This window comes from Protopterus annectens, chromosome 11.part0, assembly GCF_019279795.1.
Source record: "Protopterus annectens isolate FY-2018-M chromosome 11.part0, PAN1.0, whole genome shotgun sequence".
Lineage (NCBI taxonomy): Eukaryota > Metazoa > Chordata > Ceratodontiformes > Protopteridae > Protopterus > Protopterus annectens.
This window is the reverse complement of record NC_056745.1, coordinates 5,704,743-5,776,831: the sequence shown is the minus strand read 5'-3', so window position 1 is coordinate 5,776,831 and position 72,089 is coordinate 5,704,743. Positions and strand designations below refer to the sequence as shown.

At 39.4% G+C, this 72,089-nt stretch overlaps 5 non-coding genes and 1 pseudogene across 5 annotated transcripts; all 6 read left to right on the top strand.

Moving 5' to 3' along the window:
* Positions 1-30,210: 30,210 nt before the first annotated feature.
* Positions 30,211-30,377, top strand: LOC122816055. Its single transcript, XR_006367055.1, has one exon. It is a non-coding gene; the product is annotated as a U1 spliceosomal RNA (small nuclear RNA).
* A 20,850-nt stretch (positions 30,378-51,227) lies between these two features.
* On the top strand, positions 51,228-51,366 carry LOC122815998 (annotated as a pseudogene).
* A 700-nt stretch (positions 51,367-52,066) lies between these two features.
* Positions 52,067-52,232, top strand: LOC122816052. Its single transcript, XR_006367052.1, has one exon. It is a non-coding gene; the product is annotated as a U1 spliceosomal RNA (small nuclear RNA).
* Positions 52,233-52,791: 559 nt separating this feature from the next.
* On the top strand, positions 52,792-52,957 carry LOC122816056. Its single transcript, XR_006367056.1, has one exon. It is a non-coding gene; the product is annotated as a U1 spliceosomal RNA (small nuclear RNA).
* Positions 52,958-53,554: 597 nt separating this feature from the next.
* Positions 53,555-53,719, top strand: LOC122816057. Its single transcript, XR_006367057.1, has one exon. It is a non-coding gene; the product is annotated as a U1 spliceosomal RNA (small nuclear RNA).
* Positions 53,720-54,407: 688 nt separating this feature from the next.
* Positions 54,408-54,572, top strand: LOC122816058. Its single transcript, XR_006367058.1, has one exon. It is a non-coding gene; the product is annotated as a U1 spliceosomal RNA (small nuclear RNA).
* The last annotated feature ends 17,517 nt before the right edge of the window (positions 54,573-72,089 follow it).

The window sequence follows — 72,089 nt, the reverse complement described above, 5'->3', positions numbered from 1 at the left end:
GTCTGTGTGAACAATCTGCTAAGCTGGTGGGATCTCTGATACAGGACAAGAACTCCCCAAATTCAGTGAGCTGTGGTTCAGTGGCAGGACCACCTCCTCCACTCCACCCCCCATAGCCATTTGTTCATGTGCAACTGCAGCTGCCCTCTTGCAGGCCATAGTAATCATATCAGTGGCATGGTGCCACACCTGATTATTGCTTCTGGCATGGCCATCTACTGAATTTATATCAGCAACCACCTGCTACCATATCCTTTTTTCTGGCAGACATATCACCTCTGCTACTGTCAAGCAGGAATAATCCTTGATGGTTTAAAGCTTGAATGATAGCCTCATTCTCTGCATTACTGAATGGTGGCTTGTGAGGAACAGCTGATCTGGGTACCATAATCCTGTATGACATGAAACAGAAAAAAGACAAAACACATTTGTAGCACATAGAAAATTATTCTCCTCAAATAAAATATGTGCACCCATCATCAGCACAAAACAATTGAACACACCATGCTCATTTAGAACTGCACACAAGTTATGGGGAGTACCTCCCAAAAATTATAATTCATTAGCATTACATATATTCTGTTAAGATTTCTGTAACTGGGACAGCAGTTTTTTAACTGACTACTGGATAGCAGTATTATCAATAAGTAGTCAAGAATTCAAAATGGAAATGCCAATCAATTATCATTGGTCTATCTACTGTTGTGGAGGTCACCCTGAGAAGTCTGAGAAGCCTAACTCCTCTGTTAGCTACACATGTACAAACCCTTTAAATCAATAATAAACACAATGCATCTGTCTGCACTAACTGCTGAAATTTCAAGAGCAAATGGTAACAGATGTAACCATACCATTCATTAAAAAAATTTGAAAGCAGAACAAGAACTGACATACCCAGTCTATGCCAACAGTGAATGAAAAAATGCATACAAATACAAAAAACATTTCTATTGCATATTGAAATAAATTCCCAGTATGAAAATGTAAACAGTTTATAAAAATGAACAACATACCTTAGAAAAAAGTGTTGTAATTTGTAGAAAAGTCTCCTCAAAGTATTGCATACTGAAATAAATTCCAAGTATGAAAATGTAAACAGTTTATGAAAATGAACAACATACCTTAGGAAAAAATGCTGTAATTTATAGAAAAGTCTCCTCCAAGTAAATACCAGTAACAGTCTGAACAGTCACCCCTCCAAGTTCCCCTAGCTACAGAATTACATTTATATAGTGTATATTCAGCCCTCTGCACACTGTGAAGATGCAAATGAGGTGTTAGCATTCCTGAATACCAAAATTCTCACTTGGTGTAGGGGAGGTAAACATAGTGTAATGAGTTACATGACTGCATGCACACACCCTAGGACTGCAGGGAGAAGCAATGACAATTATTAGCTGCTAGTGGTTTACAAGTGTTAATGATTAATCTGAATACAGCAACAAGCAATACTCAAGAAACTCTTATCTCTGCAGTGGTTGTGTAATGGAGAATAGAATTAAGAAAAAGTCTGTAAGCACCTTGGAAGAGCTATGAAAACAACTTTAATAACACTGATATTCTTTTAATAATAGCACACTCTATCCTCTGATTAAAAACTTTTCTTCAGTGTTAATTAGTTATATTATACATTGAAAGAAAGATGGAAAAAATGCACATGACCTCACATTTCAGTTTGTTAAGCTGAGAAAATGAGAAGATGCTCTGAAAATAAAGATTCATAGGTCCAAGGGTTCATAGGAGGTTACTAGGCTAGATGCCCTAGAGCCTTTACAAGCCTAGTCAGTTAATCCCAAGTATTCCTATTTGTTCTTTTTTTTGGGTAGTTCGCAGAATGAATTTATAAAAACAAAAGGTCTGTGATCAACACCAGCTACCCCTGTCCATGAGGGACATGGGTGCCACCCCAGGGGCAAATTTGTGGTCTCCCATGCCATTATCTAGGTTGCATTTGCATACGGTCAGTGAGGAGCTCTGTTTACATGAACATGGAGTCTATTCCAGAGAAGCTGCAGTCTCTGGGAGACATATGTGTCTCTCCAGCATGATCTGTGAATGTCACAAGCTTGGTTGATATACCTAGAGTGAGTGAGTTTTGAGCCATTTGACTTGTAGATGTGCAGCATTTCCATTAGGGCAGGGTTGGAGATTGCCTGATAGGCCAGGCACAAGTCAACTCTCAGCAGCCTATAAGATACAGAGTAAAGTGACAGAGATTTTAGCCTGTCCACATAGGTCATAGTTTGGAGTCCCTGTATTTTTTTAGTGAGAAACCTCTGAGGTCTCTCCATCTGCTACAGGTATCTGGTGAGGTACATGCAAAAGGGTGCATTATACTCTATTAGTGGTCTGACGATGGTCAAGTACAGTGGAGTTATAACATCCCTTGACCTGGATGCTATGCCCTTGCTTATGAGGTGCTCTACAAAGAATGCTTTCCTTACCATTGTGGAAACTTGATGGTTAAAGTTGAGATTGCTAACAACCTATGCTCCCAAGTCTTGCACCACTGGGTTGGAACTCAGGGGTACTGACAATGTTGTAATTTGGAGAAAATTCCATTTTTCCAAAGGGAATAATAAGGCAATTTTTGCATTTAGTTTTAGACCATGGCTTTGGCACCAATCATTTGTTTGTGTTAGCCCTTCTTGTAATATGTTGATATCATTGGGAGGACTCAATGATTGCTCCCAGTTCGCAATCTTCAGCAAACTTGGTGAGCCAAAGGTCATCTACTTTGACCTGGACTTCAGAAAAATAGATGCCAAACAGTAAGGGGCCCAGCACAGACCCATGCATTACTCCACCGGTGACTAGTTTACTTGTGGTGATGGAGTCACCAATTTTCACAGACCATGTTCTGTCAGTGAGCCACTTGGCTACCCATCTAGTAATGTAAGTTTTAATCCCAATCTAGAAGAGTTTCTCAATGATGCCAGAGTGGGGAATTGTGTCAACAGCCTTGGCAAGGTTGAAATAAGCTGTGTGCACTGTCTTACCTTTGTCCATGGCTTTGGAAAGATTCTCAAAGAAGTCTACCAAATTTAATAAGCATGATCTACCCTTAATGAAGCCAAACAGGGTTGGGTCCAGCATTTGGAGGTTGCCTTTCTCCTTGCTGATAAGAACCATGATAATTCTTACCATGTTCTTGCAGATAAGGTTGGTTAGACTTATGGGTCAGTTTATGACCCCTCTTTGTGGAGGGGGATTTCTGTTGCTGTTCTCCATTCTGCAGGAACATAGCCAGTTCTCAAACTATGATTAAAGAAAATGCCAAGTGGGTCCGCTAGATCTTGTTTTAGATTGTTTAGTAAACAACCTGGGATATTATCTGGTCCCATTGAGGCCGTGTTTTTGGCCTTGGTGAGTGCAGAGATTGCCTGTTTTCTAGAGATACTAGGCAAAAGGACTGGTGTCAGGTATGTTTTGGGATATAGTAGGTGGTGATAGGGGGTGAAGTTTGCACTGCATCTGTCAGCTAGCAGGTTGGCAATATATTCCAGTGTTGTATGAGTGATCCCATCTAAAACCAGTTTGGCACATAGTTGGGCATTCCCTTTTAGACTTTGGACATAGTTAAAGAATGCCTTATGATTATCATTGGCTAGGGATGTGATTTTAGTTTTGTAATTTGCTTCAGAAGACTATCACAAGATTTCTAATTTTCCTGTTTAGGCATAGGAGGGAACTCTTCCTCTCCAATATGATATCCCTCTTGCTTTTGGACAACATTTTATTCCTCTTGTTATATAATCTGTTTATACTTGAAATCCAGCATGGTGGCTTGTTTTTACGGGAAGATTTGATTTTGATCCGGTCAAGTACAGCAGAGTTTATGCAGTCGCTTAATTGCTTGTACAGGGCATTTGCATACACTTCAGCATAGTGATCATTGGTGTCTGTGACTGTGGGTGGTATGAAGCTTTTTATGCCGTTTCGTAGTACACTGTAGTTAGCTTTGGTGAATTTTTTTATAATTTTTGTTCCTGTGAAGGTGTGAGTTCCAGCAGTTACTTCAAACAAGACTGATTTGTGGTCTGACCTAACCAGGGAGGGCGTAATACATGGGGAAATAAATGATCCTCCATGTTGGTGAGTACTATGTCCAGAACACTAGAGCCCTTAGTGAGGATGAAGACTATCTGTTCCAGAATAGTTGTGTTAGCAAATCCAAAAACGTCTGGGCAAGCATGATTTTGCTCATGTATGTCCCCAGTCTGTGGAAGGATAGTTAAAATCGCCAATGACTAAGGTGTTGGGCTGTATGCTGAGGGATTCCAGTAAACTGAGGTAGGTTGTGTGCTTATCCTGGTTCACTGTGGGGGATCTATGGCTAGCAATGATGTGGTATGGTACTTTCCCAATAGTTACTTGGATATGGAGTAGTTTGAGAGAGTCATGCTGTTTGACCAGTCCTGAAGTGTACTTGGTTTTAATGAAGATGAATACACCTCCATCTTTGGTAACTTCATGCTCATTTTGAGGTCTGAACTTGTGGAAGACATTGTAGCCTTGCACGGCTGGGGTGCTTTCAGTGGCCTTGAACCATGTCTCAGTAACAGCACAGATGTCAGCATCCTGCAAGGTGAGGAGTGCCTCCAGGGAGTACAGTGCTGTGTCAAAAATCCTAGAGTTACGCAGCACAACCCTGAGTTTGTCTCGATTAGATTTTGCTACGTTGGAAAATTTGTTGTTTTGACATTGCCTAAAAAGGCACTTTGGGGGATGCAAGGGCCTTTTCTAGTATCCAAAAACCTAGGGGGGGCAGATGCAGACCATCTCTAGCAAAACAACGAGGTATGCCTGCCATACACCCCCCAGGCTGACAGATACTGGAGCCCCATGGACTGACACCAGAAGCTGAGCCAATTATTGGTAAATCATTTTTTGTTTATATTGCAGCATCATCCTGGGTGAGAGTAGAATACTAATTAGGGCTAGGGGTATACCTGCTTGGAACACATAATCAGAGAATTCCATCATGTTTCTGTTCATATAGTCCAGAGGGGTACGTCTCAAGACATTCACTCCAACATGGACAATGACAGAGTCATGACAGTACTGTTAAGTGACTAGAGTGCATGCTTGATTTGTCAGATCCTGGCAACTGATAGGCAGCTGACCATGACCTTCTCCTTGTCCAGGCTGGTAAGGGGGGCATCTGTGTGTCTCTCTATAGCATCACCTATGACCAAGATATTTGATGTGTTTTGCCTTAGGGTCTTCTTTGTTGAGACACAGATGCATGCGTTGATATATGTAGTGGTTTCTTTATGCTTAGTGGTGAGTGTGGGTGGTGTGCATTTTTGAGGTCTCTGTTCTTTTGGTAGACTTTTAGTGAGTGTATGCGGGTTTATGTGTCAAGACCTTATTTTGTGTGAGAGGTGAAGTTTGTATGAGAGATGAAGCATGTGTGTATTGGTACTCTGTGGGATTGTACTGATGACTGCAGGATACACAGTTATGCTCTTCTGACTAGACACACACAAGTTGACAACAGTGAGATCAGAACCTCTACCTAACTTGGTACACCAGCTATCAAAATCAGTATTTAATGCAAGCACCATGGAAAGAGCTGCACTGTTGCCCACCTTACCTTAATATGGTGTGGACTATTATTAGCCTAAATTTGTTTTCAGTATCACATTCACCTGAACATGTTCAAGCAAATAAGAAAGGAAAGTTTTATGATCTTCCAACTGGTAGATCTGTAATTTGATGGTCTGCTAGGTCAGATCTTTCTCTAAGCCTGTTTTTTTTTTTTTTTTTTTTTTTTTTTTGGCAAAAAGGGATAAGAAACACAACTGAGTGTCTGTTACTGGACTAAATTGAGGGTTCAAATCCAGACAATCTGACGATTGGTTGAGTTAATGCATTTTTCCTGAGAATATGATCAGGTTGTAAAACAGACAAAAGTACTGAAATCACCCAGTCCTGTATTTTCATTACTATTGCAGGTTGGCTGCTATTATTTACTTTTTTATATTTTTTTTATTCTGTTCATCTTTTGCTTGCATTTTGGCAAAGTGCACTTTGGACTCACAACATTAAGTGACAGTGAATGAGTCCACTGTCCAAGGTTCAAACTGAGAAATTTAATTTGGAATGTCATTGTTAGCACATTTTAGAGTGGCAGACGTGAGCTTTGATAAGCACTCTAAACAGTATTAAGTGAATAAATTCCACACCTCACTTAAGTTTCACTGTAGCACAAGGTGTAAATGCAATGAATTTAAAGAAAAGGGCCGATAATGCAAGGTTTGAATCCAGCTTGCAGATATTGTTTAAACTGCATATAGAATGACTACAGAATAATAATATGTCATGTATGAAATGCATATGCTAAAGTATGTGATAAACATTCCATATCTTACCTGTGGCTCACATGACTTGAGGTTGCAGATGTGTTGTTGTTCTCTAGTCACCTATTGTCCTTATAAGTAATAATAGTATCAAGGGATGTTCTAGCATATGACGGCTTATGAAATATTATAAGAGAAAAGGATTAACATGAGTAATGTGGATAGATCTGTCACATATGCTGCATAAACTCTCAGAATCATACCTCATAACAGTAAGAAGTTCTTCTTAATGGAATACTTTGTGTGCTAACTAATTGTATATAGTCTGCCAAGCATGGCCTTCTGTCATTGTCTGTATGCCCCCTTTCTGAGCCAATGATATTACATGACATGCTGATGATGTGTAGCCCAAATGCTGCTTGTAATGTTTGAAGTAGATGTTAAAATGCTGCATGTGTCATGGTAATGGTCTAACTGTTGAATGGAAATACAAGTAATGTTTGCCCTTGTTTTTTTGGCCTTTTCAGTTTGTGCTCTGCTTGACAGAGTGCACAGGCTCACAGCTGAAGAAAAGGTGGTAAATTTAACTTCAGTACTATTCAGTAGTTCAAGCACTCCTGGACCGTTGCACAAATTTAACAGTGTAATTTGTATTGAGTGACTGAAGTGCACCTGCTATCTACCTCTCTCTGGGCACATGGTATACATGTTGTGACTTTGGACCAATAACAGAGTTTCTCTGTGGTTCATATCCATACTGCCTGAAGGGAATGCTGAAATTATTACTCAAAATGTAAGTTTTACTTTCATCACAACTTGCTTACTGCTGAGAGGCACACAATCAAGATTACCTGCTTAAGGAAAAAATGAAACATTTTATTTGGGCAGCCTTCTGCAGCATAAACAGGCTTAGAGACAATGCGTGGACATCAGCACTCCGGACAGCACTGAGTGAGAACATCCACCTGCTGTTTAACCATCTCTGTGGCACAAGGTGTAAGTGCACACTGGGTTTATAGACAGAACATAGGTGATCTAGGATTCAAATCCAGATAATGCTTATCCATGCAAAGAGTGTCATTTCTCACAACACTTTTATTAGGAAGGTAACATTACATACAAATGGCTATCATGAGCAGGCTGATTGCAAGAACTTTTCTAGGTAACATACCTCATTACTGCTTTACTTGTGAAACACAGTTGATTGTGTGTATAATCATTTAAGCATGACAATTATGATAATTAGTTAAAAATGCACTTGCATATCTATGATGGTCACAATACTTCAGTTAAAAGTATCTTGACTCCTCATATAGCCCAACTATGTGTTTAATATAGTATGTGTTCTGAAATATGTATGCATCATACCCTAACCTGTATCACTCAACTCATGAAAGTCTGTCCATCGGAAATATATTTACTAACAGTAATTTTGCTTCTTACATGGGCCTGCACTTCCTAGGACATCTTAAAGTCAGACACATATAGGCCTATCTGAAGTATAGCTGCATTCATACTGACTATATTATATGTGTAATGATGAGGGTTTAACAGTAGTTCTCTTGTAGCACTGAGAAATAATAACCTGGGCTGAAATGTATGCATCTTTTATTCCCTAGGTTTGATTCACACCTTGTACAACTAACCTTTTACAGTGTGCAAGTCCCAACAAATTATGTCCCAAGTCATCCTATTTAAACTTCCAAAGACCAAGACTTACAAGTCAAGCCATTAAACATTTCGGTGTTGACCACTGGAAAAAAGTATTAATCAGCTGAGCATCACTGATGGCAAATCTCACTGCCATGTCTCACATTTTCATTGCTGCTTGATGAAAGGCCTGCTTCTTTTTCTGGCAATGGATCTCTCTGCTTTCCATTATGCAAATGCACTTTACATGGGTATGCATGTTTGCCACTGGCTGTTAAATGCGAGATTGGAATTTGGTGCCATTGCAGACATAGACTTGCTGTTTGACTTCTGCAGACATGGCTAGTGAAAGAGATGATGATACTACATTTAGAGCATAGAGGTGGACTGCTGAGGAGTCCAAGATTTTTGTGGCACTCCTGAAGTGCTACAGTAATAAGTTACTACAAGGGGGACTATACTGGTTCTCAGTATAAGACTGAGGCTTGGAACAGATTAGCCAAGGTTGACTCCAGTGCAACTAGCATCCCACACACTGGGTTGCAATGTTGTCTCCACTACAGTGACCTGACATGGCACAAAAAAGACTTTCTTAGCCAATGGGCGAAGAAATCCACTGCGGATCAGCCCACCATTCCTCCATAGGTAGCAGCACTGACACCCAGCATTTCAGGGTTACAACCTATCAGGACTGCCTCCACAACACCTGCTCTACCTGCTCCATCTTTGTCAGCTAGCTTTGCCCTGGCTGCTGCTGCTCCACTAGTACCCTCCATAAGTAGTAGAAGTGTGGGTGGTGATTTTGTCACCCAGCAAGAGCTGACAGGGCTGGTGGAGGATATCATGGAAAAGTGTCTCTGTACTCAAATCAGCTGTGTAGAAAAGGTACTTCATTATATTGCAAAGAAGATGCTGTGTCAAGCACTGACACAGGAAACTGAAACAGGAGACAGTGATGAGAGTTCTGAGGGTGAGAACTAGATTCTCACTGTTCTCAAGCTTGACGAGGGTGAGCCTCTGATGTCCCATAGCTATCCTCAGTCACGATGTCCCCCAACCTTTTGGGTCCATCACCATCCCTGCTTGTCCTGTATGCCTGCACCTGCTTCCTCACCTACATTACCTGCCTTGCCTTCACATTCCTAAGACCCATCATTAACATTCCCCTCTCTTTGAAAGTAAAAAAATATGGGCACCTATCCCACAAAAACAGACCTATACATATCTCTGTACTTCACCTATGTGCCTTCTTAACACACTTGATTTAGTACAATTATCTATACAACATTATTCTGTTGTTGTCACCTACCCTTGGTATGATGACAGTCCAAAGTCAGCAGATTCTGTCTACATTTATGTTGTCAAGAAGTGGATAGGTATGGTTCTCTCCCACTACCTTCCTGCAAATTCTTCTATTCTTTCCCTCTTTCCCCTGTGTTCTCCCCTCTTTTTGCAGCCCCATTTTCACCACATTCCTATCAACCCCTTTTTCACACATTTAATCTGGTTAAAAATAGAGTCACACACAACACACGTAACTAGAAATGGCCCGTAAAAAAGCCTTTACTTTTTGTCCACATCATTTGAGCAGAGTTTATCATCATGCACCAATGAAGAGTGACAGCGAATGGCTGTTCATGTCCTATGGCAAAACCTAGTCTGTTGCTGCCATGATCTGAAGTACTCTTGTTATCGTCACTCCAAGGTGCTTAGACATACGGTGCTCATGGAATACAGAGTAAAGGCAGAATAAAGTCAATACTTTGTAACAGTTACTCTGACAGTTCATTGACTACTGGATGTGGCAAAGTGCAACTTCCTCTGTCGAGTGTTGACATAAATCACATGTCTGAAGACTGATTTTTGGCCATAGCATCATGGTTTTGATTCCGGGTGTATGTCACATTATTTCTCACTGAGATGTTACACTTCTATAATATGTTTAATGACATGCATCTTATTTTTATCCAGTTACAACCTTTCATGAATAGAGTCTGAATATTGTGGCAAAAAAAATTTGCAAAGACATTTATACTCATAAGGAAGAATTATTAAGCCACCCTTATTCTTAATATCTCTGTCTTAACCTCTTCTCTGTTTCACCCGTTTTACTGTTAACTATTTATTAGGCCGATAGATGTAAAGTTCATCTTGTGGCATTTTCATATTGCCATTACTTTGCTGAAGGGTAATATCTACATCTTCCATTGGCTCAATAGGTTATCACTGTCCCTAAAATTGTATGATATTCACACATATGAAGTAGGATTAAGCTTGTGGTGGGCTGAGGTAATAATCAACTCGTTAGATGTAATTTTGCACCTTGTCAAGGGTTTTAATCTAGCAGGAGGTGAAACTCTTACTGCCTATCTTAAAGTCTTATTCCACATCCTCACCAAATTGTTCACACTATAAAGTCCAAAAAGCTGATATTTTTCATATCTCTTGGAGCTGTAAATGCTCATATAAATTGTGGTGTTCATAAAAAGTCAGGCCAGAAAAATGGACTATGAGAAGACTACTGTATCCTGGGAATTTGCAGTTTTACCACCCCCCCCCCACCCACCCACCACCCGGTCTAATAAAGCAAAAAGTACATGTTTTAATTATCCCTTTTTTCACTGATAAAATTTTAAATTTCACAAAACTGGCTGGACAGATCAAAGATGCCATGGGATGGTTTTAAAAAAGTGGCAATTAAGTATATAATAATTTACAAGCTAATAATTAATAACCAAAGCAAACGCTCCTACTATTTACAGTTTTGGAGTACACTCCTTGACCATATACTACAATAAACTCAAGTATCTACAAATAATGACAAGTTAAATTAACAAAGAAAAGAAATGGTATCAAAATTCATAGTTCTAAGTTATTTTTTTATAGCTGTATGTATTATTGCTATTGTATTAAAGTACATTAAAATCATATAAGGGCATTTAGCACATTTGTACATAGTTCCTATGTTATCTTTTTAATGTGTTAAAAGAATTTTTCTGTAAGTATAAATACTCATCACATGGTTGACAAAGTCTTTGATTCTGATATTAAAGTTGCAAAATTAAAATTCTAATAAAGATATTGGAATATCACTCTCTTTCATGTGTATGTGTTGCCTGTGCATCTGTCTACCCCCCATCTGTTTTATCAGTTGTAGTCCTCAGCATTTGCATGAGGTCTGGCAACAAGCGAGTGTACTATATGATGCTAAATAGCATTTCACGTGTTATTAAAATGTGATGAAATTTTGCCTTGGATTACATTAGCACTGATAGCTTTGCACAAATACCAATACATCCACTGTGCTACAGTAAAACAGACTTAAGGTAACAAACTGTCATACAGTTACTCTATCAGGCTCTTACAATGGGACTATGTTCAGTCATTGAATGAGAAATCCATCAAACCTCCTCTGTTCATCAAACTTAAAACATTGAATGTTCACTTCAGCAAATGTTCAATCATTGAATATTTTACCCAGGGAATGGAGTTGCTTGGTCAGCATTAGTAAATGTGCCCTTTTCCCCACTATAGTGCAATCTTAGAGTTGGTATATATAAGTAGAGGGGTATGGGGGGCATAGCCCCCCTCCCACCTGGGTAGTTTTGATATACAGCGGTGTTTTGGTATGCGTGTTGGTCCACTGTCTTTTTTCCCTGGGTAAAATATTCGATGATTGAATGTTCGCTGAAGTGAAAATTCAATGTTTTAAGTTTGATGAACAGAGGTTCGATGGATTTCTCATTCAATGACTGAACACAGACCCTTTACAATGTGTGAATGAAGGTTATTACAGCATGAGCTCATCTGTAGTCACCTGAGATAATCAACCTGCCTGTCTGGAAAGGTTTATTTCTACTGTCATAGGTTCAAATCCTGACAAATGTATATATGTATACTTCTCCTTATTGCTATCACTTGTATAAGACTGTGCTACATCTGTTATCAACAGACCACCATCCTCATGTCACCATCATGTTTCCAGTTTCCTACACCTTGTTCAACCAGATGTATGTGGATGTTTTGGTTAGTTTCACTCGTCCTCCTCCTTCTCTGTCCTTATATCAGTCACTTCATGGTACAGAGCAGGACACATTCTGAATGAGGAAACACCTAATACAAACCTACCATAAATATGCTCATAAATGTGACTTAACCCAAACTCTGATGTCTCTCTCCAGCTCTGCAACCCTCATCACCTCTTCTGTCTCATCACATTATACTGTAACATAGTAGGCTGATGGATGCGCATCTTACATCATTTGGCTGCTACCCTTACTGTGAAGAAGCATAATGCCCACACTTCACAAGACACCTTGCCCTACACACATAGTTAGGATATGTGCTGAGTCAGTATAATTATTGCAAAATACATACCATCCTTGTCATATTTAAACAATTGTACACCTAAACAACTTGTGCATCTCCTTGAAGTATGACTGATATGTAGTAGGTATACAACTTTATTTCAGTAGGCTTTACTGAGACACTTTAGGCAATCAACATATTTAGGATGGACATTTCTATATAGTCTTACAGTCATAATCAAACTTACATATAATAATCACATTTTGACACCCTTTTTCATTTGTAGTTGTATTGAATAAGAATGTACTGGTTGCATTAATGTATTTTTAGATCTATTGTCTTCACCATGATTCAAGTTACAATGAGTCTAATTTAACCATGAAGTCATTGAAATGTTAATTACTTGGCACAATTTTTATAAATGTTGTCAGACTACTATGTATGTTTTATTTAGTAATTAGATATATGCTTGGAATAGGAGGCTTGGTTTAAATTGTTAGTGTTAGGTTTTAACCAATTGGGATGTATAGGTTTGACGTGATAGGAGCATTTTTGTATTTAATGAAGATATTTAATTAATTTCAATTATTCTGATGAAGTCTTGGGGTGAACGCCTGATGAAAGCTCTCAATTAAATAAAAAGTTCAGTGGTTTCTATTCAGCTCCGTGGATTTATTTTTTAGTTTGGAACTGTTTTCTGTGAGACTTTATGGAGCCAGGAGTTGACAATGATGCCGCTGGGCTAGCTCCCTTACAAATGCTGAATGCTTCTATTGGGAATTTGTCAGCCTTGATCGAGGTGCTCACTGCACAGTTATCTGGCCTTGGGAGAAAACTTACGTGTGTACCGACTACTTTTGGGCGGCCGGTGAGCTCTATACAGGCAACAAATGGATCGTTTTATGCCTCTATTCCACCAGGGCAAGGAAGTCAGAAGACCTTGCCTTTATGAGCCAGTAGCTCTCCTATTGGTTCTAATTCTACACGTGGTAATAACCATGGCGGAAACAATACCTTGACTGCTGGTAAGCCACTGTCTTTAAGGAATGGTTCAACAGTGGGATTCAATGGGACTTTGGAGTTGACAATAATAATCAAACTCGCGAAACTGTAGACCAACAAATTAAGGACTTTGAAAAGGAAGCATTAAAGTTTCGTAAACTTCAAATAGAGAACTGCTACCTAAAAGAATGTATCCATAGGCAACAGATCCCGAAGGGACTCAGGACTTGGAAATTTCCAACAGGTACTGTTGGTGGTTCTGTTTTATACTACAAACTTTTAGCATTGTTCAATAGACACAGTTGCAAGCTCCTTGAAGTGCTTATCAGGGACAATGATAAAAAAAATGCAAAACATAAAAGTAAGAATTGATGCTATTAATGAAGGTCTTCAAAATGCCTATTGTTTCATTCTAAAATTAATGAGTACAATGCTGCAATGGTGAATGCTGACAAAGTTATCGTTACTTTGAAAAATAAAAAAAGCTAATAAACTAGAAAGGGATAGGATTGAATATGAACAAGTGAGGGCATACCCTTTGGTCAATAATAACAATATTAGAACACATGTTAATGAGGTTGACAGTCAAATGGGGGGGTAGCCTGTAATGGGTGATGAGAATATGAGTGATGCAAATGAAGAGAAGGTCCCTTTAGCCATGCCTTTGAGGAGGTCAGAGTGCCTCCAGAATCAGTAGCAACATCGCTACAACCCAGGTGGGATAAGCAATTGCAACCCCCAAACATACTATTCCAACAAAGACAGGCCATACAGGGGGAGAGGGATGGTGAACAGGTGGTAGGTGACAGTACTGAACAACCTTTCAGCATTATTCTGAACAAGGCTGGTGATTTTAAAATTTACAACTATAGTGATATAGTTGTAAGCCCAGCATGGGCAAATCTCCTCCAAAAAGGGTTGAATTTTGTACCTAATATGGCCCATAGAATAGACAATGCATTAATTGAGCTAAAGTTATTTGTTAGGAAATTGAATTTTAAAATGTGGTTTAACAACGACAATTTCACAAACACACGTGAATGTAGGAAAACTAGGACATTCAACCCGCCCCTGCACCCTACCCTTCAGGTATTTGAAAATTTATGTATGGAACAAATTAGAAAGTTGCACCAGAATTGTAAGAAAGATGTTTTACACAACCTGTCTGTGACTGAAATGGAATTATTCCATGAAAAAGTCAACTGTGTTTCAATAAGGGTTATAAAACCAGACAAGGGAGGGGGCTGGTTATTATGAATCAAGGGTGGAATTTAGACAAAATGCAAACTCACTTATTTGCTGATGCTTATGAGGAAATATCTCAAAATGAATTAAACAGTTGTTATAGAAACATAAATATTATACTCAATGATTTATTGTTTAATGAGCAATTGTCCTTGAATGAACACAGCTTCCTAACACAAAAACATCCACGCATCCACACGATCTTTGGCATCCCTAAAATACATAAATGTATGGAAGATCCTCCCTTTAGACCAATTGTTGACGCGAAAGCTTCCAAAACTTTTAACTTAGCTAAATTTATAGATCATAATTTGAAGCATCTTCTGGGACAACAGGCCCATATACTTAAAGATTCATGGGATTGTCTCAAAAAAGTTAACGATATGTTTAGTGAGAATTTAATAATGGTGACCATGGATATCAAAGACCTACTTACAACTATTCCCCATGACCAGGCCATTGGCATGTTTTATGAGCATTTACATACCTTTTCTTTTGAAAGTCATTCTAGATTACTCATGTATAGGACCCTAATGGAGTTAATTCTACAGAATAATTTTATACTTTTTGAGAATCAGTTATTCAAACAAAAGGCAGGTGTTGCAATGGGGGCAGCATGTGCCCCCCTGTTTGCTAACATCGTATTGACACAGTGGAAACTGAATACAGAGTTTAAACATGAACTTTTTAAATATTGCAAATTTTATGGAAGGTTCCTAGATGATGTAATAATTTTTTGAGATGGGTCAGAAGAACAACTTCAGCAATTTTTTGAGTTTATGAATTCTAGCATTGGGTTCCTCACATTCACAATGGAATTTAATTTTGAAACTATTAATTATTTGGATATTACCTTAAACAAGGACATGGTAAATAAAAAAATTACTTCTACTTTATTTAGGAAACCTGCTTATACTAACACCCTGTTGCACTATGACAGTTGTCATCCTGTAAGTCAGTAAAAGTCTCTAGTGAAAGGAAAGGGTATGAGATTATCAAGGATGATATCTGATAATGTGGTTTTCCTACAAGAAGTTGAGAATTTGAGGAACTGTTTATTAGGATGGGATACCCTAAGAGATTTATGGAACCCATTTTTGAAGAGGTTATAAGGAAGACACAGTGGTCAATTTTCCCCACTTTTGGGTTCCTTACCTGTTAGATTGATGGGGGACACAGTGACTTTGGTGACTGAAAATCAGGTTACTATCAGTAGTCCCTACACTGATGCTATGGTTCTTACTTTCAACACATTATTTAACAATATTAAGGAAGTCATATACAATAATTGGATAATTTGGCACAGATGACAAATGCAAAACTAGGCTGGGGGATAAACCCTGTATAGTATATAAGAGAGATAGGTGTTTCAAAAATTTACTGGAAGGTAACCACCCTGGCCAGAAAGAAGGGCATATGAGTAAATGTGGAAGGTGTGCACAGAGTCCCCTAGTATTAGAAATCTATATGGTGTATATCAGGGGATATGGAAAAGTTTTTTTGGCTAGGAAATATAATTGCCAGACTAAATGCCCTGTCTATATTGCAATTTGCCAAGTGTGAGAACGATTTTATATTGGCAAAACTATAAATATGTTACATAAGCATATTTATCAGCATATGTATGATATTAGGAGGGCTAATATAAAAATGCTGTGGCTGGACATATTATAGACTATCCACAGCATACTTTCAAATTTTCTGTTTTGGAACAAGTATTTCTCGAAGGGACCAGGGGTGGACCTGTTGAGTTATTTCTTGAATACAAGGAATTACTCTGGCAGTATAGATGCAATTCTACTAATAATTATGGTTTAAATTATATAGTATCCATTTCAAGTTATTTAAAACTTAAGTCTGATTTTCATTTGTAGTTGTATTGAATAAGAATGTACTGGTTGCATTAATGTATTTTTACATCTATTGTCTTCACCATGATTCAGGTTACAATGAGTCTAATTTAACCATGAATTCATTGAAATGTTAATTACTTGGCACAATTTTTATAAATGTTGTCAGACTACTATGTATGTTTTATTAAGTAATTAGATATATGCTTGGAATAGGAGGCTTCGTTTTAAATTTTTAGTGCTAGGTTTTAACCAATTGGGATGTATAGGTTTGACATGTGATAGGAGCATTTTTGTATTTAATGAAGATATTTAATTAATTTCAATTATTCTGATGAAGTCTTGGGGTGAATGCCTGATGAAAGCTCTCAATTAAATAAAACATTCAGTGGTTTCTATTCAGCTCCGTGGATTTATTTTTTAGTTTGGAACTGTTTTCTGTGAGACTTTATGGAGCCAGGAGTTGACAATGATGCCGCTGGGTTAGCTCTCTTACAAATGCTGAATGCTTCTATTGGGAATTTGTCAGCCTTAATCGAAGTGCTGACTGCACAGTTATCTGGCATTGGGAGAAATCTTACGGGTGTACTGACTACATTTGGGCAGCCGGTGAGCTCTACACAGGCTACGAATGGATCGTTTTATGCCTCTATTCCACCAGGGCAAAGAAGTCCGAAGACCTTGAGTTATGAGCCAGTAGCTCTCCTATTGGTTCTAATTCTACACGTGGTAACAACCATGGCAGAAACAATACCTTGACTGCTGGTACGCCACTGCCTTTAATGAATGGTTCAACAATGGGATTCAATGGGACTTTGGAGATGACAACAGTAATCAAACTCGCGGAACTGTAGACCAACCAATTAAGGACTTCTAAACGGAAGTATTAAAGTTTCGTAAACTTCAAATAGAGAACTGCTACCTAAAGGAATGTATCCGTAGGCAGCAGATCCCGAAGGGACTCAGCACTTGGAAATTTCCAACAGGTACTGTTGGTGGTTCTGTTTTATACAACAAACTTTTAGCATTGTTCAATAGACACGGTTGTGAGCTCCTTGAAGTGCTTATCAGGGACAATGATAAAAAAAAATGCAAAACATAAAAGTAAGAATTGATGCTATTAATGAAGGTCTTCACAACGACCTATTGTTTCATTCTAAAATTAATGAGTACAATGCTGCAATGGTGAATGTTGACAAAGTTATCGTTACTTTGAAAAATAAAAAAGCTAAGAAACTAGAAAGGGATAGGATTGATTATGAACAAGGGAGGGCATACCCTTTGGTCAATAATAACAATATTAGAACACATGTTAATGAGGTTGACACTCAAATGGGGGGTAGCCTGTAATGGGTGATGAGAATATGAGGGATGCAAATGAAGAGATGATCCCTTTAGCCATGCCTTTGAGGAGGTCAGAGCTCCTCCAGAATCAGCAGCAACATCGCTACAACCCAGGGGGGATAAGCAATTGCAACCCCCAAACATACTATTCCAACAGAGGAAGGCCATACAGGGGGAGAGGGATGGTGAACAGGTGGTAGGTGATAGCACTGATCAACCTTTCAGCATTATCCTGAACGAGACTGATGATTTTAAAATTTACAACTATAGTGATATAGTTGTAAGCCCAGCATGGGCAAATCTCCTCCAAAAAGGGTTGAATTTTGTACCCACTATGGCCCTTAGTGTAGACAATGCATTACTTGAGCTAAAGTTATTTGTTAGGAAACTGAATTTTAAAATGTGATTTAACAATGACAATTTCACAAACACATTCTCACGACTTTGGTGACTGAAAATCAGGTTACTATCAGTAGTCCCTACACTGATGCTATGGTTCTTACTTTCAACACATTATTTTACAATATTAAGGAAGTCATATACAATAATTGGATAGTATGTGGCACAGATGACAAATGTAAAACTAGGATGGGGGATAAACCCTGTATAGTATATAAGAGAGATAGGTGTTTCAAAAATTTACTGGAAGGTAACCATCCTGGTCAGTAAGAAGGGCATATGCATAAATGTGGAAGGTGTGCACAGAGTCCCCTAGTATTAGAAACCAATATGGTGTATATCAGGGGAGATGGAAAAATTGTTTTGGCTAGGAAATATAATTGCCAGACTAAATGCCCTGTCTATATTGCAATTTGCCAAGTGTGTGAACGATTTTATATTGGCAAAACTATAAATATGTTACATAAGCATATTTATCAGCATATGTACGATATTAGGAGGGCTAATATAAAAAATGCTGTGGCTAGACATATTATAGAGTATCCACAGCATACTTTCAAATTTTCTGTTTTGGAACAAGTATTTCTCGAAGGGACCAGGGGTGGATCTGTTGAGTTATTTCTTGAATACAAGGAATTACTCTGGCAGTTGAGATGCAATGCTACTAATAATTATGGTTTAAATGATATAGTATCCCATTTCAAGTTATTTAAAACTTAAGTCTAATTTTCATTTGTAGTTGTATTGAATAAGAATGTACTGGTTGCATTAACGTATTTTTACATCTATTGTCTTCACCATGAATTCAAGTTACAATGAGTCTAATTTAACCATGAATTCATTGAAATGTTAATTACTTGGCACAATTTTTATAAATGTTGTCAGACTACTATGTATTTTTTATTTAGTAATTAGATATTTGCTTGTAATAGGAGGCTTGGTTTTAAATTGTTAGTGTTAGGTTTTAACCAATTGGGATGTATAGGTTTGACATGTGATAGTAGCATTTTTGTATTTAATCTTCTTCTTCTTCTTTCGGCTTTTCCTGGTTAGGGGTCAGCACAGCGGATCACCGTCTGCTCATGATTGGCAGTGGAGTTTTACGGTGTTGAGTTGCCAGCCCGGCACCCAACCTTCCACAGAAGGCACACACACGCACGCACGCACTCACACCTAGGGCCAATTTAGTGTGTCCAATCCACCTACAGCATGTCTTTGGGATGTGGGAGGAAAGCGGAGCACCCGGAGGAAACCCACGCGACCACAGGGAGGACATGCAGACTTTGCACAGAAGGCACCCCAGCCAAGGATTGAACCAGAGAACCTCTTGCTGTGAGGCGGCAATGCTAATAGCTGAAGATGTTTAATTAATTTCAATTATTCTGATGAAGTCTTGGGGCGAATGCCTGACGAAAGCGCTCAATTAAATAAAAAGTTCAGTGGTTTCTATTCAGCTCCGTGGATTTATTTCTTAGTTTGGAACTGTCTTCTGTGATTCTGATACCTTTGTAAAATTGTTGGCATACAGGACTCAAACTCTGCTTCACCCACGCTTTTTTATTTAGCTCACTCAGCTTACACCTTGTGCCACAATGAAAGCTAGGTGACAGGTGGATTTTCTCCACTCAGTACTGTCCAGAGTGCTGATGGTTATGCATCACCACTAAGCCTATTGCAGTATAGAGGGCTAACCAAATTAAAGTTTTCACTTTTTTCCTTCAGTACTGAGCCCTAATCACTCATTGCCTAACATCATGCAAACAGGAAGGCAATCACAATTCATTTGTGAATAAATCTTTGGCCCTAAGACATCAAAGCTACAGTACAATATGCAAAGTGTACCTCTGAACATAACTGAGCAAGTGCTGTCATGACAAATGCTGGTATCATGACACGTTAAACATTAACATAAAACAGATCGATTCTACATTTAATCAAAATAAGATCATTTTCCTTCTGCTCCTTAATTGCGCATTGGTTTGCAGGGAACAACACTGAACACTGCTACATTATATTCCAAGTTTAATCACACGTGCACTAATACTTTGCCAACATCTATACCAAAGAGCTTTTCAGCATTGCCCTTTAGGAAGAGATTTTAAACAAACATTAAGTATTCAGCAGGAAAAAAAGGCAATGAGTGCACCATGAGCTGAAGTCAAAAGTAAAATAACAAGTAAATCCAAAAGGTCTTCTTTGTATTTAAAATCCTCGTTTATTACAAAAGATAAAACTGCAGGAGATAGCGCTTTCGCGTTGTTACCCAACGCTTCATCAGACATAAAGAAAATGCTGAAACTTTCCTCTTATAAAGCATTAATTGTTATGATGTCATTAGTAATTGGAAGTTAAAATTTCAAGAAACAGACATACAAACATAAAATATAAAATATAAAATATAAAATGCATACTGAGTTAAAACATTGTCTAGAGCAGAGAATATATTTTACATAAATGTATGTGTAGACATTAATGCTTCAGTGGCCTTGAAGCTAAGAAAGGCTTAAGAGTGAGCCTCTCATTAAGCCCAAACTTATGGGCTTGTAATTTGACAATCCACTTGCCTTCCCTTTCTTCAATTCTGTTCCTTATGTTACCTAATCTCCCATCAGTATGCACCAATTCAAGAACCTGGAATTTGAATGTGTGATCGTCACCTAACTCCACAGTGTGTTTAGCTAGGGCGTTCAGAATGTTACGTTTGGATATGGCATAGATATGCTCTCTTATACGTTCTCTTAGGGATCTGGTTGTCATGCCCACATAGAACTTCCTGCATACTTGGCACTCAGCTAAGTAAACCAAGTTGATAGACCTACAGCTCGCATGGTGCTTAAACATGTAGTTCCTGTGTGTTTCAGGATGTGTGTAGTTATTAGTATTGGCAACATATTTGCACTGGTTGCAAGATGAGCAAGCAAAAGTACCACATTGTGCCGTAGTAATGCGCTCAGTGACATGAGGTTTATCATAACAAAGTAGCCTATTTAACGAAAGCATGTTTCTATAGGCTACTCGAGGTGTGCTATCAACTAAGGACCTGATATCATCATCTATCATAAGAAGATTCCAATGTTTATTGAAAATCTTCAAAATGTGTTTGTTCTTGTTAGTGTAGGGAATTAGAATCCTATTGGGATTCGCCTGGGTGTTCGTGTGAAATTTGAACACTGGGATTTGTGTCTTTTGATGATGGGTGCGGCATCATTGCCTCTCTTAGTGTCACACTCAGAGATGGCTTCATATACAGAGTTCTTGTTGTAGCCCCTAGATATAAATTGGTTGGCTAAATCTGTTTTCTGTTGTTGGTATGCTATCTGTGTAGAAGTCAGTTTGGAAGCCCTCAAGGCTTGATTCTTAACAATATTTTTGTAGATGTGTTGGGGATGCATGCTTTCTCTATGTAGTAAGTTGTTCCTCCAGCAACTCTTCCTGAAAAGTTCAGTTTCAAAACCATAATTGTTCCTAGAGACACTCACATCTAGGAAGTCAATGCGGTCACTGGAGTAAGTATAGTCAAAACTCAAGAAATCAGTTGTGGCATTGAGATAGCTGATGAAATCAAAAGGTGCTCAACTGTTCCTCCCCAAAGAAAGAACACATCATCTACAAACCTGTTGTAGAATATCAATGACTTGACAAATTCAGAATTTTCGTTAAACACAAACAACTGTTCCCAATGTGCCAAGACTAAATTAGCGTAGCGTTGGCACAAGGAGTGCCCATCGCTACACCTTTGGCTTGTAGATGGTAGGTATTCCCATAACATAATACATTATTCTTGAGAATGATCTCAAGCAAAGACACACATCTGTCCACCATAAGAGGTGTGAGTTTGTTATGTGTAAGAATAGCTCTAATGTACTCCAAGCCAATGTCATTAGGAATTGAAGTAAACAAAGATTTAACATCTAAGGTTACTAGTATACACTTGTCATAAGGAGAAAAAGATTGATCAAAATCTGCTAGATTCTCCAAGAAGTTAGTGGTATCTTTCAGAATGTGCTTAACTTCTAAGACAATGGGTTTCAATATCTTGTCAAGATATATCGAGAGGGCTCTGTGAGCCAGCCTCGACTAGAAACTATTGGACGTAATGGTGGATCTGTAGCGTTCTTGTGTATTTTGGGTAGGCCCCTAAAAGATGGTATCAGAGGTTTATCAACTAATAAATATGAATATAAATCATTATCAACTATATTGGTTAACATCAAATCATACAACATAGCATGAACATTCTTAATAAGATTATTCAAACTGTACCTAGGTAAAGGTAAATAAGTCTCACAGTCAGACAACATAGCATTCATTTTCTCATAATATATAGAACTATCCATAATAACGATAGCACCACCTTTATCTGCTTGTCTAATGGTGATAGCTTCATTACATCTCAAATTGTCCAAAGCTTGTTTTTCATCATATGATAGATTGACAAAGTTAGATTTGACTTTATTGTCATTGTAGAGTTTAAATAAGTCATTTTCCACAGCTTGTTCAAAAGCATCCAAAAGTGGATGTTGCTGTGGAACAAACGTGGATGGCTTCCTGAATAAAGTATGATTGTTAGCAGACTGCTGATCCTGCTTACCATATAACAATTTGAGAGTTAAAGTTCTTGTAAACATCTTGACATCCACTATGATGTCAGTGATATCATTACTGTGTGAAGGAATGAAACCTAGCCCCTTGTTAAGAACCGATAGTTCGAATACATTCAAATCATATTGGGATATGTTTACTACTAAATTGTCTGAGTTCAAAGCCTCAGAAAGTAAAACATGAGTATTTACTTTTTCGGTCGCCATACCTTTTTTGCAAACGGCGTGTTGTCTTCCGTGAACTTCCTTTTGTTTGTTTGCATGGACGGGGACCAAGTTCTCTTTTCCTGTGGTCGATAGGGTAAAGGAAAAGAAGGGAGACCCTCTCCTAATGTGAACAGCTCGTCCTCTGCTGGAATTACAAAGGAATCAATGCACAGCTGTTTGTTGCGCATTTCGCTCACTTTCGGTCTCACAGAATCAGCCTTCTCAGAGTGAGGTACTATGTCTGAAACGGAATCTATGTGTACTTGTGCCTGTGTTGTTACGACATGAGAACGTGGTGTAGTTGTCTTGTCAGGCTCCTCAGTAGCGTTGATGAGTACTTCCGTTGTAGCGGCCACTGTGGGATCCATATTTGATGGTTCATCTCGTGACGTCAACGAAATGGGAGTGGTTGAGCGTGTGACACGTTGATCATTGTTGGCAACAGAGGGTTTGCGCGTATTATTCAAAGATCTATATGCATTGTTGGATCTCATATCACTATTCTCCTTGGGCCAAGAGAAAACTTGTGACTTACTGAAGTCAAGAAAATCCCTTTGCAGCTTGCGTTTTTTGTCACGCAAGCATTTGATGTCAAGAGAAGTTAACATATTCTTCAAATCCTCGAGTACAGTGTTAGATTGCTCAATGCTTAGTAAGCCAACCAACTCTGTGTAGATAGTTAGAATGTCATTTTTCAGTTCAGTGATAGAAATATCATAATGCTCAATCAGAATAAGCAAATAGGAGAAGCTAGTGTCAATATTACATTTTTGCCACTTAGCCAAAAGACTTGGTTGTGAATCGCCGAAGGTCGGCATTTTAAGGATTCTTAGACCTCGCGGCACCAATTTAAACTTTAAGCATGCTTCCATGTGAAGTTTCTGCCACTGTATAGTGCGCAGTTTGTGGAGCTTGTTCTCCAAGTTCCTTGTTATCATAGTAATTTCCATATTACTCTTAAATGAGTGTGCATCATCTCCTGAAGCATTTAAGTCAGAGGTAGTCAGTTTGAGTAATGGGTTGATGTTAAAATCAACTAGTCCATCCAAATCAAACAGTCTATCAGCTACTTGGTTGGATAAAGGTGAGTTGGATTTGGCAGCCATGTCCAAGCAGTGTTGTACAAGTAAAGCAGTATAAAACAAAAAGGAAACACACTGCCAGGTAAAGCACTCTCCTCAGGAACAACAAATCAGCAGGAAAAAAAGGCAATGAGTGCACCATGAGCTGAAGTCAAAAGTAAAATAACAAGTAAATCCAAAAGGTCTTCTTTGTATTTAAAATCCTCGTTTATTACAAAAGATAAAACTGCAGGAGATAGCAAGTTGTGCGCTTTAGCATTGTTACAACGCTTCATCAGACATAAAGAAAATGCTGAAACTTTCCTCTTATAAAGCATTAATTGTTATGATGTCATTAGTAATTGGAAGTTAAAATTTAAAGAAACAGACATACAAACATAAAATATAAAATATAAAATATAAAATGCATACTGAGTTAAAACATTGTCTAGAGCAGAGAATATATTTTACATAAATGTATGTGTAGACATTAATGCTTCAGTGGCCTTGAAGCTAAGAAAGGCTTAAGAGTGAGCATTCTGAACGCCCTAGCTAAACACACTGTGGAGTTAGGTGACGATCACACATTCAAATTCCAGGTTCTTGAATTGGTGCATACTGATGGGAGATTAGGTAACATAAGGAACAGAATTGAAGAAAGGGAAGGCAAGTGGATTGTCAAATTACAAGCCCATAAGTTTGGGCTTAATGAGAGGCTCACTCTTAAGCCTTTCTTAGCTTCAAGGCCACTGAAGCATTAATGTCTACACATACATTTATGTAAAATATATTCTCTGCTCTAGACAATGTTTTAACTCAGTATGCATTTTATATTTTATATTTTATATTTTATATTTTATGTTTGTATGTCTGTTTCTTTAAATTTTAACTTCCAATTACTAATGACATCATAACAATTAATGCTTTATAAGAGGAAAGTTTCAGCATTTTCTTTATGTCTGATGAAGCGTTGGGTAACAACGCGAAAGCGCTTACAACTTGCTATCTCCTGCAGTTTTATCTTTTGTAATAAACGAGGATTTTAAATACAAAGAAGACCTTTTGGATTTACTTGTTATTTTACTTTTGACTTCAGCTCATGGTGCACTCATTGCCTTTTTTTCCTGCTGATTTGTTGTTCCTGAGGAGAGTGCTTTACCTGGCAGTGTGTTTCCTTTTTGTTTTAAACATTAAGTATTGTTACTGGATTTTATTACTTCATTACATGGAAATGGCTTACTGTACTCAAGTGAACTGCAGTGAACTGTGTGGTTGACAGATCATTTCATTCTGTACAGTTATGTCTGCCCTGCAGCACTTACACTTACAAATGATACACAACCACATAGGGCCTTGGCACACATACTTCATCATTATTAAGCCCTACTGCATTGGAACATTAAGGATTGTTTTGTATTGACAATGCACATTGCCCATGCATGAGAAGATACCATTGCTAATTGCACTAGCATTCATGAATGTTTACATACCATCATCCTAGACTCATGAGCCACGAATGCTTCATTGTCCATCCTGTGTTGCACAAGTGTATATTTCATCTTCACAACATCATATGGAACAGGTATACATAAGTCTTAGTTCTGCAATATACATTAGTGACAGCATAGCAGACCTAAAAGTCAGCAGTATGTTTTTATTATTGATTAGAAGATTGGACTTACTCTGTCATATCAAAAAATATGGCTTTGCAAAAACGCTTCAACACCAAAATATTTTCTCTGACACAGAATGAAAACCTAATTCTATATACATTGCACTCTCACACTAATAAAGTCAGACTTTTCTGGCGGCATGTGTGTTAAGTACTGTGTCTTCTAGATTGTATAACTAGACAGATAGGTGGTTCTACTTTCCAGTCAACTTGTGTGCACATGAGGTGTTGTATGTAGATTCATATATAATGGGACCATACATCGCTGGAAGATTAATGCAACAGCTGTGCTGATTTGACTCCCACTCGGGAGACATTTACATGGTCAGATGAGTCCCACATCACTTTTTCCCTCTGTCCACAAGCACATACTGTCTGCAACATACCGATAAGGTAATCCTTTCAAAAATGCACTCTCACACTTCTAATGTCAGCTCTCTCCTATGACATGAACACAAAATGCATTTGCATGTAGACTGTGAAAGCAGATAGGGAGGGAATTGAAATACAACAGTGATAACCTCACAACTGTTTGTGTGTATAAATGGATGCAGGAGTGTTTTACACATGTTGGTATTGACAACATTTAGAATCCCACATGTCTGTAGAAGTCAGTTTTGCACACATATGTCCTCTGCAAGACACAGTTGATCTCATCCCTTTAAAGATGCAGTCTGGTTTACCTGCAGTCAGACTTCTTCTGTGTTGTTGCATTAAGTTTTGATTTGTTTCTTTTCTGTTAGAAGAGAGACACTAGTGTTTTCAAAATGTGGAGTGCTTTTGACTAACATGATGTAATTATAAGTAAGCTACAGTAGTAAGGAGTTACAATCTTTTCTTGCATCTTTTAAAAAAGATGAACGAAAAACATATTTTCCAGTTCACAAAATGCTTGAGCAGCAAGGATGTTCTGCTCAGCAACTCCTCCCAGACATGCAGACAGCAGTGGAACATAAAGGAGCCCCTCTAAGTTGTTGAAACAGTACCCCATGTTGCCATAATGACATTCCAACATCAAATACATGACTGACAGAGCCTTGCACATGGCATATTTGAGCCAAGGTCATATTTGAGGTTAGTAATACCTGATGTTTCTTAGTGTGGGATGGTCTGCCAGCACTAACCTGGTAAAGTGGGTTTGAATGTGCATGTGTAATACAGTCATTTTGCACCTTACTAGGAGAGACATATATTATTTGACATAGGTAAGGTTCATCAGCTTTGAAAAAAAAATGTACAAAGGAAAGGGCTTTCGCAGAAAAATTTAGTACCTGCACCAGTGGAAAAATACTGGAAACATACTGCATTTGGGGAAGAAAGAAAGAAAGAAAGAAACTTTGATCTACCAGTGTGAGCAAGCTCATTTGGGGTTGTCCTGTCATTTCCCCATATGTGAAAAACTCAACTGCATAATTTACTGTAGTAGAGGACTGCCTTAGCGCAGTCCACTGATCTTAAACTATCTGTTTCTTTTCTTTTAACTTGCCTAACTCACAAGCCAGTATGTCTAATCAGCATTATACATGCAATTCTACAGTCTCCTGACTGAGCAACCGCTAATTATGTACCCTTATTTACAACACTTACCTTTTTCCTCCAAATACACGTCTTTTCTCTCTCTCTCAAAATAGACCATGCGTTCCTTCATCATTCATTCCTTTCTTCTTTTCCTTCCTTTTTCTTCTTTCCTTACTTTATTTCTTTGTTTCTCTTGCATTCTTTCTTTCTCACAGACAGGATTGGCAGTCTTTCATTTTTTTCTTTCCTTTTTCTTTCTTTCCAGCAGTTGACATTTCCACTGGTGTAGCTATTATGTTTTCATGTACATTTTCCTTCAATGCGGCTGAACATTAACTATGCTCAGTGACCTATCCCTCTCCTAGTAGGGTGCAAAATGACTGTCTCATACGTGCATGTGCACACCCACCTCAGTAGAATAGTGCTGACAGACCATTCCCCACTAAGAAGTAGCAGGTCTTACCAGCCTCAAATATGACCTTGGTCTACCAATGTAATCAAGCTCAGCTCCATCAGTCATGTATTACATTTGGGGTATGGAATGTCATTATGGTAATGCGGATATACTTTCAACAACTTAGAGGAGGTCCTTTGTGCTCAAGTGCTGTCTGTATGTCTGGGAAGAGGTGCTAAACAGAGCATCCTTGCTGCTCAAGCATTCTTAAATAGGAAAGAGAGATTTTCATGCATTTTTTAAAGACGCAGGAAAAGATTCTAGCTTCTTACTAGCTTACATATTATGACATTAGGTTACTCAACCATACTCCACATTTTGAGAATACTAATCTTTCTCTCTCTCTCTCTCTCTCTCTCTCTCTCTCTCTCTGTCTTCTAACAGGAAGGAGACAAGTCAAAACCTAATGCAAAATTTACGTGGGCAAAGCATTATGGGATATTGCTGCAGACAATGAATTTTCCTCTGACTTCTTCTTGTTGCTGCAATAAGGATACAAAGCTGATATTTGTGTTCAAACCCAGGTTTGCTATAAACCACATACACCACTGAAAAAAACAACAACTCACCACCCAGGTAATATGATTTACAACACTGGAGCTGTTGGTTTTCAGAACCCTAAGGTATCTGTACCTGGTAGGGAGACTGCAATGAGCTAGAAGGTGATTTTGCCAGGGTGAGGCTCTTCCAATGTGTATTTTGGTTGGATTAAACATTATGATTTCCTTAACTGCAAAGTTTATGATAATGGAAGCTGTGTTTGTAAAATCCACTGAACTTAACCTAATGAAAAAACACATCCCTCACTTGCCTAGCTCACAGGCCAGCACTTCTAACCAAAATTATACATACAAGCCAGTCAGGAGTCCCCTCCTCTTCAACATCTTTACAAATGAACTATATACCTCCTGCAAACAATCAGTACTAGTCCAATATGCTGATGATTCAGCACTCATCTGCTCTTCCAATAACATCTCTGACCTCCACACACTCACCCAGGACACCCTTCTATCAGTGGGAAAATGGCTAACTGCTAATCTACTTATCCTAAACCCTAAGAAAACCAAACTTCTGTTATTCTTCACCCGGACACACTCTCACCTAAAATATAACTTTCTTATCTCATCCTCCAATAACACCAAAATACAACCTGACTCCCACACAAAACTTCTAGGAGCCATCGTTGACGATGAACTTAACTTTAACCTACACATCCTTCAAAGTATAAAGAAAACTCACCAAAAGCTGGGTATGCTCTGCCGACACCGTAGATTCCTGACCTACAATGCCAGACTGTCCCTATCACAGGCTCTTCTTCTCCTCTCCCTTCTCTATGCCACCCCAGTACTAACTAATATTCAAACAACTACCCTGGCCAAACTCCAACAAACTTACCACAACATAGCAAGGTTCATCACAAACTCCCCCCACAACTCTCAGCACTGCCTCTCTCTGAACTCCTTAGAATGGATAGGACTCCCACAACAACTTCTTCTATCTCAGTTTCAAGTAATCCACTCCATACTGTAGAAACCATTAACCTGCCCAGCACTGTCCTCCTTGGTTTCCACCTATACACCAACTCGCACACTCCGTACCTCTAACCAACAACTCCTCAACATCTACCAACCAAAAAAATCTATTGGTAGATTACTTTATAAATCCTCCCTATCCCAGGCATGGAATAACCTTCCATCCCATTTACGCTCCATAACACACCCTTTACAATTTAAGAAAGAACTCAAACTACACTTTATGAGGACAAAAAGCTGTACTTGCCATGCCCCTACATAACCTCACTACACTCTGTTGTATACACTCCAGTAAAATATATTTATATTTTTGCTTTTGAAATGCCTGAATTTTAATGAGAACATATAATGTTTTTTTTTTTTCTCACCTGAATCACTTTGTTTTTTGAAATTGGTCACTGTACTTTTTGGCTTGTTAAACTATCATGCATACTTTATTGTATGTAATTGGAGCTTTTCTCCTCGGGTCTCCACTGAAAATGGCCTCCTGGCCCAGATGGACCAACCCGGTTAACAAATGTCAATAAATAAGTAAGTAAATAAATAACATGTACCCTTATTTACAATGCTTATTTTTTTCTACAAATGCACTTCTTTTCTCTCTTTCTCTCTCATAAAAAGCCACGCATTCTTTTCTTTGTTTTTTCTTTCTTTCCCGAACTTAGCATGTTTGCACTAGTGCAGCTATTAAGTTTTTCATGTGAAAGCCATTCCCTTTTTACATTTTTCTTCATCATTGCCAAACCTTACCTATACAAAATGATCTATCCCTGCCATAGTAAGGTGAAAAATGGCTGTATCATACATGCGCATCCACACCCACTTGACTAGGTTTGTGCTGGCAGACCATCTTCTACTAAACAGCATTAGGTTTTACCAACCTCAAATACAAATTCGTCCTACCAACATGAACAAGCTTAGCTTCATCAGTCACATATTTCATTTGAGGTATCAGAATATCATTACGAAAATCAGGTGTAGTCTTTCAACAGCTTAGAGGGGATCTTTTGTGTTCAAACACTGTTGGTTCACTGGACCTGCTGGTTCTCAGATACCTAAGGTATACTTACCTGGCAGGGGGAATGCCAAGATCAAGAAGTTGGTTTCCTAGGGTGAGTCTCTTCCATTGCACTCTTCTGTTTAGGTGGTCCCTGTGGTTTCCTCAAATGTGAGAAACTCAACTGAATATTTTTTTTAGTAGGGGAGGACTGAGTTGTCACAGTCCTCTGAATTTAAAGTGACAAAAATATATCTGCTTCTTTTCTTCTAGCTTCCCTAGTTCACAAGACAGTCTTTCTAACCAATATTATGCATACAATTCCACAAGCTCCTAACTGTGCAACAGCCTGTCATTTACCCTTATTTACAACACTTACCTTTTTCTAGAAATGTACTTCTTTTCTCTCTTAAAATAGACAATTCGTTCTTTTCTTATTCCTTTATTCATTCCTTCTATTCTTTCTTTTTTCTTATTTCCTTACTCTCTCTCAAACAGGATTTATGGCCCTTTTCTCTCCTTCCTGTAATCACCATGTTTCCACTGATGTAGCTATTAGATTTTCAGGTGTTAGACATTTTCTTTTCACATTTTTCTTCAATGAGGCTGAACCTTGCTTATACTCAATGACCTATCTCACTCCTACTAAGGTGCAAAATGACTGTCTCACACATGCGCTCGCCCACCCTCCCCACTAGAATAGTGCTGGCAAACTACCCTGACTAACAAACATCAGGTGTTATCATCTGGAAGATCAACAGTCCTTTCTTCTTTCTCTCTCTTTCTTTCTTTCTTCCTTACACTCAGCATGTTTTCACATATGAAGCTATAAAGTTTTAATGTGAAAGGTATTTCCTTTTTACATTTTTCTTTACCACAGCTCAACCTTACCTATGCCAAATACTGTAGCATAGCAGGGATGGGGTGAATGGACAATACTCCAGGATACTATCTTGACTACTGCTCAACTCACTGATGTAAAATAAAAAAAAAAATGTTTTCTGTCAAATATTTTTTTTATTATTTCTTTTTAAGGCAATGGCAATGATTATATCCTAAATGGATGTCTATGATGCTCCTACATGCCTCCCTTACGTGGTTATGTCATCTTGCTTCAGCACCACTCCAAAAAGACCTGTGATTCACTGTGCAGGTAGAGATGGTATTGCCACAATGCAAGAAACACAGTGTCTTGGATTGTATTGCTGGGGTTCATAGCAATCTGAGGGATGTAGTGTTTTTTAATTGAAAATGCTCACTGTGAGTGCATTTGGTGTGTGGGGAGACAGACTAGGGAAGATAAAATCAACAAGTCTCTGAAATAAGTAGGGTTATTTACACATACATTTTTGTGCTTGTGCATAGATGCACAGACAGACTTCTGAATGTTGTCATTGGGGGAAATATTTTACTTTATTGCTTGTGCACACTTGAACAGACTACTGAATGGGGTCATTGGGGTAAGTGTTTCATTTTGATGTTTGTGCATACTTGGAATGACTAATGAAGGGGTCATTAGAGGAACTGTTTAATTTAGGTGCTTGTGCATATTTATACAGACTATTGAAGGGATTATTGGGAAATAATTCCTTTTGGAATGTGTGTTTACTTGAACAGACTACTGCAGGGGTTGTTGGAGGAAATTTTTAATTTTGGTGCGTGTGCTTACTTGGACTGACTTCTGAAGAGGTCATCAGGGAAATGTTTCACTTTGGTGTTTGTGCTTCTGCTTAAAGTACTGAAGGGGTTGTTGAGGGACATGTTTCATGTTTGTGCTGTGCTTACATGGACAGACTACTGAAGGGGTTGTTGGGGAAAATGTTTCATTTTCTTGTCATTGGAGTACTTGTGCATACTTGGACAGACTACTGAAGTCATCTTTGTGGGAAATGATTCATTTTTTTTTGCTTTTTCACACATAGAAAAACTACTGAAGTGATTGGAAAAATTATTCAATCTGATGTCAGTGAAATGCTTGTATATACATGGACAAACTATTGAAGGGATTTCCATGACAATTACAGAAAGAAAGCAAACAATGCAACTATACTACTTGACAGGCAGCAATGCAGCAAATCCAAATATAATGTTAATTTATATTTGTCTTGATTTTAAAACCGGGATATAGTAAATCCTTCCACTATGACTCAATGAAGAATTAAACCCCCTGATGATCAGGCTCAATGAAATTTGTTTTTTTTTTGTTTTGTTTTTTGCAGAAGTTAGGCTTCCCTGTATCCCCAGTGTGAGGGCAAGCCATCCACATCCTCCAAATTTATATTACCAGTCTTTTCTTGGTCACTGAAAAAAGTAACATATGTGTCTGCCTCTCATAAAAGCAGTGTGAGGAGGGTATGCCTCTTACGTTCTTAGTACAAGAAATCTGGACTCAGTCTAAAATAATGGGGTCAAAGGCCCAAAAAATGGGACAGGTTTTAAATATTGCTCTTATGAAGTTTAAACTTAGAAAATTGCTATAATAACAGGATTTATATTAGTATGTAGTTTCTGAAGGAAATTAAATTTGAAACACAAGCGTCTCCATCCATAACCCCATTTCCCCATTTCTGCACATGGAGTCAAGGTGTCACTTCAACAGAGGCAATCATCTAAAGTCAAGGTTTACACTACCTGGTAGTTAGTCTTTCCATACCATACACTCACATGCACATTCACACCAATGCAGATTTACAGTGTCCAATCCACCTACTGCATGTCTTTGAAATGTGGGAGGAAACTGATACAAACACAGGGAAAAGTTGCAGACTCCACACATTAGGCACCCCATCCAAGAACTGAAATGGTGAACCTCTTGCTGGGCAGTAACAATGCTATCTGCTGTACTACTGTGTCATGTATGTTATTGTTTTTTGAGTTCACCTTCACTGATTTGTCAGAAAAACACAAGTTTTATGAGGTGAAAATCTGAATATTCTACAAAAATCTGGATAGTTGAGAGGTATGGGGTGGGCAGAGTAAATATTCAGAACATGTTGCTTAATACTCTAAAAGTCTGTTTGTTGTCTGGTTGAACTAAGGAGAAAAATCAAACAAAAAAATGAAGCCTCAATATACTATGTAACCTTAATAGGCTTCTTGAGGTCTCCATTGGCGTACCTTGAAATATTCATGATTACTGCAGATTTGCAGAATAACAAATTGTACTGCCCAAAGTATTATACTGTAGGACTTGCGCCAGACATTGGTGTAGGGCTTTGGAAGCCTTTTTCCCTTTGATGTTTAAAAATCTGAAGAGTGTCATAAAATGAGATGGGTATATGTAATGCAGTATACAAATAGTTATTGGATTTGACGTTTAACATTATTACTGGCCTTTTATAAAATGTGTTTTAATTATAATGAAGATAATTTTAGCTCAGACACTTCCTGTATCGATGACTAGCATGAGAATTGGATATATAAAACAGTAGAAGAAACTTCTCTGTGTGGTAGATATTCAGTCCATATATAGGTTTATAGGTTCATAGGTTCATACTAGGCTATCTGCCCTGGGGCAATTATAAGCCTAGCCCGATTCTGTATGGCTTACGCCACCCCTTGATTTGAGTATACTGTGCCCTTTTTAAGGTTTAGTTTACTGTGCCTCTGTCTAATAGTGACACGGGAGTAATCCCTGGGACAAACCTATGATCCCCCATCCACTTATCAAGATTCTTCTTGAAGAGATTCAGTGAGGTGCTCTGCCTCACATGAACTGGAATTCTATTCCAGAGCGAAGGGAGCCTCTGGGTTATGAACCTGTCCCTCCAGCAAGTTCTATTTATTTCTGTGCTGAGGTTCAAGTCCCTCGAGTGTGTGGCTCTAAGGGATTTAGATTTACTGAGGTGGAGCATGTCCATTAATTCTGGATTTGACATAGCTTTGTATGTCAGGCATAGATCGCCTCGAAGTAGGCGGTATGCAACTGAGTAGAGCTGGAGTTTTTTTAACCGAGCAGCATATGGCATCTGTTTGAGACCCTTGATCCTCTTGGTGAGATACTTTTGGGGTCTTTCTAATTGCTGCAGGTGTCGGGTAAGGTACATCCCAAAAGGGGCATTGTATTTTATGATGGGCCTGATGAGGGATGAATAAAGGGGCACAATTACCTCTCTTGATCTAGATGTGAAACCCTTCGTGATGAGGTGGGCTATGTAGAAGGTCTTTCTAACCACTTTGGCAATGTGGTTTTCAAAGGAGAGATTGCTATCAACTTGGGTCCCCAGGTCCCTAATAACTTTCTCTGTACTTAATGGGTTTCCGCCTATGTGGTAATTTGTGGGCACATTGTTTTTGCCAAAGGGTATGACTATACATTTTTTGGCATTTAGCTTTAAACCATGGCGCTGGCACCAGTTACCTGTCTCTGTGAGATCTTTTTGAAGGATGTTTGTGTCAGCTGGAGAGTTGATTATAGCACCCAGTTTGCAGTCGTCTGCGAACTTGGTGAGCCATAGTCTTCCCACGTTTGCCTGTACCTCGGAAAAGTATATACCGAACAAGAGTGGTCCCAGGACAGAACCCTGTGGGATGCCACTTGTGACTGGTTTTGAGTCTGACATGGCTCCAGCAACTCTCACTCTGTGGGTTCTGTCTTTGAGCCAGTTTGCGACCCATCTTTTGACATAGGGGTTTATATTTAAGCTGGATAGCTTATCTATGATGCCCGAGTGGGGTATTGTGTCAAATGCCTTTGCAAGGTCCAGATAGGCTGTGTGGACTACCTTCCCTTCATCTATGGCTTTGGTGACTGTTTCGAAGAAGTCAACCAGGTTCAAAAGGCAGGATCTGCCCTTGACAAAGCCGAACTGGGTAGGCTCTAGTGTCTGTAGGTCCCCACTGTCTTTGTTTATGAGCTCCATGATGATCCTCTCCATAGCCTTGCAGACTAAGCTAGTCAGGCTTATGGGGCGATAGTTTCCAGGGTCCGTAGAGGCTCCACCTTTGTGGAGTGGGATCACTGTTGCTGTACGCCATTCTGTGGGCATATATCCTGTAGTGAGGCTGAGATTGTATAGCTGTTTTATTTGAGGGATTAGTTCCTCTTGGAGTTCATGTAGGACACAACCTGGGACGCCATCTGGTCACATGGAAGCAGTATTTTTTGCTTTGGAGAGGGCAGCCTTCACCTGAGCATCTGAGATGTTTGGGAGGCAGCCCTCTGCCGGGATAGATACTTGCTCTTTTGCAGGGGAGGGAGTGGAGAAGTTTGCACTGAACCTGTCTGCCAGGATATTGGCGATGTCTGTGGGTTCAGTGTATTTTTTGTCATTTAGAATCAACTCAGAACAAGTCTGGGAGTTGCATCCCAGGTTTCTAACATAACTGAAAAAAACCTTATGATTGTCTTTGGTGTCCTGTGCAATTTTTCTCTCGAAGCTGGCCTTGGAGGATTTTATGAGGGATCGTAATTTTTTGCTAGTACTGATCAGAGATGCCTTCCCTATTAGGGATTTTGCTCTTTCATGTAGTAGCTTCCTCCTTCTGTTGTACAGTTTATTTATGGCAGGGGTCCACCAGACTGGACGCCTGCCTTTGGATGATTGGGTCTTGGTTTTGTTTGGGATAGCATGATCCATGCATTTCTGGAGATGTCCGTAGAATGCGTTTATATAGGATTCTGCAGTTTGGGCCGTAGTTTCCACTGGCCCTGGGGCCTTGAAGGATTCCACTTTGGTTTTGAGAAGTGAGAAGTTCGCTTTTCAGAAGTTTTTCACTGTGGTTTTCTGGGCTGGGGTGGGGTCGGGATGTGGACATCCAGTGAAATTAATTTATGGTCTGATCTTACCAATGAGGGATATACTTCTGGTGTGGAGCATAGAGTCCCCATGTTGGTAATGATCAGGTCTAGTATGTTGTCCCCTCTTGTGGGAGTGGTGACTAGTTGTTCCATAGCATTTGAGTTTATAATTTCCAGGAACCTTTGGGCTAAGGTGCTGGGGCTTGAGTAGTGCTCCCAGTCAATGTTTGGGTAGTTGAAGTCTCCCAATATAATGGTGTTCGGAGAGATCTTCATGTTCTCCAATGTTTTCAGGAAAGCCGAGTGGGATTCCTGACTTTGAGAGGGTGGTCTGTAGGATGCTATAAACTGAAAAGCAGTCTTGCCCACTGTTAGTTGCACATGGATGGTCTCCGATACTTCGTGCAATGCCACTAACCTGGAGGTGTGGATATCCTTGATAAATATGGAAACTCCCCCTCCTTTTGTGGTTCAGTCCGGGTTTTGGAACCGAAAAGCATGATATGAGGTATAGCCTGGTAGTGCTGGGGTGCTCTCTGGAGCCTTGAACCAGGTTTCTGTCACTGCACAGATATCGATGTTCTCCATACTGAGGAGAGCTTCGAGTGCGTGCATCTTGAGGTTAAGACTTCTGGCGTTTAGCAGCATTACCCTTAGTTTCTTGTTCCTTGTGCTGTCTATGGGGGTGGGTTTGACTTTTGAGCCTTGCCTAAAAAAGGCACTATGGGGGTGGCAAGAGCCTTTGCCAATATCCAAAAGCCCAGTGGTGACAGGTGCAAGCCGTCCCTAGCGAAGCAACGTGGCTTGTCAGACATATCATCCCAGGCTGACAGACACTGGATCGCCTTTGAATGACACCAAAATTTTAGCCAATTGTTAAAATCAATCATTTTGTCTTTGTACTGTGGCATCATTCTAGGTGAGGGTAAGATGCTGCTCAAGGTCAGGGTCATACCAGCCTGGGCTACATGATCAGAGAGCTCCTCTATGTCTCTTTTCATGTAGTCCAGGGAGGTATGTCTCAGGTCATTCACACCAGCATGTACAATGACTGAGTCATATTTGTATTTGCTTTGGAGTGACCTGAGTGCTTCCGTTATGTGGCGGATCCTAGCACCCGACAGGCAGCTCACCGTGGCCTTCTCTTTATTCAGCCCGGTGAGCGGGACGTCAGTGTGTCTGACAATAGAGTCACCTATAACAAGAGTATCAGGTGTGTTATTCAGCCTTAAGGGCTGTGGCTGCTTGGCACACTGACTTTGTGGGTTATGTGTTGTGTGTGTTTTGTTTTGAGGTAGCGCTTGCTTGGATGTCTGCTTTGGAGGTCTCTGTTGCTTAGGTAGATTTTTATTTAGAGCCTCCGAGTATGTTTCTGTGTATTTATGTGTTTGGTTCGCTGATGTGGTGGGACTATGTGATACTGGAATTGTGTTGTGTGAGGTTACCTTCTCCTCCTGACTGGTTACACCAGTTTTGAGATGAGAGAGCTCAGCCTCAATGTACTATTTCTAGTTAATCACTGCATATTAATCAGATCAGACAATAGTAGTAGAAGTAGCAAATGTAAACTCGTCTTAAGTCAAAACAAAACAAAAAGTAATAATAGAAAATATATAATTGTAAGCATTACTAAGTATTCGAAAGTAATCCAAGCAAGGCAGGCAGTCTGTTTCCAGTTGAAAATCCTTTATTAAGTACACAGACAAGCGATCCAAGTAAAACAAAAATAGAGTAATAATTTCCTCACAAGCTTTCTAAATATATATATATATATATATATATATATATATATATATATATATATATATTGTCAGGCATGGGAGTGGTTTATTGTGCTGTAAAACAAAGTATTATTGGTACACATGTTAAATTCACATCCCTTCCCCCATCAGTGTGAAATTCGAGCTGGTCCTACCCTACCTTGTAGCTGTCATAATAATATATAGCCCTTATGTACTTTAAATAAAATGTAAAATGATGTGGTACCTCTTATTTAACCAAATTATTAAGTAGATTATTAAGTCTGTGATTTTATCCAAGACAATATACTACATGGCTGGAAATATATCAACCTTAGTTCATTTGACAATCAAAAAATATATATAAATGTATACATATATATTTTGCATGTAAAAATCAATTTCTATTTTCATAACCTATTGTTAACAAAGATCGCTTTCGTCCTTCTAGACTTCTTCAGGTCTGTGTAGAAGAACCCTAAAAACCTATATAATTGTATAATTAGTTAGTATTGTTAGTGCACATCATTTTGAATAAAGTGAAAAAAAGAACCAGAAAAAAAAAATAGGAAAAAATGTATGTATGATGATGGAAACAAAATATACACTTAATTTCAACTGATTTAAAATGGTATTTAAAAACCAATTTGTAGAATATAATAAAATAAAATACAATTAGTCATGTAAACAATGTGGCAATTTTCTAAGTTCCAGTGCACTTTTAATTGAACAGTAGTAGTTTAGTCCAGGCTTCCTAAAAGAGTTCAGCTTTAATTGCCACATGAGTTCATGTTCTCCAGAATATTCGGGATGTCTCCTTCAAGATCACCCATGTCTATGCGATCCAGGATCTGGAACTTAAAACCTGTGTGTCTTTTATGAAGAGAAAGGCATTTAGCTAGTGCATTATTTTTACATCTAGAGTGGATTTCTGACAGATGACGGGAAATCCTATGCTTGAGTTTATTTAAAGTTTTGCCCACATAGAATGTATCACATTCATTGCACTGTGCCCTGTAAATTACTTTTTTAGTGTTACAGTCACCCCCTGCACTGGTTTTAATGATCTTCTTTATACAAGGGCAATAAAAACTATCACCTTGCTGTATAAATATACAAAATGTACAATTCGTTTCACATCTTTTAGTGCTTTTCTCACATGGTCTAGGTTTAAATTCAACAAAACTTCTAATGTTCCTGGCCTTCCTATAAACAAATGATGGGGCTTTGCCTAAAATGTTAATCAGAAAAGGGTTTCCTGTGACAATGTCCCAGTTTTCTTCAATAATATTTTTGATACTGTGATAATCCAAAGTGTATGCCAGGATGCAGCTATTTTTGCATTTGTTATTCTCTGTGGAATTACTTAACATTTTTCTACTGGGGAGGTTGAGTGAAGGTGCTTCAGTCCTTTTCAGTTCTATAATGGGTTCCAGGATGTTTTTAACATCTGACTTTCGTAGCCTCTCACTAGAAAATCATTCTCTAAATTGTTCTGGTTTCTCAAAAATGGTTCCATCTCTGTGGTAATTCGAGCTAATCTATAGCCTTGGGATTTCACTACATTATACTTGTTTTTTGTAGGATGTGGACTTTTACTGTGGAGTAATAATTTAACCCTCATTGGTTTTCTGAATAGATCAGTGGTGATTCTGTTATTGTTGGTGTCCTTGGAAATCTTCATATCTAAGAAAGTGCTTGAAGTACAGCTATGGGAAATGGTAAACTTCAGGAAGGGAGTTGTTTGATTTATCTCTTCCCATAGCTGTACTTCAACTACTTTCTTAGATATGCAGATTTCCAATTATACCAACAATAACAGAATCACCACTGATCTATTCAGAAAACCAACAAGGGTTAACTTATTACTCCACAGTAAAAGTCTACATCCTACAAAAACCAAGTATAATGTAGTGAAGTCCCAAGGCTATAGATTAGCTCGAATCACCACAGAGATGGAACCATTTTTGAGAAACCTGAACAACTTAGAGAATGATTTTCTAGTGAGAGGCTATGAAAGTCAGATGTTAAAAAACATCCTGGAACCCATTATAGAACTGAAAAGGACTGAAGCACCTTCACTCAACCTCCCCAGTAGAAAAATTGTTAAGTAATTCCACAGAGAATAACAAATGCAAAAAATAGCTGCATCCTGACATACACTTTGGATTATCACAGTATCAAAAATATTATTGAAGAAAACTGTGATATTGTCACAGGAAACCCTTTTCTGATTAACATCTTAGGTGAAGCCCCATCATTTGTTTATAGGAAGGCCTGGAACATTAGAAGCTTTGTTAAATTTAAACCTAGACAATGTGAGAAAAGGATTAAAGATGTGAAACGAATTGTACATTTTGTATATTTATACAGCAAGGTGATAGTTTTTATTGCCCTTATTCAAAGAAGATCATTAAAACCAGTGCAGGGGGTGACTGTGACACTAAAAAGTAATTTACAGGGCACAATGCAATGAATGTGATGCATTCTATGTGGGTAAGACTGTAAATAAACTCAAGTGTAGGATTTCATGTCATCTGTCAGAAATCCACTCTAGATGTAAAAATAATGCACTAGCCAACCACCTTTCTCTTCATAAAAGACACACAGGTTTTAAGTTCCAGATCCTGGATCGCATAGACATGGGTGATCTTGAAGGAGACATCCCGAATATTCTGGAGAGCATGAACTCATGTGGCAATTAAAGCTGAACTCTTTTAGGAAGCCTGGACTAAACTACTACTGTTCAATTAAAAGTGCACTGGAACTTAGAAAATTGCCACATTGTTTACATGACTAATTGTATTTTATTTTATTTTATTCTACAAATTGGTTTTAAATACCATTTTAAATCAGTTGAAATTTAAGTGTATATTTTGTTTCCATCATCATACATACATTTTTTCCTATTTTTATTTTTTTCTGGTTCTTTTTTCCACTTTATTCAAAATGATGTGTAATAACAATACTAATAACAATACTAACTAATTATACAATTATATAGGTTTTTAGGGTTCTTGTACACAGACCAGGATGAATTACAGGACTACCGGGACAACTGGGACCACAGACAATCCCACTACCAGGAGCAGCAGCACCTTCACAGAGACCAGTTTCTTCAGGAAGGCCAATATCGACAGCACAGACATCAACCACCACACCAATACCAAAGCCAGCACCAGTACCAGAACAAGAGCAACGACCACCACTAGAGCCCCAGAGCTTGTCCCTCTTACCAGGTTCCCCCATACCACAGCCACAGCGAGGAATACTACTACAACCCACTGAGATTCCAGGAAGCAGAGGAAGAATTTCAGAGGTCTCATACTCTATCCACGAACTCCCAGGGAGACAGGAGAACCAAACAGTGGACAGGGGTGAGGGAAATACAATACTTGGGCAATCCCGACTGGAACCCTGACTACAACCCAGGTTCCAGGCTCAGATGGAGGAACCAGCCACAATAACAGGTACAATAACGACAACAACAGGTACCACAATAACAGGTGCTCCACTTATCTGGAAGCACTCGGTTTAAGCACTGACTGAAGAGGAAAAAAGTATGTTGTCCAAAGGGCTTACATTTGTACCAAGCTGCAGGAGTGAGGTTGCTCAAGTACTGACAGACCTTAAAATGTTTGTGAGGAAGCTCAACTTAAGGGTACGGTTTCATGGCAAAAGTAATGACACTGAAAATAAGCCTATTGATGAAACTATAAAAAGGCCTAGCAGCTATTGTCCACCACTACAAACACTAGCTGCTTTTGAAGTGAAATGTGAGATGGATATCAGGAAACTGCTTAAAAAACCTCCCAAGAAAAACCTTTATAACTTAACACAGGGAGAAAGAAAAGCATTGCTTGAGCTAGGCAATGATAAATCCAGGCATGTAATGAAGGCAGACAAGGGAGGAGGTGTACTTGTGACTGATACCACTAGCTACAACCAAAAGATAGAGGACATGCTGGAGGATAACAGATTTTATGACTTATTTACCATGGATGACATAAAAAGAGCATATGATTTATGGAACACTAATCTCACCACATTATGGGAAGAAAAACTTATCACTGAAAATCTTTATAATTATTTATGGAGCCCATGCCCACGTTTACCTTACTTTTTTGGAATACCAAAGCCACACAAGAACAGAGAAGACCCACCTTATAGACCGGTGGTAGCAAGTGGAGGTTCCCTTACTGAAGCCACAGCCATTTACCTTGATTACTTGCTGAAACCTCTAGCAGAAAAGAATAAGTCATACATAAGAGATTCAATGGATTTTTTGAAGAAAATAAAAAACATTACAGTGGAAGCTGACAGTATTTTGATAGCTACCGATGTGGAATCCTTGTACACAGTGCTCCCTCACAATTACTGTATAACAGCAGCTATGGAGTCTTTTAAGAATCATAATCAGGGTGCACAGGCATGACTGCAAAAGTTAAGCAAGCTCATTAATCTTGTACTGGACTTCAATTTCTTTGCTTTCATAGTTTCATAGTATAGTACTAGGCTATCTGCCCTGGGGCATTTGTAAGCCTAGCCATAGTGATGTGGCATTTGCCACCCCATGAAATGGTACAAAAATGTACAGAATAAATTTAGAATACTGTGTCTAGTAGTGACACAATGAAGGTCCCCTTATATAATAGAATTTGTTCACTGTGCCCCTGTCTAGCAGTGACACAGATGTGACCCCTGGGGTAAACTTACGATCTCCCATCCACTCATCAAGATTTCTCTTGAAGAGAGTCAGTGAGGGGCTCTGCCTAATATGAACTGGGATCTTGTTCCAAAGCATGGGAAGCCTCTGGGTTATGAATCTATCCCTCCAGCATGTCCTATTCATACTTGTGCCGAGGTTTAAGTCTTTAGCTCTCGTGGTCCTGATGGACTTGGATTTTTTGAGGTGGAGCATGTCCATCAGATCCTGATTGGACATGGCCTTGTACGTCAGGCAGAGATCACCTCTGAGCAGGCGGTATGATACTGATTAGAGCTGAAGTTTCTTTAGTCTGGCAGAATAAGACATATGTTGGAGACCCTTGATCCTTTTGGTGAGGTACTTTTGTGGTCTCTCCAGCTGTTGCAAATGCCGGGTGAGGTACATACCAAATGGGGCATTGTACTCAATCATGGGTCTGATGAGGGAGGAATATAGGGGTACAATGACATCCTTGGATCTGGATGTGAATCCCTTCATGAAGCGGTGTGCAAGGTAGAATGTTTTTCTAACCACTTTGGCAACGTGGGTATCAAATGAGAGGTCGCTGTCGACTTGGGTCCCTAGGTCTCTGATTACTTTTTCAGTACTCAGTGGGTTGCTGTCTATGTGATAATTTGTGGGTACTTTGTTTTTCCCAAAGGGGATGTCTATACATTTTTTGGCATTTAGTTTAAGGCCGTGACTCCGGCACCAGTTGTCCGTTTCAGTGAGGCCTTTTTGTAGGATGTGTGTGTCTGATGGTGTTTGTATTTGTTAGTCAGATGTTAACAAACATCCTGGAACCCATTATAGAACTGAAAAGGACTGAAGCACCTTCACTCAACCTCCCCAGGTTTCAATGGCAAACACTACAAACAAAAAACTGGTATAGCAATGGGGGCTGCCATGGCTCCCAGCATAGCTAACATAGCCCTGGGCAAATGGGAGGAGGACTTTTTGTTAAACAACACAGATTACAAGCAGCATATCACATGCTATTTACGTTTTATTGACAGTGTGTTTATTGTGTGGGAAGGTGACACCTTGCAGCTTGGAGATTTTATCACTGAATTACGAGATGGAACCATTTTTGAGAAACCTGAACAACTTAGAGAATGATTTTCTAGTGAGAGGCTATGAAAGTCAGATGTTAAAAAACATCCTGGAACCCATTATAGAACTGAAAAGGACTGAAGCACCTTCACTCAACCTCCCCAGTAGAAAAATTGTTAAGTAATTCCACAGAGAATAACAAATGCAAAAAATAGCTGCATCCTGACATACACTTTGGATTATCACAGTATCAAAAATATTATTGAAGAAAACTGGGATATTGTCACAGGAAACCCTTTTCTGATTAACATCTTAGGTGAAGCCCCATCATTTGTTTATAGGAAGGCCAGGAACATTAGAAGCTTTGTTGAATTTAAACCTAGACCATGTGAGAAAAGCACTAAAAATGTGAAACTAATTGCACATTTTGTATATTTATACAGCAAGGTGATAGTTTTTATTGCCCTTATTTAAAGAAGATCATTAAAACCAGTGCAGGGGGTGACTGTAACACTAAAAAAGTAATTTACAGGGCACAGTGCAATTAATATGATACAGTCTATGTGGGCAAGACTGTAAATAAACTCAAGCGTAGGATTTCATGTCATCTGTCAGAAATCCGCTCTGGATGTAAAAATAATGCACTAGCCAAACACCTTTCACTTCATAAAAGACACACAGGTTTTAAGTTCCAGATCCTGGATCGCATAGACATGGGTGATCTTGAAGGAGACATCCCGAATATTCTGGAGAACATGAACTCATGTGGCAATTAAAACTGAACTCTTTTAGGAAGCCTGGACTAAGCTACTACTGTTCAATTAAAAGTGCACTAGAACTTAGAAAATTGCCACATTGTTTACACGACTAATTGTATTTTATTTTATTTTATTTTATTCTACAAATTGGTTTTAAATACCATTTTAAATCAGTTGAAATTTAAGTGTATATTTTGTTTCCATCATCATACATACATTTTTTCCTATTTTTATTTTTTTCTGGTTCTTTTTTCCACTTTATTCAAAATGATGTGTAATAACAATATTAATTAATTATACAATTATATAGGTTTTTAGGGTTCTTGTACATAGACCTGAAGAAGTCTAGAAGGACGAAAGCGATCTTTGTTAACAATAGGTTGGGAAAATAGAAATTGATTTTTACATGCAAAATGTATATGTATATATTTATATATATATTTTTGATTGCCAAATGAACTAAGGTTGATATATTTCCAGCCATGTAGTATATTGTCTTGGATAAAATCACAGGCTTAATAATCTACTTAATAATTTGGTTAAATAAGAGGTAATACATAATTATAAATTTTATTTAAAGTACATAAGGGTTATATATTATTATGACAGCTACTAGTTAGGGCAGGACCAGCTCGAATGTCACACTGATGGGGGAAGGGATGTGAATTTAACATGTGTACCAATAACACTTTGTTTTACAGCACAATAAACCACTCCCATGACTGATAAAAAGTATATATATATATTTAGAAAGCTTGTGAGGAAATTATTACTCTATTTTTGTTTTACTTGGATCGCTTGTCTGTGTACTTAATAAAGGACTTTCAACTGGAAGTAGACTGCCTGCCTTGGATTACTTTCGAATACTTAGTAATGCTGTACAATTATATATTTTCTGTTATTACTTTTTGTTTTGTTTTGACTTAAGATGAGTTTACGTTCGCTACTTCTACTACTGTTGTCTGATCTGATTAATATACAGTGATTAACTAGAAATATATGGACTGAAAATCTACCACACAGAGAAGTTTCTTACACTGTTTTGTTTTTGGACCCACTACACTTTAGTGGGTTGTTTTGAGACTTTGGGGATACCACAGAGATTACTAGAATTGGATATATACTGATCATAGTTTGTTTTGTACAGTAATAAAAGAATTGTGTGTGTATGTGTCTCTAAGTTCACACTGGGCTATCTGCCCTCGTGGGCCATGTTAAACCTGTTTCATCCCAAAGGTAAGAATCAAATCCTGTACCTTGTGAGTATGAAATAAACCCAGTTTGACTCATACAGACAGAAGCAATTCAGTGCAAGAGACCGTTTTTTTTCCCAATAATATTTTTATTTCTTCTTTTGCTTTCTTGCTCACACTTTGCATTTATCTTTGTTAGGTTTGGGATCATTTTATAACTGAAATGAGGCACGTAGAGATACAGCCTATATTGTGTAGTAAAGCATACCACTGTTGCGAAATGGTAAGCACAAATTGTCTGTTATCTTATTATGCCACTGGGGCATGCTGTTAGCAGAAAATAAACCACACGTTGCTAGGTAAATGATCCAGTGTCACTGAACTAGCACTGAGTATTAAACCATTGTGTTAAAAGGAGCTGTCAGTATGATGTAAATTTCAGGTGCAAATGGTGTCACAATGCACAGTAAACATTTTTGTGCAGCCCACATTATGGATATATTTTGAAGGGTCAGGATGTATATTTCAGCTGCTTCTCCCTTGGGTCATGATTTTTTTTTGTCTGTGCCCCAGTCACAGTTCATGTTTTTCTGTGTTGCAGTTCAGATTTACCAAGCTATTAATAGTATATTTGTTATATTGTTATTGGCATTTGAGTTGCACCTGCAAAGAGATGTGGATTGTGCTGAATTCTGCTTTATTTTTAATATCTGTGTGGTTTCTTTAAATTCCCAAAACTGTGCTATTAATGTTCATTCCATTACACTCCACATTTTGCAAGCAATAGGTTCATAGGTTCATAGGTTTATACTAGGCTATCTGCCCTAAGGCATTTATAAGCCTAGCCCAAAGTTTTGTGGCTTACGCCACCCCTTATGTTAAAAAATATTGTGCCCATTAGTTTGTTTTGCCTCTGTCCAGCAGTGACACAGAGATGATTCCCGGGGTAAACCTACAATCTCCCGGTCTCTCTCTTCTAACAGAAAGGACACAAGTCAAAACATAATCCAACATTTATGTGGGCAACGCATTATGGGTATTACTGCAGACAACAAACTTTCGTCAGACTTTTTCTTGTTGCTGCAATAAGACTACCAAGCCAATATCTGAGTGCAAACACAGATTTGGTGCTAACCACATTCACCATTGCAAAAACAACCCAGACCTGGGTAATGAGATTTAGAATGCTGGAGCTGCTGGTTCTCAACAATCTAAGGTATACTTACTTGGCAGGAAAGGCTCATCCAGACTCTGCTACACTTTGCTGTGAAGGAAAGGTTAGTTTGCTGTTATTTTTTGTATTTCTGTATTGCCTTTCTATATTTTGAATACTGTAGTTTGTTTTCTTTATCTTGTGTTTTGCTTGCATTCTGTTTTAACAGCATATTAAAACTTAAAAAGAGACCACAGCTCTCTCCGTTCTGAGTCAGGCAGAATTGTCTTGTTAAATACCACTGTCTTTCTAGTTGCCCGCCTCTTATGTTAATCTGACCATATATCTCATTTCTCTCTACTTTCACTGGCTTATGTGAGTAATCACAAAACCATCACTTTTGAAATCCCACCCCTTCAATTATTTAAATTTATTGGCCATCCTACAGTATTTCATAGTACCAAAATACAAAAGTAACCACCCCTTTCAGTCCATCTTGCTGTTTTAAAAATAGTAACTCTCCACTAAACCTTAACTTTTTAAACAGGTAAAACTCAAGTTACCTACTTTCATATCTAACTTCTCTAGTGCACACACTGCAGAGTGCATTCTTTTCAATCTTACCTTTAAGCATCCCTGTTACTAGCACTTTCTCTAATACCTAAAAAGATCATCTCTACTTGACTCCAAGTAGACTTTTCTCTATCTGTTAAACCTAGCACTTGCTCCTACAGTACTTATTACCTTGATACGGCACTCTTATAGATAGCACCCCAAAAAGGCAAACCCCCATTTCTCGGTCACCCACATCCCCCGGAATCTCTTTTAAAGTTTTTTTGTCTAGTCCTTCTAGCATGTCGTGGGATCAGTTGCTAGTGTCCTCTCCTGCTCAGCTGGTGAACCTGGGAATATTGAGGCAATGTTACAATTGCCTCATGTACACAGACAACCCTCTCCTCCTCCCACAAAACACAAATACATGCGAGAGATGCAACTATACGGCCAAACTGGAGGCTGAGCTCTCTCAACATAGGGCTGGCAAGACCAGTCAGGAGGAGAAGGTTACCACACACACTATAGACCCAGTCTCACATAGTACCATCACAACCTCAAATCATACACATAAACACACAAAGACATACTCAAGGCTCTGATCAAAATCTACCAAAACAGCAGAGGCCACCAAAGCAGACACCCAAACAACCACCACCTCAGAACACAACACCTGCAACACATAGACCTCACAGTCAGAGTGTCAAACAGTCACAGCCCTTAAGGCCAAACACAATGCCAGACACACTAGTCATTGGTGACTCCATAGTCAGACACACTGACGTCCCGCTCACCAGACTGAGTAAGGAGAAGGTCACAGTAAGCTGCCTGTCAGGCGCTAGAATCCGCCACATAACGCAAGCACTCAGGTCTCTCAACAGCAGGTACAAATACGACTCAGTCATTGTCCACGCTGGTGTAAACGACCTGAGACGTACCTCCTTGGACTACATGAAAAGAGACATTGAGGAGCTCTCTGATTACGTAGCCCAGGCAGGTATGACCCTGACCTTGAGCAGTATCCTACCTTCACCAAGAATGATGCCACAATACAGAGATAAGATGATCAGCTTTAACAATTGGCTTAAACTCTGGTGTCATTCAAAGGGGATCCAATGTCTGTCTGCCTGGGATGACATGCTGGACAAGCCACGCTGCTTCGCAAGGGACGGCTTGCACCTGTCACCCTGGGATTCCGGATATTGGCAAAGGCTCTTGCCACCCCATAGTGCCTTTTTAGGCAAGGCTCAAATTCTAAACCTACCACCCTAGAACACAAAAAGGAAAAAACTAAGGGTAATGCTGCTCAATGCCAGAAGTCTAAATCTCAAAATGCACGCACTCGAGGCCCTTCTCAGTATGGAGAACATCGATGTCTGTGCAGTGACAGAAACCTGGTTCAAGGCTCCTGAGAGCACCCCAGCACTATCAGGTTTTACCTCTTATCATGCTCCGGCCCCAAAATTCGGACAATACCAAGAAAGGAGGGGGGGGTATCCATATTCATCAAAGACACCCACACCTCAAGACTGGTGGCAACGCACGATGCATCGGAGACCATCCAGGTGCTATTAACCATAGGCAAGACTGCTCTGCAAATTGTAGCATGTTACAGGCCACCCTCACAAACTCAGGAACCTCACATGGCCTTCCTGAAAACACTAGAGGGATAAATGTATCACCAAACACCATCATACTAGGTGACTTCAATTACCCTAATATAGACTGGGAACACTACTCAAGCCCAAACACCCTAGCCCAAAAGTTCCTGGAATTCATAAACTCAAATGCCATGGAACAACTAGTCACCATCCCCACAAGAGGAGAAAACATACTTGATCTCATCATCACGAACATGGGAGCACAATGTTCAACACCGGAAGTATACCCCTCACTGGTGAGATCAGATCACAAACTAATCTCGCTGGAGGTCCTCATCCCACCCCCACCTGAAATAAAAAAGACCACAGTAAAGAACTTCTCGAAAGCCAACTTCACACTTCTAAAGACTAGTGTGGTCTCCTTTAAGGCCCCCGAGCCGGTGGAAAACAGTACTCAAGCCACTGAATCACTTACAAATGCCTTCTACCAGCACCTGCAGGACTGCATGGATAAGGCAATCCCAAGCAAAACAAAGACTCTTTGTACCAAAGGCAAGCGTCCAGTCTGGTGGACCCCAGCCATAAACAAACTCTACAACAAAAGGAGGAAGCTACTACAAGATAGAGCAAAATCCTTAAAAGGTAAGACACCCTTGATCACTATAAGTAAAAAACTAAGAGCTCTCATAAAATCATCCAAAGCAAATTTTGAGAGAAAAATAGCTAAAGACTCAAAAGACAATCATAAGGCCTTCTTTAGCTATGTTAGAAACCTGGGACGAAACTCCCAGATATGCTCAGAACTAGTTCAAAATGATGTGAAGATTACTGATCCTACAGACATTGCCAACATACTGGCTGACAGGTTCAGTGCAAACTTCTCCCCCCCCCAAAAGGAGAGATATCTATACCAAGCGATTGCAGCCCCCCAAACATCTCCAATGCCCAAGTGAGAACTGCTCTCTCCAAAGCAAAAAACACAGCATCCATGGGACCTGATGGTGTCCCCGGCTGTGTGCTCCACGAACTCAATGAGGAATTAAACCCACAGCTAGGACAGCTGTTTGATCATAGTCTTACCTCTGGATACGTACCCAGGGAGTGGCGCACTGCAACTGTGGTCCCACTTCACAAAGGCGGTGCCTCCACCGACCCTGGAAATTACCGGCCCATTAGCTTGACAAGCCTTATCTGTAAAGCCATGGAGAGGATCATAATGGACCTCATAAATAAAGACATAGGGAATTTGCAGACTTTGGATCCATCCCAGTTTGGCTTTGTCAAAGGCAGATCATGCCTTCTAAACTTGGTTGACTTTTTCAAACAGTCACCAAAGCCATTGATGAGGGAAAGGCAGTCCATACAGCCTACCTCGATCTGGCGAAGGCCTTCGATACAATACCCCACTCGGGTATCATTGAAAAACTCATCAGCTTAAATGTTAACCCATACATCACAAGATGGGTTGCAAACTGGCTGAGTGACAGAACCCACAGGGTCAGAGTTGCTGGCGCCATGTCAGACTCAAAGCCTGTCACAAGTGGTGTACCACAGGGCTCAGTCCTGGGCCCACTCTTGTTTGGCATCTACTTTTCCAAGTACAAGCAAACACAGGAGGGTTATGGCTGACAAAGTTTGCAGATGACTGCAAACTGGGCCATAGTAGAAAACACATCTGACACAGATATCCTTCAGAAGGGTCTCACAGAAATGGATAACTGGTGCCAGAGCCATGGCCTAAAGTTAAATGCCAAAAAATGCATAGTCATTCCTTCGGGAAAAACAAGGTTACCCCTAGCTACCAAATAGGTGGCAATCCACTGAGCACAGAAGAAGTTATCAGGGACCTGGGGACCCAGGTTGATAGTAGTCTGTCATTCGACACCCATGTAGCAAAAGTAGTTAGGAAGACCTTCTACATTGCCCACCTTATCATGAAGGGATTCTCATCTAGATCAAGGGAGGTCATAGTCTTCCTATACTCATCACTCATCAGACCAATGATTGAGTACAATGCCCCATTCGAATGTATCTGACCCGACACTTGCAGCAGCTGGAGAGGCCACAAAAGTTCCTCACCAAAAGGATAAAGGGTCTCAAACATCTGTCCTATGCTGCCCGACTGAAAGAACTCCAGCTCTATTCAGTCGCCACCGCTTGCTCAGAGGTGACCTTTGCCTAACATACAAGGCCATGTCAAACCCAGATTTGATGAATATGCTTCACCTCAAAAATCTAGATCCGTCAGAGCCACAAGGGCGGAGACTTAAACCTCGACACGGCTATTAATAGGACGTGCTGGAGGGATAGATTCATCACCCAAAGACTCCCTATGCTGTGGAATAAAATCCCGGTATATGTGAGGCAGAGCACCTCGCTGGCCTTGTTCAAGAGAAATCTTGACCAATGGATGGGAGATCGCAGATATACCCCAGGGATTACCTCAGTGTCACTGCTCAACAGAGGCACAGCAAAATAATGGGTATAGTTCCCCATACTAAAGGGGTGGCGTAAGCCACAAAACTATGGGCTAGGCTTGTAAATGCCCTCGGGCAGATAGCCTAGTATGAACCTATGAACCTATGAACCTAAGAAGGTGGTTTCCTCAGGGTGAGGGTCTTCCATTTCACACTTCTGTTGAGCTGACTCCTGTGATTTCTCCAAATGAGAGAAACTCAACTGCATAATATATGGTAGTGGGTAATTGCTTTCACGCAGTCCTCCGAACATAAATGAACAAAGAATACATCTATTATTTTACTTATAGCATGCCTAGCTCACAAGCCAATCTTACAAATACAAGTCTGTAAGCTCATAACTGAACAACAGCCATTCATTTTTCCTTATTTACAACACTTACCTTTTTCTCCAAATGTATTTCTTTTCTCTCTTTCTCTCTCGAAACAGGCCATTCATTCCTTTCTCCTTCGATCATTACTTCCTTTCTTTGTTTCTCTTGCTAATTTCTTTCTCATGGAGAGGATTGGCAGTCCTTTCTTCTTTCTCCCTTCCTTCTTTCTTTCCCAAACTTAGCATGCTTCCATCATTGCAGCTAATAAGTTTTCATGCAAAAGGCACTTATTTTTACATTTTTTTTACTATTAGTGAACTTTAACTATGAAAAATGGCCTATGTCACCCCTGGTAAGGTAAATAATGGCTGCCTCATATGTGCGTGTGCACATCCTCCTCACTATAATAGTGTTGGCAGACCACCCCACTAACAAACATCAGGTGTTATCAACTTGAAATATGACCTCAGCCTACCAACTCATGTAAGACTGGCTCCATCAGGCACATATTTCATTTGGGTATTGGAATGCCATTATGGCAATAAGGGATACTCTTTCAACATCTTAGAGGGGCCCCTTTGTGCTCAAATGCTGTTGGTTCACTGGAGCTGCTGGATCTCAACAGTTTAAGGTATACTTACTTGGCAGGTGGCATGCCATGATCAAGAATGTGTTTTGGCTAGGGTGGGGGTCTACCATTGCTCACTTTGGCTGGGTTGACTCCTGTGATTTCTCCAAATGTGAGAAACTCAACTGCATAATTTATGGTAGTAAGTAACTGCTTTTGTGCAGTCCCCTGATTTTAAACTAACAAAAAATACATCTGTTTCTTTTCTTTTAGTTTGCCTATCTCACAAGCCAGTATGTCTAACCAACATTATAAATACAAGTCCACAAGCTCCTCACTTAGTCACAGCCAATTATTTTCCCTTATTTGCAACAGTTACATTTTTTCCCAAATGTACTTTTTTTCTCTCTTTCTCTCTCGAAAAGAAATGCTTTCCTTTATGCTTCCTTAATTACTTCCTTTCTTTGTTTGTCTTGCATTCTTTCTTTCTCACAGACAGGATCAACAGTCCTTTCTTTTTTCTTTCTTTCCCAAACTCAGGATGTTTCCACTATTGTAGCTTTTAAGTTTTCACATGAAAGACATTTCCTTTTACATTTTTTCACTGTTACCGAACCTTAACTATGCAAATTGATCTATCCCTCAACTAATAAGGTGCAAAATGACTGTATTGTACATGCGCATGTGCACCCATCTCACTAGATTAGTACTGGCAGACCATCCCCCACTAGGTTCTTGGGGCTCTAAGCTATTGTCTCACTGGAAATGCTGGCTCTAAGCAACATAATGTACACTTATCTGGCAGGAAGAATGCCATGGTCAAGAAGGTGGTTTCCCTAGGGTGAGACTTTTCCATAGCACACTTCTGTTGGGGTGGTCCCTGTGATTTCCCCAAATGTAGGAAACTTGACTGCATAATTCATGGAAGAGGATGATTGCTTTTGTGCACTCCCCTAAACATTAACTAACAAAATATAATTTGTTTTTGCTCTAGTTATAAGCCAGCATGTCTAACCAATATTATACATACAGTTTCAAAAGCTCCTAACCTGGCAACAGTCATTTACCCTTATTTGCAACACTTACCATTATCTGCAAATGCAATTCTTTCCTGTCTTTCTTTTTTTCTCAAAACAGTCCATGCATTCCTTTCTTTTTCCTTCCTTCCTTCCTTTCTTTCTTTTCCTTCCTTCCTTCCTTCCTTTCTTTTTCCTTCCTTCCTTCTTTTCTTTCTTTTTCCTTCCTTCCTTCTTTTCTTTCTCCTTCCTTCCTTCCTTCTTTTCTTTCTTTTTCCTTCCTTCCTTTCTTTCTTTTTCCTTCCTTCTTTACTTCCTTTCTTTCTTTCTCTTTCTTGCTAACATTATTGATGGTCCTTTCTTCATTCTTTCTTTCTTTGCTGCACTCCGCATATTTCCAGCTGATGCAGCTCTCAGGTGTTTGTGGGAAAGGCATATTACAGCAACTGGGGATACTCTTTCAATAACTTAGAGGGGCTCCCGTGTGTTCAAATTCTGTTGGTTCACTAGTGCTGCTGGTTCTCAGTAACCTAAGGTATACTTACCTGGCAGGGGGAATGCCGTGAAAAGAAGGTATTTGGCCTAGAGTGAGTCTCTTCCATTGCACACACCTGTTGGTTTGATCCCTGTGGTTTCCCCAACTGTGAAAAACTCAACTGCATAAATGATGGTAGTGGAGCACTGCATTTGTGCATTCACCTGAACTTAAACTAACAAAAAAAGATCCGTTTCTTCTCTTCTAGCTCTCCTAGCTCACAACAGTAATTCCAGACAATATTATAGATTCAATTCTACAACCTCCTAACTGAACAACAGCCAGTCTCCCCATATTTACAACACTTACCTTTTTCTCCAAATTAAGTTCTTTTCCCTCTTTCTCTCTTTAAATAAACCATGTTTCTTTTTTCTTCATTAATTCATTACTTCCTTCTATTTTTTCTTTCTTCTTTCCTTACTTTGTCGCAGACTGGGTCAACAGTTATTTTGTCTTTCTTTCCTGCACTCACCATGTTTCCACTGATGTAGCTATTCAATTTTCATGTGAAAGGCATTTCCTTTTACACTTTTCTTGAACAAACCTTATCTATGCCCAATGACCTATCCCACTAAAAGTAAGGTACAAAATGCCTCTCTCATGAGTGCACGTGCACACCCACCTTACTCGAAGAATGCTGGCAGACCAACCCATCTAAGAAGCATCAGAAGTTATCATCAAGAAATATGTCCTTAGTCTACCAGCATGTACAAGATTAGCTCTGTCAGTCACTTATTTCGTTTAGTAACAGAATGTCATGAGGGTAACCATGGGTACTCTTTAAACAACTTAGAGGGCCTTCTTTGTATACAAATGCTGTTGATTCACTGGAGCTGCTGGTTAACAACCTAAGGTATACTTATCCAGCAGGGGAAATGCAACTGTCAAGAAGTCTGCTTCTGAGGGTCAGGCTCTTCCATTGCACAATTCGTGTTGGTTAGTCTCTGTGATTTCCCCAAATATGACAAACTCAACTGCATAATTTATGGTACTGGGTGATTGCTTTTGTGTGGTCCCTGGAACTTTAACTAACAAAAATAAAAACACATTATTTATTTTCCTGTAGTCTGCCTACTTCACACATATGTCTAACCAATATGTTGCACACAGTTCAAGAAGCTCCTAACTCAGCAACAGTCATTTATCCTTATTTCCAACACTTACCTTTTTCTCCAAATGCACTTCTGTTCTCTCGTTCTTTCTCAAAACAGGCCTAGCATTCCTTTCTCCTTCCTTCATTCCTTCCTTCTTTTTTTCTTCTTTTTACTTCCTTTCTTTGTTTCTGTTGCTTGTTTTCTTTATTTCTAGTAGACATGATCTACAGTCCTGTTTTCCTTCTTTCTTTGCCACACTCAGAATGTTTCCACAATCAGGTTTTCATGTGAAATGCACTTCAACACAGCTGAACCTTACCTATGCCCATGGTGCAAAAAATTCTTTCATTTGTGTGCATGCACACACATCTCACCAGAATAGCGCTGGTAGACCACTCCCCACTTGCAAGCATTGGGTGTTACCAACCCCAAATACGACCTCTGCCTACCAGTGTGTGCAGGCTTACCTCCATCAATCACATATTTCATTTGTGGTATTGAAATGCCATTACAGCACTCTGGAGTACTCTTTCAACAACTTAGAGGGACTTCTTTGTGTTCAGATGCTGTCTGTGTATTTGCAAAGAGATGACAGAAAACAAACCAGAAGTCCAACATCCAGGCCATATTTAATAGAAGCACACACAACACAAAGCTTTTGAGACAATATCTCTTTCTCATTGTTTACACAAAGTAACTCAAGTGCACTCCTTATATACAAATAGCCAGTTCATCACCATAGTCACATGATCCAATTAAAAGTAGTATATAATTATATGATTAAAGAGTCCTAAAACCTCCATATAATACACAGACACAGACATATACACACAGACATATAAGACACAGGAAAAGATTATAGCTTCTTACTAGCTTAGTTTGAATTAGTCCAGGTTACCCAAAAGCACTTTACATTTTGTAAATACTAGTCTCTCTCATAGTAGAAAGGAGGCAAGTCAAAACCTAATGCAAAATTTATATGGGCAAAGCATTATGGGCTATTACTGCAGACACCCAAATCTCCTCAGAATTTTTCTTGTTGCTTCACATATTTGACAAACTATTTCATCTTGTAGTTGCAAATGATTTTACAAAAAAAGAAATTAATAGTGTGTTGGTTGATGGTTTATTCTTTCAGTTTTACAATAACCCCATTCACAAAACGTTATGCTTAATAATGGACAGTGCTTTCCTTATTACTGCAATACCTACTTGCAAGAATAGTTATTTATTTACATTGTAGTTTGAGTAATCCATAATCAGTGTTAATTTCAAATATGAGGTGTTCCACTTGCAAGAACTAGCTCCCAAATTGACTTTATATGAAGTAAGAAACTACAAACTGTCTATATCAACAAAATAAAATGGAAAACAATGTGCTGTCTTGCAGTAACAACTGCATAATCTTGTTCTGTGTATGGTAAGGAGGTTATAGCCAACTTTAAAGAGCATGACTTTTTCCATAATTTAGTATCCCTAACCAGTATTGTACATACAATTCCACATATGCCTAACTCAGCAACAGTCAATCATTTACCCTTAATTCAACAATTTCCTTTTTCTCCAAATAAACTTTTTTTCTCCCTTTCTCTCTCTCAGTGCAGGTCAAGCTTTCCATTATCCTTTTGTCCTCCTTTCTTTTGTTTCTGTCTTTCTTGCAGATGGGACCCTCAGTACTTTCTTCTTTTTTTCTTTCTCCCACTCAGCACATTTCCACCTATGCAGCTATTAGGTTTTCTTCACCATAGCAACCCCTTACCTTTCCAAGATGATGACCTATTCCTCTTGTAATAAGGTCCAAATGACTATATATTATACATACATCTACTCTTACCTCACTAGAATAGTGCTGGCAGACCATCCAGCCTCAGCCTCAGATGTGACCTCGCTCTACCACCATGTGGCAGCTCAGGTCCATCAGTCTCGTATTTCACTGGGGGTATTGGAATGGCATTATGGCAACCAGGGATACTCTTTCAACTATTTAGAGGGTTTTTTTTGTGTTCAAATGCTGGTAGTCTGTCTCGGTCACAAAACATTGAGTATAATGGCTACTTTTAAAAGAATCATTGTTTTACAACTGCTTTCATTTTCCAATATACTTCTCTGACAACCACAAATATTTTTGAGTTAAATGATACCTGTTACATTATCACAACATGTTATACACCAGCACATGCAACTTACCTGTTTCAAGGAAAACATGCTTATTTACGTTGCAGTTTGAGTACTACATAAATCACTGTTAATTTTAAATGTGAGGTGTTCCACATGCATGAACTAGCTGGGAAACTGAGTTTATAGGAAGTAAGAAACTACAATTGATGCATTTGTCATAGAAGTACAGTAGTTTATGCATTAATTTAGGAAGTGAAGCATTGCGAGTTTGGTCTTTCATGATGTCACAGCAAGCATTTTCATTTCTGAGAAATAATTCCAGAGGGCCACCCTTCTTAACACAATTAAATGGAAAAATAATGTACTTTCTGCAGCAACAACGGTAAATATATAGTAAGGAGGTTGCTTCCACCTTAAAGGTTTATTTACACTTGTTTTAGAACGTTATCAAGATACTTACAAAAAAATTACCACATCAGTTACTATTCTTCTACTAACTCTAGTTGTTGTTCTTGTACTCGGTGTGTGTCAGCTCTAGTCTCCAGTCTCTCTCATTGGCAAATGCATTTCAGCTTATGGGGACTTCCTGAGTACCAATGTAGCTAGTAATTAGTAATGCTGCAGTGTGTGTGTGTGTGTGTGTGTGTGTGTGTGTGTGTGTGTGTGTGTGTGTGTGTGTGTGTGTGTGTGTGTGTGTGTGCGCTTGCCTGCTATGAGCTGGATATACCTCTGAAAAGATTACTTGTAATTTAAACCTCCATTTAGCGAATTAGCTTGATTTTACCTCAGATTTTACATCCAGTCAGCAGTGGCAGCATTGAAGGCACAAAGGGACATGTGTCCCCCTCTGTTAAATTGTGTGCCCTTGCAAGTTCCCCAGTACCTGGGATATTAAAAAGTCTATTTTTTTCTTTTTAACTAGTTCCCCCACCTGTTCAGCTGAAAGCATTGTGCTTCTCATCCAATGTTTGCAGATGTGCTCTTCCCACTTAGCTGACTTCTTTATTGCCATAAAAATGGAGTAAGTGCATTATTTTTGGATTCGAAGTACATTTGTATGGGTATTCTTCTTGCTGTGCATTTGGGACATCAGTTTTGAACCAGGAGATTTTGAATGGGAGAACAGAACAAACATTTTTAGTGTGGAAGAGTGTGTGTGTGTATCTGTGTGTGTGTGTGTGTGTGTGTGTGTGTGTGTGTGTGTGTGTGTGTGTGTGTGTGTGTGTGTGTGTGTGTGTGTGTGTGCGTGTGTGTGTGTGTGTGTGTGTGTGTGTGTGGGCACAATGTTGGATTTAAGCTGTGGCACAGGGGATAAGCACTCTGTCCATTTGCTACTTTGATATTACCATATTAATATATGTATGCTCACCGCTTCAGTTTATATTTATATATTCCTAGGCTTTTCACAGAATGCTGTATTAGACTTGCCTAGTGCTTAGACGACAATCCCCATGATGCAGCTAACCTGTGGGTGACCCACAAGAAGCTAAAAGCTTAGGAAGTTAAATATAAAACGGTGTACTGTGTGGGTCCTAAAGATATCTAAAATGTATCATTTGCTCTGGTACATCTGAATTTATTGCCCCATAAAAACAAAGCTTCTTGTGTGACATACTGATTGGCTCTCAATTTAGAGATCAGTCAGTGTTGTAAATTTAAAGCATTTTTGGTAGCTCCACAGTATTGTCTCTCTGTCTCTCTCTTTTTTTTCATGGCTTCTAGAAATGCAGCCTTGCAAACATAGGTCTTCTGTTAGAAGAGACAGACTACTGTTTTCAGAATGTGAAGTGCTTTTGAGTAACCCGATGTGATTATAAGTAAGCTAGTAAGAAGCTACAATCCTTTCCTGTATCTTTAAAAGAATGGGTGAAAAACATGCTGTCCTGTTCACAGAATGCTTGACCAGCAAGGATGGTCTGCTCAGCAGCTCTTCTCAGACATACAGACAGCATTTGAACACAGAGGAACCCCTCTAAGGTTTTGAAAGAGTACCCCTGTTTGATGTAATAACATTCCAATACCCCAAATGAAATAAGTGACTGCAGAGCTGAGATTGCACACATTGGTAGGCTGAGGTCATATCTGAGGTTGGCAAATCCTGATGCTTCTTAGTGGGGAGTAATCTGCCAGCACTATTCTTGTGGAGCCTGTTAAAGCACATGGGCCGTTCATGAATGTCATTATTATACTAACAAGCTATACTGCAGCTTTCTTTGATTTGAATGGCTTGTATTACATAGAAAGCTATAATGAGTAATAATCTGTAAAAGTTCACAGCAGTTGCATATTTTGATTTCGTAACTAAGAGAAAGACTGTAGAAATGTTAGGTCATGTTTTGTACAATTAACTGGATAGTAATCAAAAGAGCAGTTAATTGAACCAGTGCGTCAGATTTAAAAAAAAAAATAAGAATTGTATTCTTCTTGTCCAGAATAAAATGTAATAACTAACAGAAACTGTAGGTTAATTTCTCTTAGAAATATAAAGATAGAAGTCAGTAAAATAATCTACTTGTTGTGACTCTTATTTCAGACATTGCTGCAGGAAGAATAGTTTAGTGCAGCAAAAAACTGTGATTGTCATGTACTGTTTGGCCACTTAACAGCTATCATTAAATTTTATCTCCGGGCTTAGTGTTTTTAAGCTTCTCTTTCAAGGTCAAGAAGTGGTAAAAGCCTGCAAGTCTTAAGAATGAAGTCATTAATTAGTACTTGGTGAACAACGGTGGAGTCAGTCAAGACAGTCTGATGACACACAACCAAGGGCAGCCCCTGCTATACACACCATTTACAATTTTTAATTAGTCTAAGAGGTTTCAGTGGACCTACAGAAAGCCTTGCACATATTTTTGTTCCTGTTGTGTTGAGAAGTAGCTACTGTCACTTAATGATGACAATGATTTTGAAATGTGTCAGAGCTATCTGACTTTCAGCACAGGAATGCATTAATGGTGTGTAAAAAACTGTAATACATCCTAAGACACATTGTCTTTCAGGTATATAAATACAAAATGGTCAGTGGCAATGTCTAAGCACATAATAAAAAACTAGAGCATTACTGAAAAATGTGCATTTCATGTTCATTCTGTCATATGTACCTACTATGAGGCAGCAATTTTATAAGACCAAAGGTAAGGAATATAGGGCTAGAGTCCAAAAAGCTCATGGAATCTGACACATTTTACTGATATCAGAGCAAAATTTGTAGATAATGTTGTAATATGTAAATGTACCATAAGAAATGCAAAATAGCTCAGTGCACAACACAGTATCACAGTAGAAACAATGCATAGACAAATCCACTAGCAATCCATAAGTAATGAGAAATGGGTGTCAAAGTGCATCGTACATTAACAAAGTTACAGAAAGATAATCGTAGTTCAAGCATCCTGATAGTTATACAGACATAAAGAGTATGTTCGGTAAGGTTAAGGACAACTAAGGAATATTACGTACTCTGTTAATGATACAATAAAAAATAAAAGAATGCCAACTATCCCAATGTAAGCTGCCTGGCATTTGTAATACATTTGTCACAAATTTGCCCAGAAACATTATAGACAATTACGAAGATTTCCGTAATTCACTCTGACAAAAAATACTTGTTTCAAAGTTTCAATGCCATTTGTAATGCATATCACCAGCAATCTTTGTAGTAAACTTAGAAACAACTATGGATGGCTCCTTAAGCCATATACTAATAAAATATGCCTAATTGCATTTACAGATTCCAACAAAATCTGTAAATTTTCTAATAAAAAAATTAAAGGCAAAAGGCAATCATGTCCAAATCGCTACAGCTAACATTTGCTAACAATGGGTTCAGGACTTGTGTGGGGAACTCAGGTAATGCACACACCCAAGGAAAGTGCGGATAGAAAAGAAGATGTGAGGTGGGGGTGAAGAAGAGAGACACACAAGGGAGATTTTGAAATAGGAAAATATGACAGAAAGTCAAAGGGGCATGGGCAATTTTTTTTTTTTTGGTGGGAATAGGTCCTATTTTTTTAAAGAATAGAAGGCAAGGTAAAGATAGGGGAATATGAGGAGAATAACATCACATCAGGTATACCGATAGAATAAATATCACAACACAAGACAGACAAAGGTGGAAAAAACATTAAGGACAAGTAGATTACACAGACAGCACACTGCAAAACACAGGCAAAGGAAAGGTGTCAAACAGGGTGGGGATGCATACTAGCCATAGTGAAATGCAGAAAAACATATCTACCTATGCATTATCATGTTATGACATGTTGCAAACTGTGTAGTAGTCATACCTAGATGTCTATGATCAATGGTAGATGTGTGTTGGAGGTAATACATTAGAATCACTTTACAAATTGGATAATTAAACACATATCCAAGTAGTCTGTCAGGAGTACAAGTATAAGATAAGTAACATTACAGATGAGCAAATGCAGGTCTAATAATGCTGGATAAATCCAGCAGAGGACAGAACCAAACCTACCACCATGTATGGGAAAGGCAAACAACCAAGCACACTGCCAAACAGAAGTACTGCAAAAAAGCAACACAATGGCTGCTACATACACAAGTAGGTAAACACAACCCAAGCAAATGTGTAATGGAATGCATATATGTTACACACATATGCCATGTCAAAGACAACACACAAGTGTAGATGTGTATGTATGAATGTCACAGGCATAAATGGAACATACATGAAAGCAAGGTCAGTACACATACACACACCAATAACATGTGAGAATATATATAAAATATAACCCTACAGCTTAATAAATATAGCAGGTTGTGGACATGAATGTCATCAAAGTACAGTGTACACAGAAATATAATGAGAACAAGGATGTATTGCAAGCAGTAGCCAGCAACTTGTATGCAGATGTCCTGTGTTCTAAAATGGCCATACAGTTGGCACGTTAACTGTGTCAAAACTAATATATGGCAGTAGTCAATAACTGAAACAACTAGGCAAATATATCTGCAAAATAGAACAGGGAAATGGCAGGAGTTAGAGCTGGATGTGGCAGAGTTAAAGATGTTAAGATTTGCACTGGGTGTAACGAGGGTGGACAGGATTAGGAATAAGTATATTAGAGGGTCAGCCCAGGTTGGAAGGTTTGGAGACAAAGCCAGAGAGGCAAGATTGCGTTGGTTTGTGCTGAGGAGGGAAGCTGAGTATATTGGGAAAAAGATGCTAAGGATGAAGCTACCAGGTAACAGGAAAAGAGGAAGGCCTAAGATAAGGTTTATGGATGTGGTGAGAGAGGACATGCAGGTGGTTGGTGTGACAGAGTAAGATGCAGAGGACAGGAAGAAGTGGAAACAGATGATCCACTGTGGTGACCCCTAATGGGAACAGCCGAAAGAAGATGATGATGATGTAGGTGGAAGCCAGGTGGACAATCTGGGCCCATATGTGAGAGGACACACTGCAAATGCATGTGTACAACACACAGAGTGTTATAGAAGACAAAATAAAATACATGCAACCATATGGAAAACGTATGTCACATGGGCAGAATGATTGTGGATTTCTACAGAGCTGGAGATGTATAAAATACAAACATAGTAATATGCAATCATATAATGTCAATATGCATAGGTAAGCAAGCTAAGAATTTCATGCACATACATATATAGTAACATGCAAATGTCAAATAAAAGCAGGTGTATGTTACCCACCTTCCTCATTATTGAGCAGAGAGCAGTCCTGCGAGCATCATTACAGCACATTAGTGGTAAGTCAGTAAATTCCCACGTCAAAGGTACAACTGTGTGTCAGTATGGATCTGACTATGTGTACACATGTACAATCAGTTAATGTGTACACGATTTGCATACGGTGTGAAATTATGTGAATAAGTAATATATGTGGAAGGTTAAGATACAGCAAACATGGCATAATGTACTGTTAAAGAAGAAAGTATTTGTAACAGTGTGTACAGATTACTGCTATATTGCTGTTTGATGTATTCAGAAAATGGAAGACTCCATATACCTGTATATGAAGGACTGCATCAACATGTATATGACCCACATGGCATTAGTATTGCCAACCCATGACACACATCGCATCATACCAGTGTGACATCATGACAACTGTCATCCAAAACATATGGGGAGTGACATGTCCATCTGTTGTACATACATGATATGGCAATACACAATTCCAAGTCATACCACAGTGGTTTTCTGTCATTTGCCCCAGTAAAAACACTTGTTTACAGGGTATGCCTTGCAGCACTAGTTGCAGGTTAACTGCCATGATGCATGGACAGCTGAATGTGGGAGGAAAGTATAATGAGTTAATGTGTGTTATGCACACAATGAAACAGGAGTAAATGCCACATAAAATAACACATAAGCATGACAGTTACACGTTATGAATGCACAAGAGTGCATATACAGTCCAATCAATTAAATGGAAATCAGCATGTTGGCAGCATAAAATAAGTAGCGCACACAGACAATACTTATGGACCGGAGGGACCAGGCTGATGGGGATGAGACTGACGAATGACCTCATGAGCTATCTCCCTGAAAGAATCATGCATAGCCCGTGCCATATCATGAAAAAATATCCCCATCATGTTCCTCATCTGTGTTCAGAACACATCAGTCATAACCTCCCAGATCTATTGCCAATAATAGTCTCAATTCTTGTCATGTTGTTATCTTCTCCTGGCTGCAAGCTGGATGGCTAGGGCAAGAGCAGATCCAGCTTCCTCCTCCTCCACCTCATCATCATCACAGCCATCATTGGAAGACTGGCAGCGGCCTGGATAGCACTTATCATCTGGCAGGAGAATGTCCATGGGTCCCATGCGCTGTCAATATTGATTGTAAAACAGAAAAGAAAAGGAAAGCAAATGTCTATAGCACAGAACATTCCCATGAAAAGCATAGCAGAACTTAATATAACAATGACGAAAGTTTACACGGGAATTGCCACGTGTCCATTACATACAGTGGTAACTTATAAATTTCTCAATGTCATACTCATAAACCAGATGTCAATATTCTTTTGTGAAAACCTGTATAAGCTTTGAGGCACACACCCGGGTCATTTGTGTTGTAAAAATGTATGTATGTTCAAATCTAGACATTGCACTGTCTGCATGTAATGACTTATATAAACAGCGACCAGGTCTCATTGCTAAAATGAGGAGAAAGTGATATGACAATATTATGGACAATAGGCAAAACATATGACAAACATGTGATCCAGGCTGCATGATAATTGTCTGAACACACATCAGTGTAATAAATACAACAGTAACAAATATTTCATATGCTTAACCACCAAAGCTTGTGACATATGACAATCTAATATATGTTGTAGTAACAGTATTGTATGTGTACAAATGCATGCATTATCTACCTAAAATGAATGCCAATAAGTAGCCTGCAAAATGCAAACATCCTGATGATGCTTGCTGATTATGAACTGCTGCAAACAAATATATAGGTTCGTAGGTTCATAGGTTCATAAGTGGTTACTAGGCTAATGACCCTAGAGCCGTTACCAGCCTAGCCATATTTATCCTGAGTTGCCCCAGTTGGTGGTGGTTAGATGAGTGAAGTTCACAGAGGTTAATGCCAACTTCCTCTGTCTAGGAGGGTGCATGAGCACCACCCCAGGAATGAATTTGCAGTCACCCATTCACTGATATAAGTTGCATATGAAGAACGTCATGGAGGGGTTATATTTCACATGAATTGGAAGCTTGTTCCAGAGAAGTGTCAGTCTCTGCTCTGGGAGATATATTTATCTCTCCAGCATGACCTGATTTTGTCAGAGGCTAGGTTAAGATCCCTGTAGCAAATGACCCTCCTGCAGGTTGATTTCTGAATATGTAGCTTTCCATCATGGCTAGGTCAGGGACTGCCCTGTAAGCAGGTACAGGTCACCTCTTAGCAATCTGTAGGAGACAGAATACAGCAACAGAGATTTCAGTCTTCCCATGTAAGACTTTTTTTGTGTACCCTGTAATTTCTTGGTAAGAAACCTTTGTGGTCTGTCCAATTGTTGCAGGTATCTGGTGAGGTATATGCAAAACGGAGTACTGTACTAAAATTATTGGTCTGATGAGAGCCAAGTATAATGGAATTATAACATCCTTAGATCTAGATGTGATGCCTTTACTTATAAGATGTGTCACATAAGAGGATTTCCTTACTACTGTGAATATGTGTTGGTCAAAGTTCAGATTGCTATCAACCTAAGTACTCAGATCACATACCACTGGGTCTACACTTAGGGGGGTGCTGTCTATAATGTAATGTGATGTCAGCTTTCCTAAAGGGAATAATAATGCATTTTTTGCATTTAGCTTTAATCCATGGCTTTGGAACCAGTCATTTGCCTGCATTAACCCTATCTGCAGTATATTAACATCATTGGGGGACTCAACAGTTCTTCCCAATTTGCAATCATGAATGAACTTGGTTAGCCACAGGCCATCCAAGTTTGCCTGGACTTCTGAGAAATAAATTCTGAACAGTTAGAGGCCAGCACAGAACTCTGTGGTACACCACTGGTGACTGATCTTTTTATAGAGAAGTCACCCACTTTGACAGTATGTGTGCTGCCGTTGAGACAGTTGGCTACCCATCTGGTAATGTAGGGGTTAATTTCCAAATGGGAGAGTTTCTCTATTATTCCTGAGTGGAAGATTGTGTCAAATGCCTTGGCTAGGTCAAGATAGGTGGTATGCACTGTCTTTCCCTCGTCCAGGGCCCTGGTGACTTTCTTGAAGAAGACAACCATGTTTAACAGGCATGATCTACCTTTAACAAATCTGAACTGTGTTTAACAGGCATTATCTACCTTTAATGAAACCGAACTGGGTTGGGTCCAGAGTTTGGAGATTACATTTGTCCTTGTTAATAAGGTCTATAATGATTCTTTCCCTGGCCTTGCAGATGAGGCTAGTCAAGCTTATGGGCCTATAATTCCCAGGGTCAGTTGATGGTCCCCCTTTGTGCAGAGGAATTACTGTTGCTATCTTCCATTTCACCAAAATATAGCCAGCTCTCAAGCTGTGGTTAAACAGGGATCCAAGTGGGTCTGCTAGGTCATGTTTTAAGTTGTTTAACAGGCAACCTGGGATGTTTTCTGGTCCCATTGATGCCATGTTTGTGGCCTTAGAGAGTGCCAAGATGACCTCCTCTCTTGTGATAATAGACTGAGGAATGGTAGCAGGTGTACTTTGAGGAAGACTGGAGGTAATGGGGTGGTGAAGTTTTCTCCAAATCTGTCAGCTAGTAGATTGGTATTACCTCCGGTTGAGTATGATTGGTGCCATCCACAACCAGTTGAGCACATAGCTGGGTATTCCTTTTTATATTTTGGACATAGATAAAGAATGTCTTCCAATTATCCTTAGTTAGGGAGGTTATTTTTGCTTCATATTTAGCTTTGGAGGATTAGACAATATCTCTAATTTGTTTGTTTAAGCTAGAGAGGATTTTTTTCCTCTGCTGAGCCAGTTCCCTCTTGTTCTTTGGCATTAGTTTCTTTCTGTTTTTGTATAGCCTGTTTATACCGGGGTCCACCAGAGTGGCTTGTTTTTTCAGCAACACCTGATTTTAGTCCAGTCAGGTACAGGCTATTCTATACAATTCTTTAAGTGGTTATACAGGGCAATGGTATACACCTCTGCATAGGAGCCCATGTTATCTGCATTTGAGGGGGTTTTGAAACTTCTAATGCCATCACTTAGCAGGAGGTAATTTGTCTTAGAAAAATTCTTAAGCATTTTTGAGCTTGATGGGTATCTGGTCTTATCCTCTTGTGGGTGCGCTAACTTGCTGTTCCAGAGCATTTGTATTGACAAAAATCTAAGAACCTCTGAGTTAGCATGTTTGTGGTCATGTATGTTTCCCAGATGATGGAAGGATAATTAAAATCACCTATGATTAAGGTGTTGGGCTGTGTGGCGAGTGATTTCAGTAAGTCTAGGCATGCGGTATGCTTTTTCTGTTTCATGGTGGGGGACCTATAGCTATCTATAATGTGGTAGGGGGCTTTGCATATAGTTAATTGGACATGGAGTAGCACAACAGAGTCATAATGTTTGACCAGCCTCAAGGTGCACTTATCCTTAATGAAGATGTATACATCTCCTCCATTGGTTCTTTCACACTCAGTTTGTGGTCTGAATGCATGGAAGACATTATAGCCCTGCAAGGCCAGGGTGCTTTCCATGCCTCCATATGCCAGTATCTTCCAAAGTCAGGAGTGCTACCACAGAGGGCAGTTTCTTGTTTAGACTCCTAGCACTACGCAGCAGTCCCTTGAGTTTATCTAGAGTGGATTTTGTTATGTTGGGATGTTGGTTATTGTAACAGTGCCTAGAAAAGGCACAAAGGGTGGATATATACAGTAAATCTGCACATGTATTAGTAAACCAATGCTAGAACTGTGTTTTAACAAAAAAAACAAGGTTTTGTAAGCAGCTACAATACCAATGTTGAAATGAAAGGCATGCCATACAGTCTGCAAACAGCAGTGCAAATACTGACACCATAGGCACCCATTCAGTCTGTGAACAGGCAAGCTATGCACAATAGATCAGTCACTCGAAAACACAGCCACTCATACAAGTGCACCAATGCATGTGTTATAAGCAACACTCAAAGCACTAAGACTTGAATATAAATATCTACCTCAAGATATGTATGACAGATACAGCAATCCAACTGTTATTTAGGTTGTGCAGTACAATTCAAAAACTGTGTGCTGAAACAATGGTTTAGTCCTACATGATGCTTCACCATTTTTGGATTTAAAGCACAATTTTAAGCACAGTTATAGTCTGATAATCTCACTTACCTTACTGATGAATGGTTGATATTCCTGTATTTGAATCACTATATACGTTATTGTGAAAAATACAGACCTGCAAACCAAATCAGATGCATTTCATTTTATAAAATAGATAAAATAATCAACATACCTCTCTCCCTCCACTGTTCTTCAAGCCTGTGTGTCTGGTCAATGCACAGAGCTCATTCATGGTCCAATCTTCCTCACCTGAAAACAGAAATTGTGACCCACATTGCTTAGAACAGTTTCTAGACAATTTATTCATGAAGAATGTTAGATAATTATCCTACACATTTTTTCAGTGTTATATACAGGTTTGAACATCTTTGAACTCACACTGGAAGACATAAGATTCAAACCTGCAACTACATTTTACATCCAAAACTAGCCTAGCTAATCATCCTGACTGAAAAATGAATGTTCTGACTGCAGTGAAAAGACTTGGGGCCGGATTCACGATGGCTTGCACGGAGTCTACGAGTAGGGTAAGACTCCATGCAGCCATCATGTCTGACGAGCGATCCAGGAACAGCCTGTAGGGGCGTGTAAGAGAGCTCCTAAAACGTGTCCTACACGGACAGGGCTGGGATATGCAAATTACCTCACTTGCAGCCGAAAGGCATGCAAATGAGTTAAATTTGCAATCCAGGAAGCACAAATCTGTCTAAGTAGGAGACGTGTTAGCTGCAGAAATGTACTCAGTTGACAACTGAGTACCGTTCTGCAAATAGCACAATGGAGCCTTGTCAGCTCCAAATAAAGGTTGCATATGGTTGAGGAAGCATGCCAATGGCCAAATATATGGCCATTGGAAAGTTTCCGCAATGCAAAATTAAAATAAATTTTTTTTTTTTCGGCGATTTCCGATGTTTAAGCGTAGCACAGCGCAGCGCAAATGGGGTGCGCTATAAAAATCATAAAATTAGACAATAAAAGCCACAAACATGGAATTTATGAAAATTGTTAAATGACAATATAAGGGAATAGCAGGCTGAAGACAACATGGCCACCGAGTAGGGGTTGCTAAGGGAAGAAGCCCAGTTTAAGACATGTAACCAAGCATTAGTAGGCAATCCTATGTAAATGAGTGTTAGGATGGTGAATCACACTTTTACATAGCAAATGAGCACAGTCAGTGGAGTGTAGGAGTAGGATATGGGGAGGAACAGAGTATGAGATAGGTGACATCACAAGGGGGGTATGTATGAAAGTAGTGAAGCTCATTGGAGCACAGTGGCCTGTGTTAGCTGTCAGACATCATGGAAAGAGGTGTGTCAACAGGTAGGCCAGGGAAAGCCAAGAAATGGAAGGTGTATACTGTGGATAACACCAAAGTTTCTTGCTGAGCGGGTATGCGAGTGTGTGCGTGCCTGTGAACTCGAGTACGACAGAGTGCGCGCGTGGAAGCGTGAGTGCACGCGTATAAGCTGGAGTAAGCATGTATAAGGCTGATGGAAGACCTGTAAGCATGTTTGCACTGGTGTGCATGCGTTTTAACCCGAATAAGCAAGTTTTAGTCCATCTAAGCATGTGTGCATGCGTGTGAGCTGCTGTGAGCGTGTTTCCGCTTGTATGCGCGTCGCTCCCCCGAGGAAACAGAAAGGCAAAAGGAAGCACAACAAATAGTAGGAAGCTACCAGGGAATACTAGTAGAGCTAGCAGGTGCAAACAATCAGAATCAGGCAATTACACAGGCAGAACACTAGCCCAGCCCAGCACTTAAAACTCCGCAAACAACAGTGCAGTTTGTTTCTCTCAAGAGACACTGCAACACTGGAGTAAGCTACTAGAAGTGAAAACTGAAAAAGCTACACTCAGACAAAAAATGCTAGGGGCTGCCATTGCTGTTATAAGGCAACATATGCAACATGCTGAGGGTGGTGACAATGCAAATGCTGCCGGACAACCCACAGTGAGGAGACGGAGAAAAGTGTACAGCCCCAGGGTCACCTACCACGGGTTACATGAGCTGGAGATAGTGGAGCGCTATAGAGTGGACAGAGACCTCCTGCAGCAAATTATTGAGCTGTGCAGGCCACGCCTCTCACACAGAACCAACAGAGGGGAACCCATCCCAGTGCAAACCAAGGTATGTGTTGGCCTAAGAATACTAGCAACAGGTACCTTTCAGAGACCAACTGGTGATATGATGGGGATATCACAGGCATCAGCATCCAGGGTACTGCACCAGTTCCTGGATGCCATGTCAGCACATGTCGGTGATCATGTATATTTCCCCAATTCCCGTGAGGTATTGGCCAGCAATATGTGTCTCTTCCAGCAAATAGCAGAATACCCTGAGGTAGTGGGTGCAATAGACTGCACGCATATACGCATCAAAGCACCAGCCGGTGAGCGGGGTAGGATCTACATTAACCCCAAGGCCTTCCCCTCCATCAACTGCCAGGTCGTGTGTGATGCCCAGGGCATAATAATGAATGTGTGTGCTGGCTGCCCTGGAAGCTACCATGATTCCCATATCTGGCATCTGACGCAGCTGTACCAGACATTTGCCAATGGAGACATCCCACATGGTCACTTAGTGGGGGATGCTGGCTATGCACTGGAGCCGTGGCTGATGACACCCATCAGAAATGCACACACACCTGAACAGGAATGCCATAATGAGGCACATGCACAAATACGAAATGTAATCGAGCGTGTGTTTGGGTTGCTCAAGTCATGGTTCCAGTGCCTGGACACATCTGGTGGAGCCTTGCAATACTCACCAACTACATGTACCCAAATTGTCATGGTATGTGCTATGCTACATAATATGATTCTGTGAAAACAGCTGCAGCAGGACCAGCATAGGCCTGGGACAAACAGCCCCCCACCAGTTCCAAGGCCATCACAGGCAGAGCGTGACTCGGAGGAGGAACAACCTGAGCCTGCCCCAGTAGGCAGAAGGAGGTGTGCCCAGTATGCATTGGCCTTGGTAAAGAGGCAACGCATAGCACATACACTGGCTCAGTAGGAACCCTGGAAATGATACCTCTCTCTGACTCGCACATATAGTAAAAGGGATGCCTAACTTGACACTACCTGTTTCCAAACATGTATAGGGAGTGCAGTATGTGCATCTGACATAGGCAGCCCTGCAGCACCACCTGAGTCATGATTGCCATGTGTTAAGCAATGTAAGGTAGTGCTAAACAGCATTTACCACCATGTAGTATATGCAAACTTGATGACCTTGAGTATCATCCTACTCTCACCAAACATGAGGCCACAATATGAAGACAAAATGATCAATTACAACAATTGGCTTAGGTATTGGTGTCAGTGAAAGGGGATACAATGCCTGTCAGCCTGGGATGACATGCTTGACAAGACATGATGCTTCGCTAGGGACGGATTTCACCTATCACCTGTGGCCTTTTGGATATTGCCAAAGGCTCTTGTCACCCCCATAGTGCCTTTTTTAGGTAAGGCTCAAAACACAAACCCACCTCCATAGGTATCACAAGGGATAAGAAACTATAAGTAATGCTACTCAATGCCAGAAGTCTAAACTGCAAGATGCATGCAGTCCAAACTCTCCTCAGCATGGAGAATGTTGATATCTGTGCAGTAACAGAAACCTGGTTCAAGGCTCCCAAGAGCACCCTAGCATTAACAGGTTACATCTAATGAAACAGCTCCTCATGGTCCTGCAGAGTGGTCCTAGCAGCAGAGAACTGAGAAAAAGCGACTACTTTCCTGATTTAAGTATTTTTTGCTGTTTTTTACCTGAAATACCTTCTCTTGCTTACTTTGAACAAGCTTAAACTGTTTTTTAACTGTTTGTTGCATTATATATTATCTGCACTTAAAGTTTCATTTAGTCGAAAATTGGTCGAAAGTTGTTTGTTTGTTTGTTTGTTAAATTTAACTGTTGAGGCTGCCCACTAAAGTGTGCTAGCCTGTGTAACTGATTTATTACTGTTTCCTGCATTTCTGTGTGCTTTCTATCTCAAAACAAAAAAAACCAAAAAAATCCTTGTTTTCCCGCCTCTCCTCGACTAGTTTAGACCAGTATACAGGCTTTGCTGTATTCTGGGCTGTGGTGTAGTTCCTGTGTTGTCCATTGCCTTACTTGGATAGAAGGAAGTTTCTTTGCTCACCAGTGGGAGTGGGGAGCCTTGAGCAGCCTATCTGTCCCTGAAGGAGTGACCTCAGCACAAGAGCTTGTAGTAATTGGTTGTTTTGGACCATTTCTAGCTCTTTTGAAGTTCCATGTTTAAAATCCGCCTCTGAGCATTTTTTTCGGGCTATACTACTCAGAAACAGCTCCTCGTGGTCCTGCAGAGTGGTCCTAGCAGCAGAGAACTGAGAAAAGTGACTACTTTCCTGATTTAAGTATTTTTTGCTGTTTTTTACCTGAAATACCTTCTCTTGCTTACCTTGAACAAGCTTAAAGTGTTTTTTTAACTGTTTGTTGCATTATATATTACCTGCACTTAAAGTTTCATTTAGTCGAAAATTGGTCGAAAGTTGTTTGTTTGTTTGTTAAATTTAACT